This window comes from Varanus komodoensis, unplaced genomic scaffold, assembly GCF_004798865.1.
Source record: "Varanus komodoensis strain SLA01 unplaced genomic scaffold, ASM479886v1 scaffold4, whole genome shotgun sequence".
Taxonomy (NCBI): Eukaryota; Metazoa; Chordata; class Lepidosauria; order Squamata; family Varanidae; genus Varanus; species Varanus komodoensis.
The window spans coordinates 20,578,640-20,650,728 of NW_025335941.1; the positions used below are offsets into that span (position 1 = coordinate 20,578,640).

At 39.5% G+C, this 72,089-nt stretch overlaps 1 long non-coding RNA gene across 1 annotated transcript; it reads right to left on the reverse strand.

Annotated features, from left to right (window-relative positions):
- Positions 1 to 17,294: 17,294 nt before the first annotated feature.
- Positions 17,295 to 29,426, reverse strand: LOC123029528. Its single transcript, XR_006415931.1, has 3 exons — positions 22,934 to 29,426; positions 20,706 to 20,815; positions 17,295 to 18,103 (listed from the first exon to the last, which is right to left on the reverse strand). It is a non-coding gene; the product is annotated as an uncharacterized LOC123029528 (long non-coding RNA).
- Between the last annotated feature and the right edge of the window lie 42,663 nt (positions 29,427 to 72,089).

A 72,089-nucleotide genomic window follows, 5' to 3' on the forward strand; every position in this document is an offset into this window, starting at 1 on the left:
TATGGTGTGAACTGAAATGAACTCAGATTGTCATCAGACTGAGACTTCTCTTAGACTGGGCCAGCTGAAGACGGTTATCCAAAGCTATTACACATCTTAGATAAATGGTCAGGGCCTCATGAATCGTGAAGCACGGTGACTAGTTTTTGCTCTTGTCCTGGTGCATGTGGTGCAGTTGTGATTGGGGCTGAAGAAGGCCATTTGGGTAGATTTGAACTTCCTGAACTTTAGGAAGCCTCAGAAGAATCAGATGGCTGGAGACCCTCACAGCAGCTACGACTACTGCTAGAGTGGGCTAAACCATTTATGACTGTGATACTGCTGCTGCCTACTCATTCACTTCTCACCCTCTTCAGGGAGGAAGTTTTATACAAGGCTGTATATGCTGTGATGCCTTAGTCTCACTGTGAAGTCAGTGACACCCATGGTATGCTAGCAACACCACTAGATTAGGATTTTCTTTAAAAACTCAGAGTGCATATTGTTCATTGTCTTCTGTTTAGAGCTTGACATGTTTAATAGGCATGTCCATCTAAAGTGTATGGTCCCTAATATATTGCAGCAATGCATTTCAAGTTTCCTATCTCTAGAAATAAAAGTTAACCATATCAATGTTTCTTTTGAGGAAGACAAGCACCCTTGGAGGGTCTACATTCTGGAATGTCCACTCTTTTCGTGCCTAACGACTCTGGGGAGGTGTTAGAATGTGAAAGAGGGCCAGAAGCCCCCAGCAAGGATCAGGCTTTAGAGCAGGGAGATTTATACTTGGTGCCCACGGTACAAACAGCCCCCTCGCCACCTGATTCTCAAGTTTTTGAGGGAGTTCCTGGAAATCAGGAAGAGAAGTCAGTTGCCATGGAAAATGCCCAACTGAGGAGGAGACTTCAACGTTTAGACCAATTGCAAGAGAGAAGGAAAGAAAGAAGTTTGTCCAGCCCCTGTAGAGAAGGACGTGTTAGGAGATTAAGGTCCACGTGACGAATCTCAGAGATGTCAGAAAGGAGGGGGCAACTGTGTTGCTTGGAGCTTTCTGCGGTAGCTCCTACATTATCTGTCGTAAACATAAATCTTGTAGTCATTTGGAATAAAGGTCTTTAGTTTTTATTGCCTGAGTCTGTGTGAGTAATTGGGAACGTGAGTTACAACCTCACGACAACTCTCAGCTTTCACAGGCCGTGGACAGAACTGTTTGGACTTGTCAATCCATGCTCATTCTAGAACAGTCTTCTTCAGTCTGGTGCTCTTCCTTGGCTATGCTGCCTGAGAATTATGGAAATTGTAGTTCATTCTCAGGAAGTCACCTGATCAAAGAAGGCCGCTCTAGAATTTGCCTATGCAGTAACTGATTGTCATTTGATCAGTGTGTCTGTTCCTATCAGTCTTCTTATGCTCTTCTGAAGACGAAGAGATTTCCTTATAACACAGTCACTTTGCTATGTGCCAGGAAGAAACAAACCTGTATTCCAGTCTTACATTTTCTGTATTCAAAACTGGAGCAAGTGGTGTCTAATTTTAAAAGACAAAAAAGTCAGGAAATCCAACTATGGATATCTTGCATGTATCTTCATCTGCCTATAGTCTCTGGAGACATTAAGACAATCACACAAGGCCTATTACCATGCAACAGAAGCATGAGCTCACAGTGGCTTCATACAAGTATATTAATCTAATCACATGAGTTGGAACTTTTGAATGACCCCATGGAGCTATGAATCAAAGAACTCTTCTAAGGGATCTTTCCATATACTATGCCAAGTAAACTGATTTCCTATTTCTAAACTCACAGTGTATCTTATGCTTATCTGCAGGCTAAAGGTACAGAGAGGAGCAGGACAGTCAATCCTACTTACTTCCTAAGTCTAGATTGTCCGTAGAGGAAGAAATGCAGCATTTAGGTCCTTGCTGCCATTAATTCCATTTTGAGACAGATTGACAAAACTGACAACATGTTGCCAGTCTTTGAGCCATGTATCTTAGAGAAGAGACCTATTGGCAGAAATCCATTCAGAATTCATCAGCTATAGTGGAGTTCTGGGATGGCTTGTTAACTATAGGAACAAACCACCCTACCTGAGTTTGCACAACACAATAAGCCACAGTAACCACTTATCACTGCTTAAGTATTCACAATGGTAGCCAGTACATGCCACAGCCCACTGTGCCTTATTGAAGCCAGGGAACATGCTTGTGCTGAGCTGGCCCACCTTGTTTCCTGGTTGGCATCTTGTCACATTGAGCCCCACTGCTGCAATGGATCCACACATGTACTTTATGGGGCCAGTTCTCTTCAAAAACAGTCTTTATAATATCTTGGCTACTTTATTAACCCACTCCATTGTAACACACAACTATGCAGCTTGGATTTCTCCTATTTCATTTTATTAAGACATAAACTCGTATTTAAAGCTTTTAAATACCATTTAATAGAATAGAAATAGTATTATTCTATTACTGTCCATTTTATCCCTTTGATACAAAAGGGACACTGATTGAAAAGCACTCCCAAATTTGCTCAGTTTCTTGATGCCTTCCATATCGTAATCCTGACTTAATAAAAGAAGGCAAAAGTGAAGGATAAGCAAGTTTTTCTCCAGACTGGAAGCCCAGAAAGTTCCATGATACTTTCTACATCCAAGCACCGAACAAACCTGTCTATTCAGACCATCCAGCTGCAGAGTAAGTGATATTCATTTCTTGATGGAGAAGTGCCAGGGCAGATGGAGCAAGAAAACATTCTTTTATGTAATACATGTTTGGCAAACAATGCTTTGGAACATGTCAGAGCAATTAGACAGAGAGAAAGTGCAACTGAGAGATGACACCAGTTCACTACCTAACATTGGTAGGTTTTTTGGACTCTACACCCACGATTCAGAATTTGTTATTGGTCCCGTGACCTCCTCCATGGACAAGAGAAGAAAGGCAGAAAGGTGAATAGTGTATGTTTTATCTGCTCAAAAACCCAGGCTAATGTGCTGCATTTTTCTTATCTTTATTTGCAATTACAGCATATCCAATAATATGAAAAAGCCATACAAATTAAGAGCACTGGTTTATGAACTCCTTCTTCTACTCATTTTAAAGGAACATTAATGTAAATTCACCTGGTCATAAAGGAGGACTTAAAAATTAGAGTGACCATTTATGAATCTGAAAAAGAAAAGACCCCCCCCCCCATTTTCACCCTGTGACTCCCTTTTCACTCTGCTCTGCAGATGCTAACTGTTGATGGGCAAAGGAGCTCCATCTTTAAATCAGAATTCGGCAGGATAGTCCTTCAGATAGTGGTCACTCCTCTGGCAGGCCTTTGAATACAAGGAAAAGGTCTCGTGTGGTTTCAGAGGAATTTCACATTGCCAAAGAAGTTTTTCTTTCATTGCTTATAACTTTTCATGGTCATAATAGTTCCTGGACAATTCTTCTTATTGTGTTCTGACCTCCACACCTTGAGCACAGTTCCTTACCTCTTTTCATTTTTTTGCGCATATCTCCCTCTTGCACCTAATGGAAAGTTTTGGGATGCTTTTGTTGTGGAGGGCTACACAACAAAGGCTGATATCTGCCTGTTTGCTAGTAAGATGAATAGGTACTTTGTTCTTATACTGGACCAGGCTTTAAGAAGCCATCTTTTTAGACTTTAAAAGGCTTTAAAAGACTGTCCTGTATCATGCCCATGAATAAGAAGAGGTCATTCAGGACTTGCATATGAAATTTGGCATTCCCAAATTTATAACAGCAGTTGCATATTTTAAGTTGCTTCCTTCTGTTAAATATGTATGCTTCAGTATGTTCAATATGAAGTATCAGATCTTTTTCTTGGGTCAGTTTGTTCTTGGATTTAATTCTTTGGAATTGCAGGATTTTCCTGTGGAATTGCATTTTTAAGTAAAAGAAATAAATTGCTCAAGTCTGATTTGCTCCAAAAGACTCTTTCAAACATATTAGCTGTACAATGCAAAATTATGAAATTATTTTTTTAAAAAGCACTTCAATGAAGTTCCTGACCATTGAGTAAACAACTTTATAATATATAAGCAGAATGTCTCTGATGTGTGATTAGCCAGGGAAAGAGAATTTTTGTTTTAAATGTTATGAAGAACCATGGACAATGTGTGTAGATATTTGTGCACATTCGCAGATTATGAGCTTTGCAACATGGTGCATTTCTTGTATACTCATGATTGTTTATGTTTCCAGTTTCACTCCTTCTGTTCTGAAGAAGAGCACTTTCCCAGGTGTGCATGAGAGAGAGAGAGAGAGAGAGAGAGAGAGAGAGAGAGAGAGAGAGAGAATGGGTTATTATATAAGAAAGAAAGAAAAGCAGAAGAAAAAATATATCTTACTTGTATATTTGCACTATTCTGATTCAGCATAGCTGCACCTAGAGGTTATAATGGAAAAGCAAGAAAGTGAACCAAGATAGAGTATATTAAAATCTTCCCATAGAAGAAAGAGCTGTATCCAATGTGGTCCTTCTACCAGTTGACCACCAGTGGCTCAAATTGCTGCAATTTCTTAGTGTTCACTAAATCATCCATGTAATTCTTTTAATAGTATTTGGCTAGATTCCTCAATGACTTTACCAGCAGCATGCAGTATTTTTCAAGACATGAATTCTGATCTAAGATTTGCTACAACAAATGAGCAATGAAAAAGGAAACTAGTAGTGATTTACTGTATGTTCTCCCATGCCTTCAGGCCTCAGTCATCCGAAACTGTGAGAAGTGGACAGTGAGTAGAATAGACCCAGACCTATGAGACATACCACAGCCAGGAAGACTTTGTTTTTCCTGCAGCGTTCCTCAGGGCTGGCCCACCCATGAAGCGGGGTGAAGCAACTGCATGAAGCTGCCAAGCTGGAGAATGGCAAATTGTTCTGCTCCCCAGCCTGGACAGCTCGCTGCAACCACCGGCGGGTGCTCTTGAGAGTCCAGTTAGCCACTTTCCTAACTGAAGACAGAATTCCATTTGCTACAGATAAAATGCCATTGTTGAGGCTGCTCAGCACAGCCAACAACCCTCTGTCGCTACAGGGCTTCAGAGCTCTCGTGAGATCTTGTTACACGGTTGGCATCTTGCAATAGTGTAACCATGCAATGAGAATTTGTAAGAACCACAAGGAGAGTTGTGAGAGCCACCGCCACTGCACAGCCTTCCTTCCCTGCTGTGCCCGGTCTCATTCTGTGCCTGGCGGTAGGAAAAGCAAAAGCAGAGGGCTTTCTGAGCAGGTGCTGGCAGCGGCAAGGAGAGGGGTTGCAAGGTGGTGGAGAGAGGGAAGGAGAGAGGATTCCGTTGTGGTGGCACCAGCCAAAAAAGGTCCTTTGCTTCAGGAAGCAAGAGAGCTCATGCTGGGACTGAATTCCACCATGAACAAGAGGGTTGAGTAATCTTCTGTCCAGGAATTTAACAGCAATCTTAGCTAGATGGGGCTAGCCTCCAACCTGAGAGTCCCTCAATAGCAAGGACATTTTATTGTTGTAGTTCTGATAGCTCAGCTGCTTACAGAATGAGTGGTCTGTGGTTCTAGCTTCAGCAATACTTCTCCCATGCGGATAACAATCATTTTGTGATACTCTGCCACAATCCAAGTTAAATGGATGCCACACTTAGATTGTTTTCTCACCATTTGCTGGTACATACTGTTCCCCATCCCTGACCAAACCAGGCTGAGATGCACATGACCCGCACATTCACATACAGAATTCTGACTCAGAAGCAGGTCTTGCTGTAATCATTTGGGGAAGTCTCCTGCCATTTATTATTTAAACCTGGAGGAAAGGAACACCCTGCAAGGGAAAAGATATCCAGTCACAGTCTATTGTTCTGAAGAAAGCATCTCCAAAGGTGGTTAGGCTGAAACAAGGCAGGTGTAAAAACAAAATCTGACCTTAGTGACTGCTGGAATGTGAAGCTTTTGTTTTAACATACTTTCCATTCAGCTTTTACGATCAGGATGTGTCCCTCTGAGGTAATATGTCACCACAATTATGTTTAACATAGTTTCCATTCTGCTCTTATGGTCAGGATATGCCCCCTTGAGGTAGTATGTCACCAATTTTATATAATACAATAAATATAATCCTGGCATGTCTGTAACCTGAAAAAAGAACGTGTCTAATTGATATGCTAGTCTGTGCTTTTTAAAAGGGCTAAATATAAAACAGAGGGCAGCCAAGGTCTTATGCCCTGAGTAAAATTAATGGCTGCATTCGAACAAATGCATCAGTTTTAAAATGCAAGGAGACTGCAACTCCACCTAGCATGAGGGCACATCAGAGCATGGAGTTGTGAGGCTTGGTATCTGCTCATTCAGAGCAAATGGAACAGATCGTTCCATAAATTAGAAGCTGTGTCTTTTCATGTTTGCACTTGCAAATGCCAACTGGATAAAGTAAACAGCACCCCTTGCAAATGCACAATTGCAAGTCTTGCTGCTTAATACCCACTCAAGCAATGGAAGTGACTCTGTTTATGTTAGGAGCCAAAAAAAGAAAGGTCTTTATAGTCCATCCACAGCTTTCACTCCTAATAAGTGAGGTGCATTTCTCAGTAACAAGAAGATCAATAGTCTTTTTGGGTTGCCTTGGATTCCAGGCTGAGATGGCTTTTATATGCTGCATGGAGGTGATTTAGAATGATCATGAGAAATTATACAATACTATTTTTACAAAGTTCATATGTTCACTTCAATGGTTTCTAATTGCACTGGGAAGTCTTGTCTTGGTTGGTAGAGAAAAAAAGGTTTCAAAATGTCAGGGAATCTGTAAGCCATTTTACTTTTTCCTTTAGCATGTGTTTTGGGTTCCCACTAAATAAGATACAAGAGGGATGTGTGAGCATTCTTCTCCTTTTTCTACTACCCTTTCTTATTTGCAAAAAATAAAGCCTTAGAGAATGGGAAACTACAAATCTAATGAAATCAGGAGTGGAACAGAGACCATTAACTATTTCCTCTATTCTTTCCCCTCATCAAAATCATTCTGCATCTTTGTTAAATCTTTGTACCTAGAACTGGACACAGTATTCCAGATGAGGTCTGACTAGTGAGTATGGGGAACTACTACTTTTCATGATTTGGAAGTAATACTTCTATTAATGCATCCCAAAATAGCGTTTGCCCCCTTTGCAGCTGCATCACATTGTTGGCTTGTATATATTCTGTTGTTCACAATAACTCCAAGGTCTTTTTTCATGTGGCTATGGTTTTCATGTGGTTTCAGTTTTCAGATATGTTAAGCAACTGCACCTTGTATAATCTGGATCTCAGGTAGACTGTTATGTCTATTCCTAAGTCTGGCTTACCTGTACAATCACACCAGTCATTCTACATGATCAGTGAAGATGTGCAGAACATGTGGTGCATGATCTTGACTTGATTATTGACAGCTTGACAGCTTGACTTGATTATTCTGTGTCCTGCACTCTGGTATCAGTGAGAAAAGATCTTGACCTTCTTCTATCTACCTGCTTTGTTTTGGCTTGTTTTTCTTTCTTTCTTTTTATAATTCCTACCTGCAAAGTGAGGAAGTCCGCTTCTTCCTGTACCACTTCAAAATACTGGTATGTTCTTCTGCCATATACAGAGACCAGGCATGCTGTTGTGTTTAAAAGAATACCTGTATGTGAGTGCAATTACACTGAGATGTAATAGTGCAAATCTATAATCTATCCATCCATCCATCCATCCATCCATCCATTCAGCAGCTTGCATGGAGCTTACAAAACACCAAGACAGACTGTGCAGTTGTGAGGGGAAACTTCCATTCTGAAAAGAAGCCTGAACTCTTATACCTTTCAAAGGATCTGAGCCCTAGAAAAGTTTGGAGAAGGCAAGGAGAGAGAGAGAGATCCCTCAGTTCTCTCTCTCTCTCATCATTGTCAAGCAACAAAACTATACTCTCCCATCTCCATTGTATAGACAAAGGCCTTCAATGAACAGAAATGGTTGTGTATTATTCTAGTGCAAGATCTGTAAAAAGACTATTATTTGGAGCTGCTTAATGTGCTGAGGAAGTTGGGGTAGAGGGACTGAGGGTAACAGAAAGTTTCAGTCCAAGAGCTAGCCAAGAAAAAGAAGCTACGGTGCAAATGAAACAATTGCCCTCTCTCAGGCCTTTTTCAAATTACCCCAAGCTTAGCAAGCAGGGAGAAACTGTACAGGACATAGTAGCGGTGCTTACTTCCACATAAATACATTACTTCTGGCTGTATGGCAAAACTCTTATAGGAAGCATACAAGAATTTTGTGTTCATCCATTTTGGCCCAGAATGAGCTCCATTTGAATGCCTGAATGAAAATGTGCATGCATTTGGATGGAAATACTTGCATATTCATGAACTTGCATTTGGAAAATACATATATTGAAAAATGCACATTTTGGTGATAAGTGGAGGGATGCAGAGGGGATTCATATTTTCACACTTTTATTCAAGTGGAGAAAGTGTGTATTTGGATTTGTACTTACAAAAAAATGTGAACCCTGATGCACACTTTTCCCATTTGAACAACAGCAACAAAAAGCTTACCATGGGTGATGGAAATGAGGTGTGAACTGATCTTTGAAGTGAAAACTGGAGATTGTGTTTCTCTGATTCTTCCATCCATTCAGGTGCTCATTTATGTCATGCTATGTTCGTAATTGTACTTTACTGAAATAACTTTTAAAACTTGAAACACAGTGTAAAATGTCTCTGAGAGTGGGGTGGAGGAGCCGCTACAACAACCATTTCAGAATGTTGGGGGGAGGAGTGGACTGAGGTTACTACCATAGATAGAATCCAAAAGAAGTAACAAACTTTGCCCACATGGTTATTCTGCCTCCATGTGGATCATAGGAAGATGTACACACTTCACAACAAAACAAAAAGAAGCAACATACCACCCAATGTGTTGGAAGTCATTTGGAATTCCACTTGTAGCTTACAGCAGAAGAGCATAATGATTAAGTAGTTCTAGGAGCCATCCATCTGGAAGCATTCCAGGCCTTTGGAACTCTTCAATTAGAGGTTTCCTTTCAAAGATGGAAGAATTAAAAGCCACAAAGATAATTGCTAGTAATGACCAACTCACTTTTGAAGTAGCAGACATATATCTGCCACTTGAACATCAGTATTTGGCATGGTGTGCAGTAAAAGAGAATGCCAGTAAACATGTGGTGAGTACATGTAGGCAACCAAAGGCAGTCTTCCAGCTTAAGTCTGCTATGTGTCTACAGGCCTTGAGAAATAAATGTTGCTTCTTTGAATTTAAAAGTGTTCAGCAGGACATATTGGCATACAGATGGAGGACAAGTCCACTGGGTAATATGGAAACCAACCCCAAGTCATGTACGAATAGTTGATACTTCATGAAGAGTAAACACATGGTGAGCTATATGCAAAATATTGTGATGTAAAATGCTAGCTAGCAAGCCGTGCTTTCCTCATGCTACTCCATTTCATTCCATCTGTTTCCCCTGAGCACCCTCAGTCTTCCATGGAATGCTATCAGGTTCCTTTGCACATGGGGTTGTGCTGTTGCTGCTGTTGTTTTGTTTTTTTCTTCATATATCTGCAAAACTTGGGTTTCTCTGAGTACCCTGATACCTGCTTCATGTGAGTGGATGGTGCTTTTTTGCTATATAACCAAGAATTGTCCTGCATTTGTATCAGAAACACAGGGAATTATTTATAGCATTTCTGCCTTTTAGCTTTTGAGAGATCAAAAGGCACCTTCTGGATTAAGAACACAACCATACAATTAAGATAGTGCACTTGCAATGGATATAGTACCTTATTAAAATAATTAGAACAGTAGCAAAAGATATAGATATACATGCATATTTGTGTGTGTGTTCACACACATGATATGCAGCAGAACACAACTAGAACAGAAGGGTATATAAGTTGAGATAGAGTGAAGGCAATGTTGGCCACAGCTACCATCCAGGATCATGATCAGCTCTAGGAGCACTCTAAAACTGCTAACCTGATCCTTCAAGGGATCAGAATTATACCTCCCAAGGTTCTTTTGCCATATTCTGCTTAACATGAAGGACAGCAAAGAATGGGGATGGGAAAGGTTAAGAGAGAGAGCCAGTTAGACTGTTTGGGCTGGAACCCAGGACAGCCAGGCTGTCATTCCTGTTCAGCCGTGGAAGCTCACTGGGCCAGTCATAGACTCTAAGCCCAGCCTATCTCATACTGTTCTGTGGATAAAATGGAGAGGTGGAGAACCTTATAAGCCACCTTAGGTTATTTGCAAGCAGAAGAAAGGTGGGCTAGTAATGTAATGAAATGCAATAATAAAGTTCTACACATTGTCTTCCCAACCCCTGATACTTCTTTAGATGAGAAGAAAAATGTAAATTAGGCTGTAATCCTGTGCCCTTTTCTCTAGGGGTATATAGACATACATAGAATTACACTGTCAGTATTGTTGCTGAGCTAGCCAAAAAGACCCATGAACATCTGAGTTTCATTTGTTGCACCTATACTGCTGAGTGCAGTTTATGGAAAGATTTGCACACTTAAGTGACATGGATAGAAAATGCCTTATGAAATTGCATGTGATCATCTGATTAAGACTTTCACAAATTACCTAACACCCTTTTTACTTCCATGTTTGTTTTTCAAAATACAACTTTAAGGAGGCCACAGCACAGCAAAAAGAAGCAAAATGCTCTAACCTATGTATACACTGTTATTCCTTGAAGAATGAGTAACACCCTCCCTCATGTTCTTGTATAAATGGGACCTACTCCCAAATACATTGGCACTGAATCACAATCCAAAGTGCATAAAACATTTCCCCCAGTCACAATTTATTTCCATGTAAGAGTTCGGATCAAGTGGAAATTTCTATGGGTTTTGCATTCCCATCATGCCACTTTCAAGTCTGTTCAGTGCCAAAAGCAATATTATTAATGCAACTCAGGAAGAGCTCTGCATAGCCAGAGGACACAATGGACACCTCTAGCAGCTGATGCATATTCTTTTGGGTGGGAGGGAGAGAGGGGGACTGAGAACAAGATGAAAGAACAAAGATATGACTAGTGTAGCAAAATTAATATACTCTTAGATTGTGCACTATATTAGGCTACAGTTATAGTACCTGATACTGTATTTCTGTATGTCATGCATATTTTCATTCTTTTCTCAGCTGCTGAAAATTGTTAATTTCTCACAAAACCATTAATTTTTTAATGGTTAAAACCCCCCACAACCCACTCCCTCCCCCCTTTTTCCTCACACCCTGATTTGATGTTTAGAAAATCCTTGTGGCCCTTGATAAAATATCCTGTAGGGTTAGAAGGTGGCTCTGCCTGTCACTCAGCTGCACTTGCTCCTACCTATCCCTGCAGCGTTTAGAGAGGCAAATCCAAATGATGCTATTTAGAGATATAGAGTCTGCAGGGGTGTATCGATCCAAAACACAAGTCGGCAACAAAGCTTCATTCTGGGGAAGCTTCAGTTCCACCAGCTTCAAGGAGAGTGCACTTCACCTTGGGACTGAAAAAGAACAAGACCAAAGCAGCACCATTCATTTTGAGCTTTGGACTCTGATGCATATCCCTAATTTAGGTCTTTATTTAAGAAATATCTTATCCACTTTTCATTATAAAACAATCCCAAAGCAATAGAAGCAGTAGAACAAAACATTGTAAAATAGGACAGCTTCAGTACTTCAAGTACTGAACAAGGGAGAGCACAAACAGATACCGATTAGTTCACATGATTCCACAAAATTTTACAAGGAGGGAATCTAAGCAAAAGCCTGGGTAAACAAGTAGGGCTTTTGCTGGTGCCCAAAGCTTGCAAGACTTGGTACTGCCAGTATGTGAGAAGGAAGTTCCACATTGCCACAAGTTCCAGGTAATGTGGCACCACCAAGAGGACTTGCTCTTAATATATGGGCAGGTACATAGATGAGAAGGTGCTACACTAGGTTACCAAGCTAGGCCTTCCTTTCATCACATATTCTTGTCTGTATTATATGAAAATCATGTGATGCATTGATCAGGCAAATCCATGTGGTTTGGCCCAAACTGAGATCAGTTTTAAAAGGACTGCTTTGACAAGTTAGCAATAAAAGAACATCTTTAGGGAACCTTGTGGAGCCTTATGGAGACTGAGGTAGATTACATCTTGGCTCATCTTCCAAGGCAGTGCTTCTGTGGATGGATTTTCTATCAGTATAGGGTGTCTGAGGCATCCTGGGTCAAAACCTTGGACTAGCACATAGTGCTGTCAAATTCACTCAGTACTTCCCTCTGTTCTGGAATGATCAGCTGATGGCTTTCAAAACTGCTTTTCAGAAGGGCTAAGGAAAAGGCCAATGAATGTGAGGGAAGAGTCATCCTGGAGAAGAGGTCATGTCTTTCTTCTTCCTCCTTGCTCAAGGAATGTGGGAATTCAAATTGCTGGTGTGAAATAGTCCATTGTTTGCTTGTTTGTTTTGGGAGATGAGCTCAGTCTGAGACAGACTGGGAATGGAGCTGGAGAGACAGAACTGTCTTGTTTGCTGGAGTGTTAAGCTGTGAGCCTCCACCTTTGCTCAGCCTTTACAGTTGTAAATTATCACCACTAATACAAAACGTCATAAGCCTCTTCTGATCTTATTTTAAAGAAAACCAAGCACAAGTAAGTGCTAAATCCTCTCACTGTGCAGAGAATTGGAAAACAGATCACAGTAAGGTAAAGCCTGATCTTTTGTTCACTCAGAGGGTTATCCAGCTGGGTTCAGTGGAGTTTAGTGACCATGCATAGGACTACAGTTTCAGGCATATAACAAGAAATCGAAAATAGCATCTGTACAGTTAACATTGGTGCTAAAAGGTGCAGATCAGGGCACCAATTAATAGTTATGAGGAATCTGTTAAATCCAGAAAATAAAATTGTTTTCTAGTCAGGTTTTTCACAAAGTGAGCTGGTTCACATGACATGCTAGGCTCTGTGGGCTATTTAAGCCATGATGAGCCAGAGAACATTTGGATTCAAGTTGAATATGAAACCTCCTATTGGGAGTTGTTATATCATGCAGCCTGGGCCATGGGGTATTTAACCTGATTTAAGCCACAGCGATCAGGTTTGCTTGGCATGACAGCCCCCATTCAAGGTTGTATATTCAAAATATCAGTTAGCACATGCCTGCTCAGAAGGGGCTAAAAAAGCAAGCCAGGATGCCGTGACATGCAAACTGGTCCCGGGTGTCCTTCTTCTTCTCAGACTTGATAGCAAAGTCTGTTCAGTTCACCTGTTACCATGGCATTTTTCCCCTTCTGAAATAGGCATAGCCAGATTCTCTTAGCCAGATTATCATGTGTAAAAGGTTACTAACATATTAACCCAGTTTGGATACAACACTCTTTATATGAGCAGAGGCTTATTGTTCAGCTTGCTAGAGGGTTCTTAGAGTTGCATTTGCTTGTTAGCTGTATAGCGCCAGTAAAGATATGCATTGTAAAGGACTGTCTGGCATTTTAGACGGGAAGGGAAGGGAAGGGAAGGGAAGGGAAGGGAAGGGAAGGGAAGGGAAGGGAAGGGAAGGGTCTAGCTCACAATAGCTACCTCTTCAAGAACTGAGACTTCTATTTCTCTTTCCACTTACCTTTAACTAGCTTTACCAGCTTTCAGGTAAGAGGCTTCCATATGACTTCGTTTTTTCTCTAAAGCAGATCTGGACCACTTCTGGGGGGTTGGGAACTATCTATATTGCCCCCAAGATCTTTGTGAGCTGCCCCAAGGCTTTGTTGCGATGCGGGAGGCATAGAAATGTTTTAAATAAATAAATAAGATCCCACTGGGGACTCTCTCATTGCCCCTCTATACTATCACATTGCCACTGAAAGCCAGCAGCAAAAAACTGGCAATTCTGCTTGACAGCAAGGTACAGAGGCATCACACAGCTAGTTTTCAAGCACAATCAGTTTTTCTCTTTCTCTCTCTCTCTCATTTTGCCATCACCACAATGGCAAATTCAGCAGTGGCAGGAGGAGCAGTCAAGCCAAAGGCCAGGAGAGATGCACATGGCCACTTGTTGCCCACTCCTGGTATAGTATACATGTAAGGACACTAATATGGACTGGAAACTTATCTTGGAGAATTGAAATCCTTTAACCGTCTCACCATTCAGAGTCCTAATTCATGCAGCAGCCCCTGGGCCTGCCATGTACGGTATATTGTCAAATAGAGATCTATTAAACTAAATGGATCTGTGCTGGCACCATACATTGCAGGGGTGAAATATTAACCTCCACCCAAGCTTAATCATGAGTGCAGTGGGGAGCAGGAGAATTAAAGCACTTGTCCTGACCAAGACAGGTCTGCCTGCACTTAAGAAATGCAGGAATAGGGGAAGAAAGGAATATTGTAGCTGCTATGACATCTTTAAATTCTGCGTTTGCACATAGAATTCCTGTATCATTGCTGTTCTACTATTTTATTAGGAAAAACAAACCAACCAAGTTGCTAAAATGGAAGCAATCCATTCCTCCCTTTATTCTTAAACTTAGTGTTACTGGTATAGTATTATAACACCATAACCCAATTTCATTCCAACACAGTTCTGCTACCATTTCAACGTTTTAAAAAATATAGGTAGAAATTAGTAGGAATTAAATTTAGTTAAAATTAATAGCTTATAAAATGATGCCCACTACAAAGGTTACAGTGAACCAGTGGTAAGATGTGATAAGGTCCAATCTGTCACTGCCTCATAATAAATAAATAGCTAGATGGGTAAATAAATAAATAAATAAATAACCCCACTCCTATATTTTGGCAAGATGTGTGTGCCTTACTAAAATGTGGCCAAACTGACTACAAATATAATACACAATATAAACCCATTTTATTGTTTTCACAAGGTTTTACATGTTTTATGATTGCAGTGATTATGATGTATGACATGCATATTCTTGCAATTTTCACAAGGAGATGGCAAAAAAAGACTTCCTACTGGAGTATAACTTTTAATGTTGAAAATACTTTTACATAAAAAAGCTTTCTAACAATAATTATGCAGTCATGATTGCTTAAAATTACATAAAAGAATCTATTCTTTCTGCCATATGGTTAGCTTCACAAAGGGTTTTTGATGCTTGATGTTAAATAGTATACTTTTTTGTGTATTCATTAACATTTGTCCACAAAACTCATCCGATTGATTAGTTTAACATGCAACATCAATCCCTTATTGTGGCTCAGGAAAAAGACTTGTTGGAAGATTAAAGCCTTTTTTTGTATTCACTTATTTCTTCATCAGGCAACCCCATGCTGCCAGTCAGCTTGTTTTTCTTGCTCTTGAATGAATGAACTAATTTAAGATGTAATTGAACAATCTTTTAGGCTGTATCCCAGGCACCCAATTTTAACACTAGACTGTGTGTTTCATAAACAAAGAAGATCCACAGTTTGCAGTCTGCCTCTGTGGAACGTTTCTGAAACCCCCTTTTTTAAGCCATCAAAACCATCAGTTTGTGCAATTTACACCTTATTGCGATGTTGATGCAGATGCCAAATAATCAGTTCTTTGTTTCTGCGCTCAACAATGCAGAGATTGTTCAGTTCTAAATGTATTATAGCTGGAATGAAGGAACCAACAACTAATACTTCAAGAATTTGAATTAAACAGCACAAATTTACTAAGTGTGTGTGACACTATAGCAGAACAGAGATACACAACAGTTTTGAATTTAAGGGCTGTAGCTGATGCTGCATGAGAGTCTGTGGACAGTACATGTGTGCATGCATCACAGAAGCCCAGCACACACACGCACACGCACACACACAGAGACACTTCTTCCAACCCACTCCCCTTCTCTGCATATACAGAAGCATAGGGAACTGGGTCTTTTCAGCCTGGAGAAGGGGAGATGCAGAGGGGATCTGTTGGCAACATACAGGTATGTGAGGGGGTGTCATACGGAGGTGGGTAGAGACCTGTTCTCCCCTGCAGAGGTCGGCAGGACGTGCTCCAACACAGCCAAGCTCAGGGAACCAAGATTTAGAGTGGATGCCAGGAAGTACTTCCTGACAGTTAGGACCCCGAGGGTATGGAATGGGCTTCCACAGGAGGTGGTTGAGGCCCCATCGGTGAGGATGTTCAAGGATAGGCTAGACATCCACATGGTGGGCATGTTGTGAGTGGAGCCGGCTGGAGCTGGGGGTCAGACTAGATGGCCAGGGAGACCCCTTCTGACTCGCTCTGTTCCTATGTTTCTATAGTTTCACTGTCTCAAAAACACATCCACACAATTTTCTCCCTTATACACATACACCCCCTGCATACACACACACAGAGACACACACACACATCTTTGGATACAAAGACACATACATCCACCCCTGAAACATGGGGTGGGGTCATGGCACATCAAGCCACAAAGATCTCTTGCGCAAGATCATCCATCATGTCATCTGAACCCCATTGTGGTATTTCAGCATGGAACATTCACTTTTGAGAAACCACAAAAGAAAATAATGGTCCATTATATGATTTCTCTGGTAATCAGCTCATGGTTTCCACAGTCCTGGCATGCAGCTACCACTGAGTACCCAAGAAAGAGTGGCAGCTGATGCAGGAGCTGCTCCAGCTATCCAGCATGGGATTGAATTTCAGAACTGCTGGCTGATGGGATACATGCCAACAGTGGGAAGACAGAACAAGCAGAACGGAAACCATGCTAGTGCAGAAACCACTTGGATGTCTGTCAGGCACATCCAGGCTAAAAAATATGCACTGTGGAAACCATGCAGGGTGGCTTGTCATAATGAGTGAATTCAGTCAAAATCTCCCCAATACCACCAACAAGAGTTTCCCTTGCTAGCACCAGCACTTGCATACGTAAGAGAAACCCTTCCCTTATCTCTGATGAGAAATGAACTAGCACTAGCAAGAGAAACTTTGCCTTGGGTCCAATCTGATGAGACAAAGGAAGACTATCCCTTGTTAGTGCAAGACTGGAAGGCAAAGCTCTCTAGCTAGCACTAGCACTAACCAGGGAAAATATGCCATTATCTCAGATACACAGGTGGGGTCCCCTATACTTCTGTTGTCAGTAGGCTGAGTGCTCCTGCTTTACAATGTATAAGATGGTTCCCTGCTTTGAAGATTTAAACTTCCGTATAGGTAATCTTCAGTACAGGTAAACAAAGAGAGGGACCAAAGAAAGTAATAATTAGCGAAATTTTCAGTTACTGCAGTAGCACCCCAGTTATGGAATACCCACCCCAGGGAGATCCATTTGGCAACAATTTTGTTATCTTTTCAGACTTTTAAAAATTATTCTTCCAGACCTTTTAATGCCTGATTTTGTGCATGCCTTGTAATGCTGTCATTTAAGAAACTATTTCTTTATATTTTCTGATATTTTCTTAGCTTCTGCTTCTTTTGATGGATTTATTATCGTTCTGTTTCAGTATATGTATTTTATGTTTGTTTTTACTGTATGTTGCCCTGTGAGCTCTTAGCTATAGAGTGAGTAATAAATGTTGGGAAAAAATAGTAAATCCTTTTGCCAGCAGCACAGAAAAAAAATTCCTCTCCACATGCCTTGAAAACCTGTTCCAAAGATTGGGAGCCCTCCTAGACCAAATTGTTTTTTGAGACACAGAAACCTTCAGGTGGGGAAGAGGATGGCAAAGCCCCATTGTTTGAGCAGAAGTCTGTTCATGTGCTTCTGTTTCTGATTTTTCCCATAGGAGTCAACATTAGAAGTATGTTCCAGCAGTCAATTGCATCACCTAGTTTCAATTCCTCCAATATTCTTGTAGAGCAGGTCAGCCATGGCTTTTTATTCTTCTTTTCATTGATTGATACCTGTTGCTTGTTTGACAGATGGAAAGCCAGTCAGCCAGCACTTCCCAATGCGGCACCCTCTAAATGTGTTGGATTGCAGTTCCCTAGCCAGTTGCAGTCCAATACGTTTTGAGAGGAGAAGGCTGGAAGGAGCAAAGAGGCGCTCCCATTTTCTGGGCTGGAGAAGATGAAGAAGCGGGTTGCAGTGGTCAAGGGGAGGGACAACTCCAGGTGGCTCGCTGCAAGTGCCAAGTGTGACTTCCCTTGATGGTCCTGCCTCACGGAATGATCCCCGTCCATCCATCCGTCCGTCCTTCCTTCCTTCTTATGATTAAAAAACAAAAACAACAAAAGGCATCTCTGGCAGAACTACAATACTGTCCCAGACATTCCTTTTCATTTTCTGAAGTGCATTGCAATTATAACATTAATATGACAAATTAGGGGGAAGCTCTTTAACATCAATGAGCAGAAACTAGACAAAGAAATCTCCACTTCACCCAAATATATTTTGGGAACATGCTAGTCATGAGTGACTAACATGAATTATAATGGCAATTTTAAAGCCGGTTCCTGTTTTTGTACTTGACCTACTTCTTGTATTTCATAAGCTCTGCAAACAGTTTTATTAATGGCTACAAAGTAACACTGAAATATATTTCTATTTTATTTTATGTTCATTTTCCTGTTTTGAAAATGCATGGTAGTATCTCTTTATACTTACAGAGAACTGGCAGAATTTTCTATTTTAAAACTTTTAAAAAAGGCATTAAACAATGTGGTGGACCTTTCAGGCGTGCATCCCCAATATATTGCAGCTAAGGGAGAAAATTGACACTAACAAATGGCTTGTTTGTGGGCTGCATTTTTGCTGCAGTGCCCCGGTCATGAATCTCAGTTAAGCAAATCCATCTCCAAGGACTAATTACAAGTATCTCTTTAGGGGATGAGGGGGAGGAAAAGGAAAAGAAATCATCCCTAAAGCAACTATTGAGAGCAATCTGAACACACATGCATGCTCACTTAGAAAGAGAATTTTCTTGAAATGGTTTAAGGAGAATAAAATGTAATATTTTAAACAGTTAAGGAACAAGAGCAAGAATGATAAAAAAGGTCAGCTTCAGTGATGCTTAAAAGAGAAAAGCATTTCATCAAACTAAAACAAGGAAGTCCACACCCCAGCTATGATGTTGTCCCTACTCTGGCTCTGAGCCATTATGATGATTCTGCTCAGCTAAAGGTAGCCTAAAGGCTAAGACTTCAGCCAAGGTTATTGCCTCCTTCTGCACCTTCTGAGATTAAAAATTCAGTGTCTGTTACTGTTGGATTTCAACTTTCATCAGTCCAAGTCAGGATGGCCAATACTTATGGATGGGAGCTGTAGTCCAACAGCATTTGGAAGGCCATGGTCTATGGTCCAGGGCAGATTCCTCAAGTTCACAAACTCCTTCTTCCCTTGTCGTCTTCTTCATGCATTTTCCTCTCAGGTCTGAATTACTCCCAGAGGTGGCTCAAGACATTGCTTAAGTGAAGGACAATATAGTCCTCCACACACACTTACACATATAAGCCAGCTGGGCTGGCTGGCTTGGGACAGGATAGCATCCTCCATGGCTGCTGAAAGCAGTAGGCTAGTTTCAGGGGTATTGCATAGGGTGTGCAGCACACCCTGCCCCCTTCTATCATCCAGCACATTGCCACTGTCCTGGGTTTCTAATATAGCACTACTGCCATATTCCTTCTTTTGGTGAATGCATTTCTATACTGCCTTTCTGAAGCCATTTATGGAAGTTTATAAAAATGCAGAAAACAATAAAATAAAAGCTGGTAGCACTTAAAAAATGAACCATAGCAAAAGCAAAAAAAGGAGAGAGAAAAGAAAAAAAGCACAAGTGAAAAGCACATGACTTCAACTGCTTCATGATCTTAGCAAGCATGGAGACCAGCTGCAACTCCAAAGGCAGGATGTTCCAAAGTTTCTGAGCATCACAGGAGAAAGCTATTTCCCATGTGCCTAACTGAAGGTGTCCTCAAAAGAGCCCAAAGGATTCACACTGAGTAAGTGGCTGTTCAGATCGCCATGTCCAAACCCGTTTTGAACTTTAAACCCCATGAACTGAGCCTGGAAAACCACTGACGTCCCATACAGATTTTTCAGTACTGGGATGATTTGAGGACAGTACTGTAAGAAGTCCAGCATTTTTCACTAACTGACGTGTCTGGGCACACTTCAAAGGTACATTGCAATATTATAACTATGTTGTAATCAAGGTGTGGACCAGACTGACTCAGTAATGGCCACAGCTGGTATACATTAAGGTGCAATCCTATGTATGGTTAGACAAAAAACTACCACAACTTCCAGCATGTCGCAGCCACTGTGGCTGACCAGATGCTGTAAGCTGTAGGCCTGTTGTTTTGTCTAAACACGCATAAAATTGCACCCTCAATGTATTTGTGCAAGCGCATTCCTCATCCCCACTGCCACCTGGAAGTCGAAGGACAGCATGTCCAAGTGATGAACTTCATATTTCAGGGGAAGCATGACTATATCTGGAAGTGAATGAATTCCAGCTCCCCAGCCAAAGACAGCACCTCCATCTTTTATAGATTTTATCTCAGCATTCACCTGCATCCAGCCCATTTTGAATTTAGGCAATGTTCAAAGGTTTATTTTCTTCAAAGTCTTTAAAATAATGCTATGGATACATGTTAATAATCAGATTTTGAAAAAGGAAATGTGAAGAGGAAAACGTAAAGTATGAAATACCTAGCTCTAGTCTGATTTTTATTTTATCCAACGTTTTTTATTATTTAATTTCTTTATTTTATTAACAGCTGGACTAAAGAACAAACTTTGCTAAATAATTTATCATGGCAGTTCATCAATGTCATTCCTGTTTGAATTTGATGGGAACTTTCTTACCATTTAGCTTGAAATGTGCACAGTTGATGTGGAAACTGAATATTGCTTCACTTGATCTCCCTCTCTGTCTATTGAGTTTTCTTTGGCATGCTTTGAAAAGTAGGAGGGCACTGAAGGGAAAGGAAAAATGGAAAGGAGGGAGTTTTAAAATCCACAAATCATTCTGGATGTATAACATATATTTTATAATTAACAATAAAGAATAATTCTGGAAAATGAAAATATTTTTAATGAGAGAGCTTTAAAAACTCATAAATTTTGATAGAATTTACCACATTTTAGTCCAGTTCACCTTACTACAGCTCAGCTAGACTTTATAAATGAGATGTTTTAAAAAATATAAAATATTTGCATATAGGGACCAGTAGGTGTCTCTAAAACATGCAGATTAGAGTAACTGTCATTCAGACTGTTGGTTTTTTTCTTCTTTTGTTTAAAACTGTCTAAAGGGCTGAGGATGGATACTTTACCATGCTTTTTAATGGTTATTCAATAATTTCATTGTAAAACTATCAATGGTGCTTAGCTATGATGGCTATACACTAACTGCAGTAGCAGAAGCAGTGTGCCAAGTGCTGGGGAACATGGGTTGGAAGTGCTGTTACATTCACATCCTACTCATGGGTTTCACATGGCCAGCAGTTTGGCTGTTGTGTGAATTTAACACATAACTGGACCCTTGGTATGGTTCACAATGGCTGTTATGATGTTCTTAATTAATTGCAACTCACCGGATTACTTAAGGAAAGTTTCCTTAGCTGAGTGGCAGCCCTGTTTAAACCTGAAACAATATCTAACATATGGAATAAGCTCACTTTAAAAAGCTTTAAATTATACTATTGATTTTTAGTACTGAAACAATAAAAATAGCATATAGCATTCATTAAAGGAATGCATTAATCCTTGTTTTACAGAAGGAATTTGGAAGTCATATAAGCTACAAGAACTACTTGTAGCTTAAGTGGATGAACTGGAATGAGTGAGTAGGGTTGTTCCAAGATTTATGCATTCATGGATTAATCTTTGACTAGTTTGTGAATGCTAAAAGGAGTTATCAGTCACATTGTGCTAAGATTAAGTGACTCTTATTAAACCACAAAGTTATATTGCCACTGCTGAAGCTGAGGGAAGGTATGGCTATCGACTTCAAAAATATGAGCCTGCACTTGAAACTAAGTTTTCCTTTTTCCTTCTCTTCTCTTCTCTTCTCTTCTCTTCTCTTCTCTTCTCTTCTCTTCTCTTGAATGATGCTTTTTAATGCTCAAGTAGACCATTGATCTATGAGTACTGTCTACAACAGGGGATCCCCAAACTTTTGGAAGATTTGGAATTTTTATGCAATTTTATCCTAACAAAATGGCTGTCACAGGGCATCTGGCCAATCATACAATGGCTGCCCTGGTGGGCATGCCCAGTCACAGAACATTAATTTCCCAGAAGGTAACTGTTGAAACCAAAACAAAACAAAAGTAGCTTGGAAGAACTCGAGACTGAACAATAAAACACAAACCAACTCTTTGAATCCCAAACACTGAAGGGCAGCACTTTGCAATATGCCTGTCTTCCAGTCTTAAGAAATACAATCTTAAGAAATAAAACAAAAATGGGACAGACAGGGATCCTGGAGGACCCCAAGAAAGAGGCACATTGGAACCCTTGGAGATCACATCGTAGTCCCAAAATCTAGACTGACTAGCAGCAGCTTTCCAGGCATCTTAACCAGCCCTTCCTAGAAATGGCAAGGATTGAATTTGGAACCTTCCACATATTAAGCAGGAGTCATACTGCCAAGTTATGGCATCCTGGGCAGTTTTACATCACTATTCCATTTCACAAAAGTACTTCTTGGTTTATTTTCCAAGAACACATTCCAACCTATTCCCACATGGGCAGGAAAGGAGCCTTCTAGATAGTGTTGATTCTGTGATGCCGGCCAAGATTCCAAACAATGGGATCTAAAATCCTGGATGACATCAACGAATAAACACTATTATAAACATTGCAATGGTGTCAGGCATTTGAAATATGTTCTGGCAATGTAGATTTATTATCAGAGAATCTTATAGTTAGAAAGTGGCATTCATAAGCACAAGGTCAATAGCCATCAAAATCTCTCTCTCTCTCTCTCTCTCTCTCTCTCTCTCTCTCTCTCTCTCTCTCATATGTTTGTGTGTGTCTTTCAATTATTGGAAGGGAGTGTTGTCCTGGTATATATCACTGAGACCTACCTGGATAAGAGTGTAGTGCCTATTTGGCCAAACTGGTTCCAGGTGGGTTCCATGTTTTTTCTTCCTTGGATTACTTCAAAGCATATTCTTCCGATATATGCAAGATTTTATTTTATTTTTTGGTAGGGGAAAAATGGAAGAAAGACTTTAGTTATAAATGCTTATAAATAACACTTTGGGCTTCTGGAAGGAATCTTGGAAGTGAAGAACATTTGGTAAGCTTTGCAACAGAAATAACTATAAATTTAAACGCATACATCTTCCTAATCCAAACAGAAATTCAGAGAAGGCCAAAGTTAGAAATGGGATGATAGTATACTTCCTAATAGGATGACAGTATGATGATAGCATAATTCCTAAATTTTAATGTTAAAGTGAAAAGAAGTGAAAGATATTGAAGCTAGTGGAAACATTCAACAAAATAGTGAACAAAAACTTTCATTCTCTTTTTCAGACATCACTTTGTTATTTATATGTTTATAGCATTCTAATCTCATTTTTGAGCCAAAAATGCTCCTAGAATGGCTTACAATGGTAGAAAATGAGGTAGTCTCTGCCCACAGGACTCCAATCTGACTAACATGACACAAAGGGAAAGGCAATGGGGGTGGGAGCACAAAATCCAGCCACTAGATTCTTGGCAAGAAGAACAAGCAAAGGATGAAATCCACCAAACAATAAAATAAAACAATAAAGTATTGCTTGAATTATTCATAATTTACACTGAACTCAAAACACACACTTCAAAACAGTGGCTCTTTTGCATGTGAGTTAATGTGTGTAATTAGACTGCCTTCTCCTCTTAATTATGAGGCAATGTTTCTCACAGGTTATTTCCTTGCACAAACTGGTTCACACAGAGATACACAGAGCCCACACAGAGCGAACTGGACAGCCTGTGACTTGCACAGAAACCCACTTGGATCTCAGAGCCCCACCAAAATGTGCATGCATATCCTTATGAAATAAATACAATATTGTAATAAAACATTTATCTTTCTCCCTCAAGTTAGGGACAGCTAGACTTTGATTCTTAAGGCTGTTGTGCAGCTCAGAGTCAAACATGCTTTCTTCCAATTTTTAAAAGGATTTATCGAAATGCAAATGTGGACAGGGCTGCTACCTAGAAAAACTCAGTAATATGGAAATAGTAAAGCATCCATAGGTAGCCAAAACAAGAAGTAAAGTATTTGGTAACATTTATCATCTTGTCCCAAACTATCTTTCTGCTGTTTCTGTTTTTTCCAGTTCCAGAAATATTTGACCTCTGTGTAGATTAACAGAGATCAATTTTGCCGACACCCAAAATTATTTTGTTGCCTGGAGTGAAGAACATGTCTGATTGGTTTAATATTCTAGGAAATTAATTGAAATATATAATGCCGCCTCTTCTATTTTCAGTGTAATAACCACTCATATTTAATGTACATCAATTTTTAAATCTCTCCTTTGTGAAAACTTGCAAAACTAGGGATAATGTCAATCATTTGTAATAGCATGGACTTGAATGGGGAAAAGTCACCTTGTCAAACAGTTTTTTTAAAATCACAAGAAGTCAGCCCAAGGCCTCCTTTTTGAATTTCTTTCCAAGGACACATAAAATCTTGCATTTGAAGCAGCTAAGCCTAAGAAAAAATATAACTTTGAATTAAATACAGTGTGTTTAAAGAAAGAGTCTTGGCACAGTTACATAGACCCTACATCTTCTGGAGAGAGCATCAAGACTGCCACTGATATTTCACAACAAATAGCATTTCTCCATAGGAAGACCAGTGTCTAAGCAGGTTCTTAATAAAATGTTTTATTTTTAATGCTCTGTTAATTATTCAAGGAAGAAAAGTCATTCATAGGACACACTGAAAAGATGAAACCACATATAAATCTGCTCCATTTTATATGTGGATGAAACCACATCCTACAATTTCACAAGTGCCAGGAAACCGCCAAATGATTCATGGTCAGGGGAAAAGACCAGAGCCAGAGGAAGAGGGATGGCCATCTCAGGAACCCCAGGATGACTGGATTGGGATGCAAGGATCCAGGCCCTTCCTTAGAGGGAAACACGTAAGCCCTGATGTCTTGAATGAACATGCAGATGGGCTTGGAAACACGTGGAGTAGGTATTTGTCCATTTGATGTTTGTCAGAAAGAGGTCTCTGCATATACGGCTTTACACACAGAGGATTACACACACACACACACACACACACACACCTGCTGACCAAGCAGGAATCTTCTTTGTATGAAGGTGCTTTTCCATTATATATGTGCAGACATTCTTCTTTATGCAGACAAGGATAGCCTGCATAGTTCTGTAAACCCTTGCCTTGTATTTAATGTATTCTGGGAGTGGGAGGGTTCATCTGTATCCTCACAGTGGAATCTAAATATCTAAGTGCTACATTATCAAGAAAAAGTCAACATCTGTAGACTCAGTCAGATTGCTGGTGATAGCTTTAATCTTTCTCTTCTGTGCCATTAGCTCAATAGGTATAACTTTTATAAGCAATTTCATGTTGAAGCATATAACAACAGAACCATTGTTGTTTTTGCTGTTCATCTAAGAACGTAAAAGGGGCACTGGTAAGAAAGGGAAGCTTAAGCAGTTCTCAAGCTGTTAAACAGCTTGACAGAAATATCTGAAAAAGCAGAGAAGGCCACATACATGTCCTTGCAGATTGGCATTTTATGGATTGCTTTTTAACCAGGAAGAAGGAAACACCACAGTCCAATATATGCAGATCACATGATGATGATCACAGACCACATGACTACACGCCCTGAGAAAGTTTAAAGAAAGCCGAGAAGTGCATAAAGACAAGCAAAGTAATTCCTGCAATTGCACTGAATGTGATTGTTTCTTCCAAAAGAGGTGATACAAGGGCTGAGTTCAGTAGTGCTATAACAGAACATTAGTACTATAATCAAAGTAGCCCTTGGATAATATTACCGGTTCTGGTTCAGTTTATTCTCCACTGTAACCCTTTGGTCTTTTTTCCTATCCAATTACTTCCATATGTTGGTTCTTATGTATAACTCCTGTTTATTTGTTTAATTTCATTTGTTCACGTCTGCCAAGAATTCTCTATGTTATTGAGACCATTTTGAACTTTTAGTCTATGCCCTGCAGTGCTTGCAGTGTCTTCGCTTTGCCTCATCTACATTTTGATCATTGCATGATCTATTTTTTAATCCAAATAAAACTATGCTACTGAATAGTTCTGAATGCAACATTGAGCATTCGAAACATAACCAAGATTCTCTTCCAGATGTATACATTTATTCTGGACAAAATCATGGTTCTGGAGATACTGGATTATCTTTCTTGGCCAAACCTAAGGCTTTTTTTCAGTTGTAGCATTTTTGAAAATTCTTCTTTTACAGTAATGTTGACATCATTTTATTCTCCCTTAGTCTTCTTGGTTTTCTCCACTGCAGAGCAATGTCTACCTACAGAGCTTCTCTTGTTGCCCTTTTAGCATAAGTCCAGCCATTGAGAGTTGGACTGAACAACATGAAACTTATGTCTGCTTCAACTATTTAACTGCAAGTTAACAGAACTACCATTCTCCAGTTTTGACTAACAGTTTATCTGTTGCATATTTTCCTGCATAGTAATATCACCCGGATAGCAGAAACGACAGCCAACAAGTAAGGTTTTTGTTTCTACAAAAACAAATATTGTGCGCTCATGTTCATTACCCAAGGTAAATAAATAGTCTGAGAAGGATAGGAACTAAAGACCATAATTTATAATCAACATACTAGGACATTTGACATCCAGGTGTAGTTCATGTATATGGATATTTAAAAAGAAGGACATTGCATATATGTGAAGGATATTCCACTTTATTTTGGTATATGTGCCAGCAAAGGCCATGAATGCATTTAGCCTGAGGAAGAGGAATGAACAGAAGCACTCTGCTGGCTTGGACCGAGGGTCCATAGAATCCAGTGTCCTGTTGACATCATGGTTAGGTAAGTGCTTGTGGGAAACTCACAAATAAGACTAGAGTGCAAAACCCCTTGCATACACATTTTCCTCAGCAAGTGATGCAGCTAGGCATGATGCCTCTCATAATACAGTACATCTAGTCATCTGAACTAGTAGTCAATTACATCCTTGACATCCATGAATTTGTCTAATCCCCTTATAAGCCATCCAAATTGGTGCTCATAATTACATCTTGTGGCAGTACATTCCCATAATTTTAGTATGCACTGTGTGAAGTACTTCTTTGTATCTGTCTTTATCTCTCACCAATCAACTTTATGGGATAACCCCAGTTTCTAGTATTATGAGGGAGGGAGAAAAAAATCCTTCCTGTCTGCTTTCTGCATACCATGCATAATTTTGTACAGTTGTGAAGTCCATGTAATTAATCTGAGTGCTTTAATCTTTATGTTATAAAGCTCAGGAACACTTATGAAATTGGTAAATATTAATACTTGCTATAGGAACTGGACAAAACAAACACTTTTGGTTTGAAGTTCAACAAGTTGTCTTATGCAGAGAGAAAATCAAACCATCCTTTTAGGGAAGAAGGGTTGTGGCCTTTTAAACATCTGATTTAGTAAATATTTTTGTTGCCATGCACTGTTCTTCAGGCAGAGATGCCAACTCATTTTTAACAGAAAGAGGGTTATCTTTAATTTACAGATGTGGAGGTGAACAGTAGAGGAAGGATTCATGCCATGGGGAGATGACAGAAGAGGTCGTTGTTGTGTATTCTAGGTCTACAGGTCTATATATTTACAGGGGAGACTGTATATATGACAGTAACCATGGGCAAAATATCTACTCTGGTGGTGGTCTGAACTTTTTAGGAGCTACCCGCAGTCCCAAATCCTATCCCAAAAATAGTTTAAAATTATGGTTTTCTGATCTCCTATAACCCTAATAGTTACATTTTGGACTGTTCTTTTTTCAGAATATATTTATGCTTTTATTAATAAAAATATGACAACGCTATTAATGGTCATAATATTAGAAATAAGATTTCAATCTTATTGAAATGGAACTGTAATCCATTGCTGTAAGAGAGCATTTCTGGATGTCTCAGAATGTGGAACATTTGTATAGTTGGATAAATCACAATGTGGAATAGTAAGATATCTTTAAGGAAGGAGAAGAAAAGGGAAAGACCTCCTCAAACTTTCTTCTCATTGCTTGATATACAAATTAGATGAAAATGTTAGAGGCCAGTTTCCAAAGATGTAACACAGTTTTAAGGGTGCATTGGAAGTGATTTGTCACAACCAGTGATCTAGCTGGTTGTGACAATTTTGTAGAACAGAGAATGTGGCTATTCTTTGTCTTGGATTACAGACAAAGTGAAATAAAAGCAAGCAGAAATTCATATTTTGTGAACATTTCAAATATCACATAAATTTTAAAGTATATGGAATGCAAGTTTTAAATCAGTCCCAGGTTCAGGTCCTTCTATTTCCAGGTAGGACTGAAAAATACTCCTGACTGAAATCCAGGCGATCAGCTGCCATTCGCTGATGCTGTTGTCATCAACTCTCAAGACAGCTTATCTTCTCCTCTCCACGAAGTTTACACAGTTAAATATATTGATATACCTACTAAAATTGACTTTGTGAAGCACAGTTGTCTTTGTTAGGGCCAGTTGCCTTATATTCCGCATCGTGGAGATGAATTTGCCCAGTTTCCACTCTCTGTTGCAGGTGCCATGAGCAAAATATCAGTGTGCTTAGCAAGTGCCCAAGACTTCCAACTACCCCTTCACTAAATAAATCACTCCAAATACAGGCAAAATCATTTATTGACATCTCCAGACAAAAATGGATTGGCTTACAGCTCTATAATGGATGTAAAAAAACCACCTTTTAATGACATGCCTATCATAATTTCCTCTGCATCTTGAGGCAGTCTTTTCTACATACCTTACATGAAAGGCAGACATTGTTCTCTGACCCTGGATTGAATTGCATTTTATGCCAGTAGCTAGCAATAAAATCATGGGTTATAGGTGAACACTTAACAGTGAGCCTGGACTAGTCATTGGGTGCTGAAACAACTCATAAGATCTCGTTTTGCATATTGTTCTGGGGAAATAACAACACAGTATCACAGTACTTGTTTTGTACACACGTAAGCTTTTCACAAAATTGTCACAGACTGTACAGTATGCACTTCATTGCCATTTCTGCCCGACTAACCAAGTATACATCAGGCAAATGAGGACAGCACATCATACCTTGGATGAAAGGGGCTCTAGTCCATGAATGCTTAGGCCATAATTGTTTTGCTGCAACGGACTGGTACAGTTGTTTGGAAGGGCAGGGCGTATAGGCAATGTGAAAAGGGGCATGCAGCACATGGCCAGAAAGAGGCAAGAGAAGCAGCTGTTCTGCCAAATTCCTCATGTATATTCTAACATATTTATTATTATTATTTATTATTATTATAACATTTCTATGCCGCCCCTTGCCGAAACCTCGGGGCGGCTTACAACATGATAAAATACATTGAAATACAATAGTACATAATAAATTACCATTAAATATAAAAATACAAAAAAATACATTGATTTACAAATACAAAATTAAAATTATCAGTATAAAATAAAAATATAGGAGGAGAAAGAGAAGGAAGAAGAAGTTGCCCAGGCCAGATCATATGTTTTAACAATTTAGAAGGTTAACTGACCCCATCTGGAAGGGTTATGTTAGATTGAACGATATAAACACGTATAAAATATCCAAATAAAACAAGACAAGCTAAAACAGAAAAAACATCCCTCTCCTGATCAAAGGTTGAAAAAGTATCAGAACTTGCATTTGATTGTTCAAGGAAAAGAGGACTCCGTTGGCGCAGCAGGTGCATCAAGAAAGACTATCCATTTGCTGTCGCATGGCAGAACAATCAAGAGAGTTTTCTGGGTATCTAAAATCCTTTTAAAGCCCATATTCAAAACCTGACAGATTCAGTGAATGATTTAGAAGCACCAGATTCTGCTGTTGAAGCTAAGCAAAAGTGAAACCGTTCAGTGCCCAGTGTCAGCACCTCATACCCCAGACAGGTGCCAGGGCTCTCCTAACAGTTTGTGAGCTGCCATTTTCAATTTCCCACAAGAGTTCCAACATAATGTCATTCTGCACCACTGCAGAAAGCTAAATTGGCTGCTTTTGTCACCATGGGCTATTTCATGAAACATAAGACATCAACCAGAATGTGGGTTATTACATTGTAAACCCAGTAACTAGATATTGTACAGGATATTACTCACCCAAACATGTTGATTTTCTGGTTGGTGCCCAGAATGTATAATTTGCTCTAAATTCATGCGAGGACATTGCAATGCTTTAACCAATAAAGCTCTCAGTGGGTTCTTTCCACAATACCTGCTGGAATCCCTCTCCCAGCCACAATATACCCAGATACTATGATCTGGGGCCTGCCTCTGATTCCCACCTCTAAGAGAGGCTTGGCTGGAAGCAACAAGGTGAAAAGCCTTTTCAGTGGTGGTCCTCCCATTATGGGAGAAACCTCCTGCTTGGCCTTTTCTGGAACCAATGTTTGGTGCCTAGTTTAGCCTGTCACCTACCACAGCGTATCTAATTAGTTACTATGAATATATGGATGTATATTGCCAGTTTCCCAGATGTAGATTTTTATGAGCTTGCATTTAAAAAGAAGCAGAAGCAGAAATGGCTGTATCTCTCTCTCCCCTCTTTCTCTCTCTCTTGCATGTTGTAATAATGATTTCATGGTTTATCTTTAATTCTGCTTATAGACTTAGTGGTTTTGCTTCTTCTTCAGAATATAGTTTAACCCCCTCTCCCACAAAAAAAAAAAGAAAAGAAATGTTTGTGAACTGTTAAAAATTGTATATTTTTTAATATTCTTGTTCTGGACATAAGTAGTTAAACATGCCAGAAAAGTACTTCTCTGTGTTCAGGGAATGAATGTTCCTGAAACAAATGACATAGGAATTCAGTTCAAATGTGTGCTGGGTAACCTTTCCCAATATGACTTTGGCTGTCTTCCACTGGAAGACAGGCTCCTACTGGTCTTAACTAGAACCTTTTAAACCAAACCACAGAGAGCCAAGTCTGCATAACTGACATTGTTACATTTGGTAAGCAGAGGGCCCTTGTAATGGATAGCAACAGAGGAGGTGTGCCCATTAAAAAGAAAAAAAGAAAAGAAATCATTTATTTATTTAGAATCATTGTATCCCACCCTTTACAGTGTCTCAGGGCAACAATAACATAAATAAATAAGATGCGGAATTGCAATAATATATAAAATCAGTATTAAGAGCAATACTAACTTTTAAAATGCTGGGAAAATTAAAATTAAAAGGTATCAACAATTAGGTTCCATGGAAGATAGGGAAGAGGAAGAAGTGTCTTAGAGCAATTAACACTGACAAGAGGATGTTAAGAGAAAGAGGATGGAAGTGGAAATTGTTGAAGGATTTACGAGAAAGAAAAGGAAGAGAGTAAGGTTGAAAGAAGAGGAGAATTTATTATCCATTCCATATTGCTCTACCTGGAATTGGAGGAGAAACACCAACTCTGTCTCTTGCACTTGGGAAGATGAAAGGCTATTCAGGGGATATAGCATGATTTCTGGAACCTAAGTAAGGAGAACATAAAATGCAAGGGAAGGAAAAGAGATAATTGGGAGGGGTGGCGGGGGGGAGAACACTGGGACTCTGGGGAAGAGGTCAGGGCCATCTTGATATACCAGGACAGTTATACACTTGGGTGTTGACAACCTTACAAAAGAATGGAGTGATTCTGAAATGGCCGTTTGCTGGCTCACAAAGGGAGGCAATTGTGCTAGACTTGCTTAACAAAGGACCTGGCTGTATACTGGCAACAGGATTTTCATTACATTGCTTCTTCCTTCTCAGAGCTTTCAGGCACCAGTTCAGTATGCAGTACAGTGAGGTGTGAAAGAAACCTTTCCAGAAAGGAAATTGGGCATTTGCAGTCTCAGGAGACTGTGCACTAGATGAATAACCAGTGAGGCCACTCTCTTGTTCACATCAACAGAATCTTCAGTGAGCAACTTTGAAGACATGTTGATTTGCCCTGTGAAATTTTCCCCAAGATATTTCAAAAATATATTGTGTTTGTGCATGTGCACATATGCATGTATATACTACGATGTTCTAAAAACTGAACACATTCTGTATGCAAGGATGGAGACTTCAAGATTCATGCCAACTGGATTCTACCCCATGAAGTTCTGATCAAGTTGGATTCTGTTGAGTCAGTTTAATTACTTTTCAGAACCAACATTTGATTCATATTCAGATTATGCAGATGTCATTGACTGATTAAAACTCACAAGATACATCATCAGAATATTTGGGTATATCTTCAGTTATGAATAAAAGGTTGATTGTACCATAATCAATCAGTGGTAATGAAAGAGAATAATTCCTTCATTTGGATATAAAATTTGTCCACACAAGTTTTAGATTAGATTGTGTATTAAGCATATATGGAAACAAGTGACCTGACCTAAGAAATGTACTACTGTATTTGGATGAATTAATGAAGTGGATAGAGAAGTGAACACAGTGGTACAGTGTGGCCCAGCATGCCCTGGGGTGGCTGTGGAAGACTGGACGTGTGTTTGAAAACCACCACATTGGTGCTCCATAAATTTCATTGACATTGTTGGCACAAAGTATTGGCTAGAGTTGAACATAAATGAATAATTATAGACTGGATTCAGACTTGAACAAGGGATATTCCAATAATGTAACTGAGATTTCCCACTCTTTTTCCACTGCAGTTCCCTGTGTCCAAGCCAGTTCTTTTATTCCCATTGCATTGTAGCCTCCACCACATCCCACACTGTTCTGGAACATCCCCATCACTGGGAGTAGCTTTCCCCCAAGCAAGGCTCTTAGTAAGATCAGGCAACAGTAGATCAGTACTTAATACCCTACTGCAATGGTGGCATTTTACTCAAGCAAACTTGAATCTAAACCTTATTTTAGGTTAAGCTACATGTGCTATCAAGTTAAAGAAGTCATCAGTGCTTTTAGATTATCATGCATGACAGAAAGCTTCATCTAATTTATTTCAGATTTGGATAAAAAAATTGACCTCACACACACATTTGCAGGATTGAACTTGGTTATGAAAAAAGCAACAATGCTTCCCAACTGCTTTTGGATGATACATGTATGAATATCTGGTTTAAATTAGCCTAGTTTGCAAATTTACCTATGGAATGGTCCATGCAACTTCAGTTCCTTTTCCAAGAGCAGTTTTATTTCTTCTAATAAAGAACAGCAGAATACATAAAACACCAGGGAGCTGGCCACAACTAAAACTCATGTAATTCATTGTCAACCTTTGCTGAATTTGCAAGTTGGCAACTGAATTGACAGACTGATGCCAAGTTCTCTGAGCTACTTTTTCCAAATAATATAGAGTTGATGTGCCTTTTGCCTCAATTATTGAGGACACAATGATGTCATAGGTTTATTTCTTTCTGCCTTTCATGTTAATTTCTAACTGTCACTATTAAAAATAACATTTTGTTGAAGAACAAAGAATGTTGAACAGAAAATTGGAAACCCCTGACCAATGACTAATTGCTTTTATGGTTATTATATGTGCTATTTATTGTGATCCTCTTAGAGGACCCTCAGGCCAATTAGCAGAAAATAAGTCTATAAATAAATAAATAAAGTAACAAACTTGCTATTAGCTAATGTTGAATCTCCCATTACTTTTGCAATATTTCATTATTTATTAAAGCATTTACATAAATTTCCCTCCAAGAAGATGTAAAGGCATTTGTAGCACAAAAAATGCTATATATAAACAAAGCACTAACATAATAGCAATACAACATGATCAATCTTAACAGCCAAAGGAGCCATCTTCAGAGTTAAATCCCTGATGAAATAGGTGTGTCATGCACCCCTCTAAAGGGAACAAACAATCAAACAAGTCTTCTAGCATATTTGTTGTTGTTGTTAGTTGCGAAGTCATGTCCGACCCATTGCGACCCCATGGACAACACTCCTCCAGGCCTTCCTGTCCTCCACCATCTCCCGGAGTCCACCTAAGCTCACACCAACTGCTTCAGTGATTCCATCTAGCCACCTCATCCTCTGCCGTCCCCTTCTTCTTCTGCCATCTATTGTTCCCAGCATTAGACTCTTCTCCAGGGAGTCCTTCCTTCTCATTAGGTGGCCAAAGTACTTGAGTTTCATCTTCAGTATCTGGCCTTCTAAAGAGCAGTCAGGGTTGATCTCCTCTAGGACTGATTGGTTTGATCGCCTTACAGTCCAAGGGACTCGCAGGAGTCTCCTCCAGCACCACAATTCAAAGGCCTCAATCCTTTTGCCCTCAGCCTTCCTTATGGTCCAGCTTTCACAGCCATACATTGCAACTGGGAAAACCATAGACTTGACTATATGCACTTTTGTTGGCAGGGTGATGTTTCTGCTTTTTAGTATGCTGTCTAGATTTGCCATAGCTTTCCTGCCCAGGAGCAAACGTCTTTTAATTTCTTGGCTGCAGTCCCCATCTGCGATGATCTTGGAGCCCAGGAAAATAAAATCTGTCACTACCTCTATTTCTTCCCCATCTATTTGCCAGGAAGTGAGAGGACCAGATACCATGATCTTAGTTTTCTTAATGTTGAGTTTCAAGCCAACTTTTGCGCTCTCCTCCTTCACCTGCATCAAGAGGCTCTTTAGATCCTCTTCACTTTCTGCCATGAGAGTGGTACCATCTGCATATCTGAGGTTGTTGATATTTCTTGCCCCCTTCTTAATTCCAACTGGTGATTCATCTAGCTCCACCTTTCTCATGATGTGCTCTGCATATAAGTTAAATAGACAGGGCGACAGTATACAGCCTTGCCGAACTCCTTTCTCAATTTTGAACCAATCAGTGGTTCCGTGTCCAGTTCTCACTGTTGCTTCTTGACCCGCATATAGGTTTCTCAAGAGACAAATAAGATGTTCTGGTACTGCCGTCTCTTGTGAACCACACAATCAAAGGCTTTAGCATAGTCAATGAAGCAGAAGTAGATGTTTTTCTGGAACTCCCTAGCTTTCTCCATGATCCAGCGTATATTGGCAATTTGATCTCTAGTTCCTCTCCCTCTTTGAAATCCTGCCTGTACTTCTGGTAGTTCTTGGTCCACATACTGCTGGAGCCTAGCTTGTAGGATTTTGAGCATAACTTTGCTAGCATGTGAAATGAGTGCAATGATGCGGTAGTTTGAACATTCTTTGGCATTGCCCTTCTTTGAGATCAGAATGTAAACTGACCTTTTCCAATCCTGTGGCTACTGTTGAGTTTTCCAAATTAGCTGGCATATTGAGTGTAGCACTTTTACTGCATCGTCTTTTAGGATTTTGAATAGCTCAGCTGGAATGCTGTTGCCTCCACTAGCTTTGTTGTTGCTCAGACTTCCTAAGGCCCATTTGACTTCACATTCCAGGATGTCTGGCTTGAGGTCAGTGACCACCCCATCGTGGTTATCAGGAACGTTAAGCTTTTTTTTTGTATAGTTCTTCTGTGTAATCTTGTCACCTCTTCTTAATCTCTTCTGTCTCTGTTAGGTCCCTGCCATTTTGGTTCTTTATCATGCCCATCTTTGCATGTTCCCTTCATATCTCCAATTTTCTTGAAGAGTTCTCTGGTCCTCCTTATTCTATTGTTTTCTTTTATTTCTTTGCACTGTTCATTTAAGAAGGCATTCTTATCTCTTCTAGATGTTTTCTGGAATTCTGCATTCAATTGGGTGTATTTTTCTCTTTCTCCCTTCTTTCTTCAGCTATTGGTAAAGCTTCTTCAGACAGCCATTTTGCTTTCTTGCATTTCTTTTTCTTTGGGATGATTTTAGTTGCTGCCTCTTGTACAATGTTGTGAACTTCCGTCCATAGTTCTCCAGGCACTCTGTCTATCAGATCTAGTTCCTTAAATCTATTTGTCACCTCTACTGTATATTCATCAGGGATATGATTTAGGTCATACCTGAGTGGCCTACTGCTTTTCCCTACTTTCTTCAATTTAAGCCTAAATTTTGCAACCAGAAGCTCATGATCTGAGCCACAGTCAGCTCCTGGTCTAGTTTTTACTGACTATATAGAGCTTCTCCATCTTTGGCTGCAGAGCACATAGTCAATCTGATTTCTATGTTGACCATCTGGTGATGTCCATGTGTAGAGTCATCTCTTGGGTTGTTGGAGAAGAGTATTCTCTCTTTACGAATACCATCGTATTCTCTTGACAAAATTCTACCAGCCTGTGCCCTGCTTCATTTTGTACTCCAAGGCCAAACTTGCCTGTTATTCCAGTTATCTTTTGGCTTCCTACTTTAGCATTCCAATCCCCCATGACGATGACATCATTTTTTGGAGTTAATTCGAGAAGTGTTGTAGGCCTTCACAGAACTGGCCAACCTCAGCCTCTTCAGCACCAGTGATTGGGGCATAGACTTGGACTACTGTGATGTTGAATGGTTTGCCTTGATTCGAACTGAGATCATTCTGTCATTCTGGAGATTGTATCCCAGTTCTGCTTTTCCTACTCTTTTATTGACTATGAAGGCTACTCCATTTCTTCTGAGGGATTCTTGCCCGCAGTAGTATACCCTGATGGTCATCTGAATTAAATTGATCCATTCCTGTCCATTTTAATTCACTGATTCCTAAGATGTCGATGTTCAGTCTTGTCATCTCTTGTTTGACCGTATCCAGCTTGCCTTGATTCATGGATCTTACATTCCAGGTTCCTATGGAGTATAGATCTTTGCAGCATTGGACTCTCCTTTCACCACCAGATACATCAGCAACTGAGTGTCCTTCCAGCTTTGACCCAGTTGCTTCATTCTTTCTGGCGCTACTAGCACTAGCCTTCTGCTCTTCCCCAGTAGCATATTGGACACCTTCCGACCTGAGGGGCTCATCTTCCGGAGTCATATCTTTTTGCCTTTTGGTACTGTCCATGGGGTTTTCATGGCAAAGATACTGGAGTGGGTTGCCATTTCCTTCTCCAGTGGGTCACGTTTTGTCAGAGCTCTCTGCTATGACCTGTCCGTCTTGGGTGACCCAGCACAGCATAGCTCATAGCTTCACTGAGCTACGCAAAGGAAGGCAATTATGGACAAGTACTAACATAGCCACGCTTTCCATGAAGCAGAATGATGCAGCCATTCACTGAGTGAATGCTGGCAGGTAGAAAGAAAGGGGCACTCCTCACTTTTCCATGCTCCTTGAAGCTTTTGGTCAGTCCCATTTTCTTGGTTGCTTGTTTATTGGTGGGTTTTGGTGACTTACCTAGTCCCTCATCTGAAACAGCATCAGTAAGAAAGAACCCCAGAAGAGCTTGTGGACAAAGAGAGGGCCAAATGAATTGCAGTGTGGCACACAAATGTTGCATTATGCTTGCATGGACATGCACAGCTTTTTGCTTAGAGTCACATTCCATAATATATAGAATCCCACATAGAGGGGTGGAAAATCCTTGGAGCAAAGAAATTGACAGCAGTAATGAAGAAAATATTTTGTTCAAATTTTGCACAACAGGTGTCATGAACTCCCAACAAAACTTTATTTGGAGTGAGGATAGTCACTACATTTCCCTTGTTACCCAATAGCTAGATAAGGCTTTTAGTAAAGACAGAACTGAGTAAAACTGATCCCAATTTATTTTACTTGTGATGAACTCCTGGATAACACTTTCATTTAGTCCACACTGGTATGGCGCAATTCCCAACACACTCTCCTTGTTGTGCAGTACCAGACTTCTTCTCCTATGTTCTTCCAATGTAAACATTGCTATACTGTGCATTTTGAAAGAGCAATGCCTAGAAAATCCTTCACAATCTTCTAGTTATTAAAACCAGTGGGAAGACAAAGGTAGTTTCTGGAGTGCATTCCTTGTATATCTACTGCAGGACTAACAGAAAATCTGGGCCACCCAAGGTTAACGCATCAGCCTTGGATTTAGCTAGCTGAGGACACTGATAGTGCAGACTCTGTACTACTGAGTTCATCTGACTTCTAGAATAGTTCTCTTAGAAACTTACTCTCTGCAATGACTATATGCTAGCCCTAAAGCTACTGGTCTTGGACTGTGTGGACTGTGCAGGACAGTCCTGCTGAGAACAAGCCAGACAGGGAAAGAGAAGATGTACAGTACTGTTCTGAGCCAAAGCTTCCCAGCACAGGATGTCCAAAGGATGTCTGTGTCTCTCCACAGATGCTTTAAGAGAAACCTTTACCCAGCCATACATCAAATTAACAAATCTTGAACAGAAAAATAAAGCATTTTATAAGAGAGTAAGAGTTGTAGTGGCACTAAGTTACTCCTGCAACTCCCTGCCCTGTCCTGCAAGTATCTTTCAGAGACGAAATTATATTATCAGCTTTTCAGCTCCTACTCTTCCATGCCCAGAAGTCTTATGGCTATTGAATCTGCCTTTTATGGTAACAGTTCACTATTACTTATAGTAACATTTATGTCTCTGATTATCCCAGAAAGAGGAGAATTCACCTTTCCCATCATGTACTGAGTACTGACAGACACTGTTCAGGAAGTATGGCCAACTGTCATGTGTTACATTTGGGGATGGCAGTGTCTGGGCTGGAGCATGCAACAGAGCACTTAGAGGGAAGTACAGTCATTCATTTTGCACGGGAAGATAGAAACTGGTCCAGCAACAGTGCTCACCTCACACATAGGCAAAGGAATGACTAATGGGACTGGGAACATGTGAGCTGGAGAAAGAAACTATCTGGCCACAGGCTACCTAGGACCCTGCTGGCTGGCAAACAGGAACCACATGTTCCTGTTGGGGCAGTGACCAAGCAATGGTGAAATGATAGAGGACTGAACTCAGTGTGCCTTGTAGCTTAGAAATGCCTGCATGATGATCTCGGTAAAGGCAGATCAGGTTATTTATTCATGTGTTTTGTAGAGAGTGTAAAGTAACATCTTTTTTGTATTTCCAAAAACAGAGCTTATTAGGCTGGCTTCAGCTACAGTGTCACAATCAGGGATATGTGCTAACACTTAATCCTATAGCTGACAAGCAGCTCACTGGCAATGATGACCCATTTACCAGGAATCCCTTGGCAGAAAACATTTTCAGAAACACAAAGGCTGGAGCTCTACAGGATGGCTAGATGTGCAAATCAACAATTCTCCACAGCTGTTGCACTTTTGGGGTACCCTGGGATAAGTTACTATTTGTTAAGTGAAAATAAATATTAGACAGTTACTGCAGTCTTATCTTCATCTGTGAAGTTCCCGGAATCCATATGACAAATATGCATTAACAAACTGAATATATTTGAGAAGATCACCTCTTTAAAACAGGACTCAGAGGCCTAACATTTCTATAGCTACACTTGAGATTGGAATCAGCTCATAATGGTGAGAACACCATTTTTCAACTGACTGATGCTCTTACTGAGGCTGGTCTTTTTTTACAGGTTAAACTCATTCATGATTATACACAGCAGGTGAAAAATAAGTGCTCTTGCAAAGCAGCATGAAACAGTATCTTAACAGCTCAAGTCTTTTCTATTACTTGTTGATAAATCCCCCCCTTGAAAAATAACAACATGCTTAAGAAAGTTTGATGTGAAACTAATTCCTCGATCCACCCACCGAAAACCATCTCCCATACCTTGGCCCATAGAGCAACTTTTTACATTTCATCACTGATCAAAGCGAATTTCATACTGTTTTAGAAAGCAACTTATATGGTGTGATCATTTTGGCATTGAAACTTACTAATTAATGAGGCTTAATTGTACTTGCAGTTTGACTGTAATCATATCTGTTCAGAACAAAGGACCACTGAGTTCAAAGCAACCATTAAGTTGTTGTATACACCCAACACAGAGGTAGGGAACATTTTGCCAGCGACTACCAAAGGTGGGTCATAGTTTCCTCTCTCTCCTTCCATCCAATCTGCTGTCTGAGGGCGCTGCCTCACTCTGCCTAATGGTAGAATCAACTTTGTCATTAGGTGTACTGGGAAACTAAAGGGACAAGGGTAGAAGATGTTGGGAACTGCTCCAGCTGGACTCCCTCTACTCTTGTCTATATACACTCAACTGTCCTATATGGAAATCTGAATGAGGTTAGCTTATTTTGTTTATTGTGATTTTATCATTTTTATATTTTATGGAAATAAAACTGCCAAGATCATACTCCCCTTAAACAAATCTTGCTGCAACCATCCTGGAAAAGGACTTTAGAAAAAGTGAGTTAGAGTATAGGTGAGGACATTCAACCTTTGGAGAATGTGGAATAGTGTGAAAATACTGTGAAAATCATGAAACAGAGGAAACTACTGAATAATTGGTGGTAGGGTTAGGGTTAGGAAGGCATGACCATCAGAAGAACTCCAGATGGCTAGATTGGAAGTGCAGGATAACCAAATTTGAGATTCCCTCAAATCCCTAGGGCATCAATAGACCCTTCAGCACAGGTAACTTTTGCATACTTTTGTTTCTATTTTTTTTTCACTGGGATCCAAAGAGCTACTTTAGACATACCTGAGCATCATCATCAGGAGCTCTGATGATTCTTTGATTTAAACATGAAATCCTCATACAATAACACCAGCTACAACTTTGCAGCACAAAATTCTCTTGGGCATGTCAAACTAGTTTTTTGTATATATAATACTGTGTATGCACATATATGTATTTATTCTTCTTTGTGGCTCTGTTTTATTTGTTCACCCCTCTCATGCCTGTATTGTCACATAAAGCATTGAGCTCTAAAGACATACTTAGGGCAACATGTTTTGGTCCATGCATTGCTACCATCACAGCCATTGCAATTTCATTACAATGAATTCAGAATTACAAGTCCTAGGACTTTGTATTGGAATCCTGGGGTTTAAAACAGCTGTGCTTTTGTTCTCTATTTCAGAAGCGACAAACAAACAAAAAGATAATGAGCCACGATAGCCATGTTTGTGCAAGGATATGAGTCGACCTCATTATAGCTTCTTGTGATTTTTTATTGAATAGAACCAAAAGTTAGATTTTAATTTCAGTAGCTGGTATTTCATATTTACAAAATAAACTATATTCACTGTATATTCTCATTGGCTTCAATTACAAAACTGCAACAGAAAAATGGACTATAACTGGTCACTAAGCCTACAAATGCTTTTAATATAATGTAGGGTCTTTTTCAGCTGTCCTGGGCTGTAATCCTTGCACATTTACTAGAGAATAAATTGGATTTGACAGTAGCACTTTTTTCCTGAAGACACACAGGTACAGTGCACATAACTAAATGGTGGTAAATAAAACACAGTGGCTTGTTAACCACTGTGAACATGCTGGCCAGATTTACATAATTACTGACATGGGTTGCTATACTGTCTGAACTTGGTGAAGATAAGTGGTTGTGGGGGGGGGAGGCGTTAATAAACCACCTAGAATCCATGGCCTGCTTTAGGGTTTTTCCAACCAAATCCTGGCTGAGTTTAGATATTGCAACAAGCTGATAATCCATCTGGCATGCAACCAGATGTGAGAACCCTGTGGTTGTGAGAACCATCCTGATGGAGCTACACTTCTGCTAGATGCCAACCACCCTCTTGTTCTATTACCAATTCCTATGTGGCTAATGTGCAATACAACTGTATGCCCAGTGCATTAGCTCTGCATCTATTGATTCTGATGGGTCCCAATAGTTTGTAAGATGGCATCAAAGGTGCTGACAGAGGGCTTGTTCTATTACTTAGATATCAGAGTACTGCTGTTTGATCAGAACAGCAATGCATTTAGGAAAACCCTGGTATGATATCCCAGAGCTAATGGAAGAATACCCAGCATACTGATATCTCAGGACATGGAATAGTCAGCTACCTCAGCCCATACAGTGATACTTTTTTTGATCCTAAGATTTTTTCATATATATCTGCCCAAGGAATTGTCTCAGCCATACACTGCATATTGCAATTCCTGTGGACTTACAGTCCTTTCTGATTTCTCTTCCATCTCCCAGGGGCTCAGGGCTTTTCTATGCAAGGTATTTATTTGGCTCCCATGATTTCTGATCCACAGGACTTTGCTGATGCTTCACACATTGTTGTCATCCTCTTCCAAGTTTATGAGAATTTTTATGGGTGTTTTTGCTTGCTTGCTTGTTTAAGAATAAGAATAATGTGCTATTGAAAGGATTAGTGTGCTGTAAAATGCAATAGAATAGTTATATTTTTGCAATTCCACTGAACCACAGGGCCACCTTGTGGTTGTCTAATGGAGCATATAAGATGGCAGAAAAAGAGAAAACTGGTTGGTGGTGGTGGGGATCGTATGTGAAGGAGATGATCATAATCCTGCAAATGATGCAGAAGCAGAAGTCTTGGCAGAGTTGAAAGAGTTCAATAGCCTAATGCAGAGAAGTCCTTGTGTACCGTTTGGCTAAGCCTGAACTTCACATGGGAGCTGGCATTCAGCCCTGTGGAGGTTTATGGTAGGAGTGGGACAAGCAGGCATACTCTCCTTCCTTGTGAGTTTTGCAATATAATCCAGTGTATAGATATTGAAAATAACCCCCTTTTAAATTCAATGGGACTTACTACAGAGTAAGTATGTATAGGATTACAGTTTTAACTGCATGAGTGAATGCTGAATAAAGTTGATAACTGAGACTAATGCAGAACCTGAGCATAAAGGGAAGCAGGTTGGGATCCACTAGGAGTCTTATGTCACTAGTTGCACACAACTAAAACTGGATTTGGGCCATCATATATAGCCCCAATCAGTGGTAGCATGAGGTGTGTATATGCGTGTGTGTGTGTACACAGAAACACTAAGAAACTTGCATTTATATTAACACAGGACCAGTTACACTGTTAGGAATCACCACTTCTGTACAATTTCAGTGCTGCACTAAAGTAAATCAATTTGATGCCAAGAAAATACGAACCCTAGAGTCTGAAATAAAGTTGAGCCCCAGATCTAGGGTACAAAATGCTTTAGGAAGAAGTGTGGAAATGGAAAGAGGGAGGCTCTGTAATAGAAGCTGGCAGTAGGAGGCTCAAGAGAGGAAAAGGAGATGTACATAATGCATGGCAGTCTTTGGGTTGCAAGAAACACATGGCTTGTGCTGTAATCAGTCTAGCATGGTGTGGAGACAAGCTGTTTGTGCCTAGCAGTTGAAGTGCAGGTTTACCACATGTATTGCAAAACTGACATTCCATGTAATAAAGATTTATTTACTGGTATTTAATTCATAAGGAAAATTAATGGCATTCACCAGAGTACTAATAGTTTTAATATGCAGCTTTAGTACAGTTAGCTTTGGTTATTATTCTTCCTCCTAAAAGGAAAAAAAAGGCCCAGAGGAAAAGAGAGTTAAGACCTGGGGCAATGGCAGGATTTATCTTCCTTTATCAACATTTCAACCCAGGAAGTGTCACCAGCAAAAGGATTAATATTTACTTTCCCTGACAGTTAAAAGGTGGGGGCTGGGGAGGAAAAGAGAGATCTCGATACATTGTAAAGCTGACATCAGAGTAGAACATTTGCTCTTTATTCAAGATGGAAAATTCTGTAGACAGATTATTTATTACTGTTGTTATTATTTGCCAAGCTTCAACCCTCAAAGCTTTCACTAGTCAAACAACCCCTGAGGGTTAATCACTGGTAGACGTTCTCAGGCAAAAGTAAGAAAAATGAGTTCATCAGGGAACTGTATCATGCTTCCAAAATGTGGCAGAGTAAGTGCCTCTTCCCCATCTGTTACTTCATGACTATTTTATTATGTAAATGTTCATATGCATTGCCATCTAAACAAAGAGCTGTTGCTTCTCCAACAGCATGCTGGGGCTGCCAGGCTTCTTTGTGTGCCACGAACTCTGTCCGCTCCCTGCCACCCCAAAGTGGCAGACAGAAAACCTTGGCTCCAGTTCATCCAGCAACTTCACACTTGCTAGCGAAAAAGAAACAGAACAAATGCTGCAAATTAGGACATATCTGTTTCTCATTAATATTGCTCATGAAACTTGAGAATGAAAAAGAAATGCTGTGTGGTTGGAAAAGGACATCACTGTGCACAAATAGAGTACAGCCTTGATAGCTACACAGCTATCAAGAATATGATGCTGATGATGTTGATGATACCTAGCCTTAGCCTGCTAAAGTACATTTTTTATTATTAAATAGATGCCATGGATGGGGTGTTTACATAATTCTTTGGTAAAATAGGATCTATAGCAGCCTTCCCTGGTGCCCTCCAGGTATTTGAAGCTTCAATTCCTGTCATCCATGACCAAGGCTGTTCATTGCTTTTTTCAGTTTTGCCATATGATTGTTCTCAGTTCTATACTAATAGCTTTTCCTTTCTTATTTTTCCACTCCATAACCTCTAGTTGTTGCTGTGCTATAGTTGGATATTGCAATTACTGAAATAGAAAATGCTTTTTGCATTGCTTTCATAAATGATACCCTACTTATTCCATCCTAACCTCCTCTCCCCCCAGAAAGGACTCTTTAAAAAGAGAAGTGAAATGAGAGGATCATGATATCACCAAAAATTTGCAGAAAACCATAAGAAAGGAATCATGAACACACAATAAAGGTCTTCTATAGAAAAGTTCATACTGGGAAATTTAAACTATAGAAATATATATTACTAGGTGTCTGATCAAATATGTAGGTTGTATGCTAAACTGTCTGCCTGGTGTGGAAGTTCTGGATATCAAGTGTAGTCCAATTCGCTTAGTAAATGGTACTGGGGTGGGGTCAATCGCCATGGTAAAAGATAGCCAGTAGGTCCTGGAAGCCAAATTAAGTTTGCTATGTAGGAGACTGGAAGCCAGGACCACCAGGGTAGCTTCCCCTGATATGCTGCCTGATCAATGTGCAGTGCCAACTAGACAGTTGATCCTGAGAAGCCTCGGTGCATGGATATGACGATGGTTTAGGAAAGTGGGTTTTAGTTTTATTTGGATCTGTTCCTTCCAGAATCCTATGCAGTGTTTCAGGATGTCTTGGCAAGAGGAAGGCTAAAGTTTCTTGCCCCAGTGACGCTTTCCTGTTGCTCTTAGTGGCAGGGAAGCAGCAATCAGATCAGTAGCAGGGGAGCAAATCTGGCAGCAGCAGCAAAGGGTCATAAGAAAACCCTGGAACCTCCATGGGGCTTGTAGGCACAGGTAGTTCAGCCCTATTTTAGCCCCGTTTAACCATCTTTTCCCAGTTGGAAGTGGGAAATGCCAGCAGACAAGTTTGGAGAAATCCAGGATTTTAGTGCAACTGTGATAAGGCAGCCATGTCTTTTCTTCCACTGCACCAGCTCCTCCCTCAAAGAGAACATCAAACACAGAACGTTTTGTCTTAGGTATTCAATATGAATCTGAAAGTTCTATTTGCAGGTAAGGGAATAATTTACTCTAGAATCTATTATTTATATCAGTTCAACAGCTATCAGCCTTTCATAGGTCCTTGAAGCTCACAGATCCTTGTTCAGTCCATTTATGTTTTAATGAATATGTAAACATCAAAATTCTGTTTGCAAATTCTGCATACCTAGTAAATTCCCTGACTAATCACTAATTCCTCTCTTGTTTGGTCCGTATAGGCACTGGACCACCCAAATTTGCTATTAAAGGGGATGATGATTACTGTTATCTTTGGTAACAGGTAATCTTATGCTAGCTTTAGCTGATAGTTTAAAAATCTGTGACACCTTACAACAATAGATTTTATTGATCTTAGACACACATTCTATGAAGAGTTGAAATAATGAAAGGTAATAAATCTAAGCAAGTAGACTCTTTTTCTGCTTTTGCCTTATGACAAAAGCTACTTTTGTTTCAGGAGGGGAGAAGAAGGGACAATGGTCTATTTAACAATCATTTACATGTGGTGCTTTCACTTTGAAAATGAAAAGGGAATAACTCCAAGTTTTGTTGAGAGTTTTGTATCTCATACTGGAGAATATACTGCATGCTGCAATATTGAAATTTATACTAGAGTTCAAGGATCACTATTTGGGGAATGGAAATCTGAGCTATTTTGCAGCCTACCATCCTGATTGTGTATTAGCATAAAATCACCAATTTAAATTAAAATGTAATTATCCTGACTGCCAGTAGCGATTAAAATAAATATGAGCTACACTGTACTCTGTGAAAGCCCACTGGACTTACAGCATCAGCCCTTAACAAAAACTTGCCAAGTACACAAAAGCTTACACTAATCTATGCCGAGCTATCTTGGATAGTGCAGTTTTGCCTGGAGCACCCTTCTGGTGGCATTTAAAACACCTGGTGCCCTAAGGGGAGGGAGAGAGAAATCCATTTTAGACTATAATTTTTTTTCTTGTTCTCTTTCTAGCCATCTATGTACGGAGACTGGCATCTGCATTGCTGATGGCAAAATAATATGATTTTATGCAAAAAGCAACTCGAAAAGGAAATTAGTAGTTCTAGCAATTTGTTCCGTCCCTGGCACCCAAGTGGTTATCTGCAGGAACAGACTTCCTCATTGTGTGTTTTATGTAGCTTAATATAATTAAACTATCATTGCATGCATTGATTTAGCTTAAATCTTAATTTGATAAGTGGGGAATGTGTACATTCTAAGTGTGGCAGATTAATTGATACTTCAAGTGCTCTTGGATAGAAGTAATTGAAGTCAATTCCAGACTCAGCCAATTTGCTGATTTAAAGGTGGTGACTGGTCTCATTCTGTTTCTTATACTTGGCATTATCTGTTTTCCCTGACCTAATCATAGCAAAGCACTGAACTTTTCAGATAACCACCTACTGCTGCATGTGCATTAACTAGCTCTTATATTAGTTACATTTTTGTTGTTATAGTTAGGGCTTTAAAACCTTGACCATAAAAAGTTTTAAGAACTACTCTTCTATAAGTTCTTTTTTAATGACTTCATAAATTACCCTCATATTAAACATCTGTCTGTAAAATGCATGTGAACATAACTGTCATAGACAGGACATTTCTTCACAATATTTAAACATGTACTAAGCTAGATTACTATCAGGAGATCCATGATCAGATCTCCTGTATTAAGTTAAATGGAGCTGTTGGGGAACAGAAAATTCTTCCACATAAAACCCACGCCAAGCAGTTACTTGCCACATAGAAAAGACAGATGTAGAAACAGAAACAGAGTGAGTCAGAAGGGGCCTCCCAGGCCATCTTGTCTGACCCCCGGCTCCAGCTGGCTCCACTCAGGACATGCTTATCATGTGCATGTCTAGCCTATCAAACACCCTCACACTGGGGCTTCAACCACCTCCTGTGGAAGCCCATACCCTAGGAGTCCTAACTATCAGGGAGTACTTCCTGACATCCAAATTGAATCTTGGGCCTGGGTCAACTGCTCGGAAGGCAACAGCACTCATCACTATGTACCATAATAATATTATGAGACCTTGTATATGTGTGAATTTTCTGAGGATTTTACTGTATAGGAAACCGTTTAGGATCCAAACAACCAATAGAACATAATGTACTTGTTTTATTACAACATGTAGCTTGATTCCTGTAAATGCAGAATGAGAATGCATTTTGGAAAGCCATTATCAATGACTGACTCAGATGTTTTCTGAAATCATTATGCAGGAAGCCAAGGATGTCTGGTCAGCGCAATAACAACTATATATTTATTATATTTATATTCTACCTTTTCTCCAATGAACTTAAGACAGCATAGTTTCAATCTCCTATGGAAACTTTATGGATTGATATTGGATTGATAGATTACAACTGACTTAAGGCTACCTAGATAGCTTCATGGCACAGCAGGGACCCATGGCACCTGGGTCTTCCCACTCCTAGGTCAGCATCCCAATCAATGCAGCACATGAGTAGATACATTTAGTGATGAATATGTTTAAGATAATTCACAGACAAGAAATATTTCATCAGCCAGTACTAATTTCTGGATTAAACAAATTTAAAGGATTACTGGGATTGTTTTTTAGAACGGTTTAATATACATTTAGGTGTGACTTGGTGATAGAACAGTTTCTTACTGCAAAGCATTACAGCAGATATACTGTCCTACATTTTCTAATTTCTCTTTCTTATTAGCATAACTAGCAATCTAGTGAATACTCCTGAGCTGATTTACAAGTACGAACAAGTTTACAGTCTGATTCATTTTTCATAGGTCCTACAGACTGAGGAAAAGATGTCATTTGGCAATGTAGGCTGATTTCACATTGTAGACCAATTTGCTTCACACCAAATACTTGATGGATGCTTTGATAGGTTTCACTCTGAAGTAGAATCCCCATACTGAAATCGGAGACACTAAGGGAAAACTTCTAGAATGCGTAATTTTTGTGCGTGGCTTTTATGCCACCCTGTAATAACATTTGCCTCAATCATACTATGACTAAGTTCTAATGGAGATTACTATGATTGAACTTATCTCTCCCTTCCTGCCCTCATGTGACTGAAAGACTTAGGACAAATGCTTTATTTCTGATCACACTGGAATGGAAAATGTAAGCTTCCTTCCCTGCAGGGTGTATTCCCAGTAAGGACCACACCCTCCACACATACACACAGCCCTATAATTATAGGTTAAAAAGTTGGTGCAGGGGATGGAGGTAACTACTGTGGATAAAGTACTTTCGTTCTCAGCCAGGAGAAGATGGGAGAGAGAAGAAAGATGCCATATTTCTCTGACATTTTCCAATCTCCCTTCCATTTTTTAGTGAAGGAACATTTCAGGGATAAAGAGAAGACAGCAGGAAGGCTGACATACATGTTAAAAAGAGTCGAGTTCCTATCCCTTCCCTCTGCATCCTCAGGGGATCTGGGAGGTATGAAGTACCAATGCTTCTTTCATTTGACATATTCTTGGTTTTCTGTTGCTGTCGCTGAGATCCATTCCTACTTTACAGTGACCAGCACCTCTTCCCTTACCACAAGCAAATTTTAAACTTATTTTATACATATGCTAGAATGCATCAGGTTTTACAAGAATGTACAAGAATCTTGACGGCAAAAGGAGAAGGGGATGGCAGAGTTTGAAGTGGCTAGATGGAGTCACTGGGGCAGTGGGTGTGGGCTTGGTGGACTCCAAGGGATGGTGGAGGACAGGAAAGCCTGGAGGAATGTTGTCCATGGGATCGCGAGTGCAACTTTGTGATTAAACAAGAAGAAGAAGATTCTTGAAGGGCTCTGTAGGACTAAGGAAACTTTTGTATATGAATATTCAAGAATTTAAGCTTGCTCTGCAAAGCACTGATGTCATGGCAAGTGTTTTGGACAGTAATTTCTAGAGTGGCCCATGTTTCTCAAGCATCTATATGAACACGCTGGATGGCTGATGAAGGCACAGGTATTTTTCTCTTGGAGTAATTACCTCATCTAGGCAAGGTGAGTTACTCTGTGTCTGTTCCTGGCTCCTGTTTCCATGGCTGCAGCACCTTTAATGATAGCAGTGTAGTATGGGGAAGATACTGTCCTTCACTTCCAGTGTGTCTTGCTGATCATGGGCTGGGTCACACACAGCACCTCTTGGGAGTAGGGAAAACCCTTCAATACAGAGCAAGAGGAGGAAGCCTGCACTCTTCCATGCTTTGCAGGAGTGCCAGTATGCCTGAGCTCACGGGAAGTAAGGCAGCCATGCTCTTCCAAGGGACTTTGCATCTGGTTTTGGTTTATGATGCTGCTGCTGAGAGAAAAAGAAGAGGAGGTCAGGAGCAAGCCTTGGTATTACACTTATTCTATTTTTCCCAATCACTGCATGAGTTCTGTTCAAGAACCAATGGTTTGGAGATTCTGATAAAAGGAATGTCAAACTGTTTACCTGGCACACTGCTCTCCTTTTCTCTCCTTTTCTTCCAAGGGAAATCTTGCTACATACCTTCAGTTCTCATGACCTTGAGTAGCTTAACACTGGGCACTCCTGATGAGACTTCGTGATTGCTCCTGGAGCATCCTTTTCCTATTTTTCTCAGTTTCCTTTTTGGTAATAATATAAATGTTTGTTCTGCTGAAAATCTAGCCTTACTTTTTACATGTGGCCCATAATAACCTCCACAGATGTGAAGCCAGTAGGAATATTTCTGAAGAAATGTAATCACAAGCAATAAGGGAGCCTGACAGACAAGAAGCTCAGTATTTTTGACATCTTTCCAAGGTCTTGATGCTTAGTCTAACTTATTTGGTTGGACAATCAGGCAGAAAACTTTTAGAATTAATGGTCTTGTAAAATTTCCAGGACTTCTGAGTTTATGTGCCCCAAACACTGCAAATGCAGTACTTTCTTTCTCACTGAACTGTTGAGGTATCTACTTCTGGCTGTAAGCCTTACCTCAGCCATGAAGCAAATATGCAAGGCTGAATATTTGTTTTAAATGAGGTCCTAACACTAAAATTCAGAGCAAAATTAGAAAATTATTCTCAGACCTTATCATCTGCAAAGATCACTTGTATTTCATAGGGATGGATAACCTGTGGTCCACCAGATGGTTTTACCTACATCTTCCATCATCCCGAGCCAACATATAGGTTGAAACATCTGGAGGGCTGCATTTTTTTAAATAATGTGCTAAATGCATATACATATATCATCCTTAAGTGGTTCACATAAGAACATTAACAAGCATGTTGCAATATTAAATATGAGATATTATATTAAAACAATTTCAATTAGAGCACAGAATATGTCTTTCTTTATACTATTTTCATACTATTAAATATTAAGAACCATCTCTAAGCATGTTTCATACAAATATTAAAATCACAATTAAGAAAACAATGCAGAACCATTTTACAATTCTAAAAACAATGCATTGAAAAAAAGCAACAGAAACATCACAGAGCAGTGCAAGTACTGTGGAATGGAGCAGCCTGGTTCATTACTTACAGACCAAAGTCATAGGGTTCTCCAGTGCTGCATCTGAGACTGTGTGCGAGCTAACCTGGGCAGGCAGTCCACTGGGTAACACAAGGGCAGTACATCCTCACTCTGTCTCTTTGGCCCAACACAGAGTGCAAACCCTCATGGTCCGCCACAGGGTTCATGATTTCCTGGTGAGCAAGATAATGCTTTTATGGATCACAGCACCCTCTCCCACCCTCCACCCTTCCAGTCTGGAATGGTGCTGAATTGAGTGATCAGGTGGATGAAGCTGGGACTTGACTGTAGCATTTATATCCATGATTATAAATGAGGCCTTGTTATAGACCAACCTGGCATTCACCAGCACCACAGTCAAGACTAAAAATGCAGCAGCTGTTCCAACATGAACCTACAGGATGAGGAAAAAAGGAAAGGAAATGGCTTGTAGCCATTTGGATACCCCACTATTCCAGTGACATTTCATCCCCATCAAACCATACAATCCTTTACCCATTTCAACTGTTACAGCGGCACCCTCTGTCTTCATGTCACCCTCCCCGTCCCCACCTGACACATCCTGGCTTTTAATTATTCTCTCCCCTAGGAAATAGCACAAAAAGAAAAAGGAGAAATGAAAGAAGAGGAAGAAAATTAAGGAATGAAGGGGAAAGGAAAAGAACATGTTTAAATGCCACAGAGCATGCAGTAATAATTCTGCAGGTCAATAGATGCTCACCAACTGGCCACTGAAGGCAATTAGGGGAGGAAAATATGGGAATATAGATTAACATCTTCCATCGGACTCGGGGTAGGAAGTAATCACCCATGTTGGTCTTACCTATTTAATTGTCCTAACCTGAGCCCAACTTGTTTTATTTCCTTCTAGTTAGTCTCTTTTTAAATTTGATTAATTAATTTAATTTCTATACAATTCAATAGCCAAAGCTTTCTGGGCAGTTTTCTTTTAAAATCTGACTTATATAATGAAAAAGGAACACGTCTAAAATGTGTGCAAAACTTTTTTTTTTCTTAGAATCACAACTTTTTTTTACGTCTAAATGAGAATTATTCTTATACAGACAAATCCATTAACTCAGCACATAAACTTAAGAAGAGTACCCTGGAACTTTGATTATTTCACTTGCATGTGCCCAGAGATCTATCAAAGCATATACCTTTTAAAGTTACAAATCAAATTAAAATGTTTTTAAAATTCTACATTTTCAGCTTGTTACATAGCTCCGACTTTTTTAATGTCCTCCCACCCTTCTGTCTTCCAACATTTAGAAAGTTATTTTTAGTTCTATTGGTTAAGCCACAAAATTTTCCTTTTATTATTTTTTCCTTCCAAATTTCTCCCATATGTTCTATTTAACCAAAGATTGATTGTATCACAAAGATACAATTTTTTTCCTAAATAAAAAACTATATGACAAACATTCTAAGACTGATACAACACTGGGAAATTTGGAATTGATTCAAAAGTCTTCATTATACAACCAGAGATAAATAATTTACTCATAAAATAAATAGATTCTGTTGCAGTTACTGAGTGAATCCCAAGTGTATTTGTTATTTCTACAGGCTTATTGAGTCATATTGTCAGTAATAACTTAAAACAAATGTTCTGTTAAATGGGATGATTTTTATCATTAATCCATTTCAGATCCATTTTGAGACAACTCTATCATGACTAGAAATAGGAATCACAGAAATATAATACTTCAGCGAAACTTTTAATCAGCTGCTATATATGTTGTTGTCTAGCTAGATTAGTAATATATAAACTGATGGAACTTCATATAGCCAGAGTCAAGAACTTTTAAGTAGTACTGATTTAACTGAGTAAGAGTTAAACAAATGCTTTCAGAGAATTTAATGGGACCTTAAAGCACTTTACTCTGGTTGAATAATCCTTAAAATATTTAAAAGACACCACATAACACATAAACGGCAGTGCTGTCAACTGATTCAATATTTTCATTGAGTAATCAGCAACAATTTAACTGATTGGTTAATTTATTAAAGTCAGATGATATTGACTATTATTTTCAATAGAAAACATTATCTTTCAAATTTAAAATCTCATTGTGTAATAAACTAAATTAATATTATTGCTAACAGAAAAACAGTTTCTCTTTCATTAGTTTAGGTATTTAGAATATTTAATATTCTATTTTTGATTGATAGGTAGATCCTTTACTACATAACACGTTGGAGCCAAAGTGCTTTATAAATGAACAAGTTCAAACTGAATTAGTGTTTTGTAAAGATGTGATATGTTACAGATTTCAGCTTCAGTTGTTTATGATTTTTATTGCAAGAAAAAACATAGTGGGTTTACTTAAAATGCAAAACATTTTCTGGTTTAGGAAATAAATTAAAAGTTAAACCTAAAGTCATTATTCATTGATTTTGCATGGAAGAGCAGAGATGGTGATTCTGTACAGCATTCATGTACAACAATGTTCCCATCAATCTCAGCTCTGCTAGTTAATTGGATGAGACACATTTTATTTTTTAAGTCTTAGTTGATTAATCTACCAAATAAATCAATCAACTCCTGCAATCCTGCATAACATGTATTTTGAAAGCACATTACCTAATGAATAACTCACTTCATGGTATGCCAGTAAATACCTGTCCACTTAAACATACCAGTTCCAGATGATTTACATGAATTGAAGTGGAAAGCTAGTTCTCAACCTTAGCTTATATGGAGAGTGAAATTAGTACAGATATAGTCCAAAGAAATATAATGCCATGTTTAACACTACATCAATAGGAATAATGACTGCAGCAGGGTCAAATATACTTCAAGGGCATTAGAAAAGCCATACTGTATCAGACCAAAGACCTGTTCAGCCAAACATTCTGTTTCCATCATAGGCCGCCAGATGATTATCTCCACCTGTTGATAGGCGTATTCAATAATACAAATTAACTAATGTACACTGTGTTTAAAGGCATATAAACACCAGCAGACTGGGGGGACACCATTAGAAATCTACTAAATATCATACTTGAGGGATAACAGTAGGGAGTAGGTGTGCACAGAAACTCCTTCCCAATCCTTCCCTCTGCTCTCTCCATAAACTTCACATAAACTTCTGCCTTTTCGGACTGCTGGTTTCCTTCAAAAATTTAGTGTATAGTTTATCAGCCAGACATGGGGACCTGCAATCTTGAAGCAATTACATCACTTGGTTGTTATCAAAAGTGTTTGGAACAGGAATTAAAAGACCCATAGCTTTTATATTTGTTAAGGAATATATTCAAGAAGTTCAAACAGTATATGAAGAGTAGAAAGGTGATTTATCTTTGATATTATGATTTGTTTTTAAAGGGTGCATAGAATCTTTTTTCACAGGGCAAATAAAATTTCTATCATTTACAAAGATCCTTGAGTGGTTTTAAAATGAAGCAAGAACTGGAAATTCAAGCTAAACAGTTACAAAATCAGCAAATTCCCAAGGAATTCCTTAAACCATAATACACTCCAAATGTATTACAATTTTGAAATACAATATACCATATAGTCAATTTTCCTATGGAAAATTAGGCTTGTCTGTGTTAAAGGCTTTAAGCCTGAGATATAAGTATATGACTCTCAAATAACAGTGTTTGGTACCAGTTTTTTATATTGGTTTAGACCTACATATCAGTTAAGGAATTTCTGGCACATTGCCAAAACCAATATATTCGCGCGCGCGCGCGCGTGTGTGTGTGTCTATGCATGGTCTAATCAAAACTGAGTACAACTGAGTCTAGCTGGGTTATTCACAAGCATATTGTGTAAATAGGATTGCAACTGAGGGTTAGAAGAACAGGGGCACACATATTTTTTGTAAGTGACCTCCAAAAATCAGGATCTGGAATTAATTATGTTCATTTGTTTTAAGTGTTTTTATCATTCTCATTAGCCAAAAGGCTCTCAAAGTCTTACATATTGTCAGTAAAACTAGACAGTCCCTCCCTGCAAGCACCTTAATAATGCAATGTGCAATGTGTCATTACAGTCTAAAAGGATGTGATATTCAAAGAAAAAGAAAAGAGGAGAGGGTGGAGAAAAGTTCAGCTGTTCAGAAGGGCTGGTGGAAGGGTCCTGCTTCTGCCCTCCATTTCAGCCTACTGGTCTGAGTGCAGTCGACTGGAATAGTTGGTCATGGTAACAGCTGAGGAAGAAATTGTCTTCACTAGGTGTAATTACTTTCACTGGCTAGTATTGAAGACCATCCTCCTAGGCTGATCAGACATATTTAGGCTGCATTTACATGTTGTAGATCAATGCTTACTTGTGGTGGACTACCTTTCAATGAGGGCCCATTTTCTATTTGCGGGAAGTAGGAATCCCCACAAAAATTACTCTTAGCAGATGATTGTACCTGTCAGTGGCTGTTGTTTCACTGACCTTTCCTGCTTTGAGAAGGTGAGTGGCAGAGACATCTCATGATTACTGTGACGGCAACAAGACTCTTCCTTACATTGGCAAGAGGCAGTAGCCAATTGCAAATGTGAATGAAAGTAATGCCTGCATGTCATGCATCCAAATAGAGGAGATTGTGCCTTGGCATGGGTGAAACATTCCCTCTGCCTGCTAGTACCAGACCTCTGGGGAAAAGGTTTGCATCATTTCACCAGAAATGATAACAGAAAGTTTGTACTTCTTGCCCCATTCAGCTTAGCACCAGTCCTTAAGTTAGAAAAGTGGCATGGCTACTTCTGGAGTGGCTTCTGATCAAGCCATTATTGCTTCCAGGAATGGTACTTTGATATTGATATGCAATATCAATATAGTTATATTACCAGAGATCCAGGGGATGTAGCCATGGTTGGATGATCTTGATTGGTTGGACCACTGGGCTGAAAAATAACAAAATGGAATTCAATAGGGATAAATGCCAAGTTCTGCACCTAGGAAAAGAAAGCAAATGCATCATTATAAGATGGGGAATGCCTGGCTGAACATACCGCAAGTGAGAAGGATCTCAGGATTGTTGTAGATCACAAGCTGCATATACGTCAACAGTGTGATGTGGCTGGAAAAGAGCTATTTTAGGCTGCATAAATAGAAGTTTTGCATCCATATCCCATGAAGTACTAGTTCCCCTCTACTCGGCATTGGTTAGGCCTCATCTTGAGTACTGTGTCCAGTTCTGAGCACCACAGTTTAAGAAAGATGCAGATAAGCTGGAAGGAGTTCAGAGGAGGGCAATTAGGATGATCCAGGGGACTGGAAACAAACCCCTATGTGGAGTGATTCCAAAATTAGCCTCAAGAAGAGAAGACTGAGGGGGGCTATGGTAGTGTTCTGCAAGTACTTGAAAGCATGTCACAAAGAGGAAGGGCAAGATCTCTTCTTGATCATCCCAGAGTTCAGGAAAAGGAATAATGAGCTCAAATTGAAAGCCCAATTCCAGCTAGGTACCAGGAAAAATACCCTGACTGTTAGAGCAGTACAACAATGGAACCACCGTTCTACAGTGGTTGTGAGTTCTCCCACACTAGAGGCATTCAAGATACAACTGGACAGCCATCTGACAGGGATGGTTTATTTTGGAGTCCTGCACTGGGCAGGGGGTTGGACCTGATGGCCTTCTGGTCCCTTCCAACTCTACTATTCTATGTTTCTATGATTATATTAAGAAACAAGCCTCACCAACAATGGTGGTTAGCTCCCAAATAATAATGGTGTAAAAACCTTTCCCAAGCAACTTTGTAGTTAAGACATTGAGGGGATATAGAAGGAGAAGGAATAAGGGGCAGGACTGAATATCTTTTTGATGTGTAGGACACTACAGTTTTTTCAGAGTACCACTTTATCAGAGTAGCAATTCAAGGAGAAAGTTGGGCCAAGGAGCCAATCATTATTACCCCTCAAATTAGCCTTCTCTTTCTTTTGGAACCAATATGAAATGTATACCCTAAACAAGTTTATGTACAAAACATTTTGTGTACTATGGATATGCAGCTATAAAGAAATGTCAGTAGTATTGAAAAAATACAGCACATTAAAATTAGTGTACTTTTAAAACTACTTCAATAAGAATTATATTAGTATGATGCTGTGTTTAATATTCATTCCAGTAAATAATCTGGAGAACTCCCCTTTTGTATGATATGATCCTATAATCAAATGCCTTATGGAAGCTGTGTATAAGTGAAAGGAATGGCAGACATGTCTGTCATTCAGAGAGAGTGCAATAGTAATTACTAAATACTGCTATAATATTTTATGACAACAGTACTAAATAATATATTATACACTCACATTACCAAAGTGCTTCAAAATTTGCTAAGATGGATTGAAGATAATATTGGCAGCAAAATAAGGTGTTCCAAACTCATCTTTTTATCTGTCACATTTATCTTCCATTAGTTTTCTGTGCCAGTTTCAACAAGTCACTATCAATCATTTTTTTTGTTGAATGTTTTAGAAAGCTCAGAGAACAATATAAACTGTATGGCTTTTAGACCTCTCATGTTCAAGGTTAATGGAAGTTCTTTGCAGGGTCTGAGAAGAGCATATCCTAAAGCTTAAAGATTTCAAAGAGTTATTAATTCTCCCTTAGGATGTCATTCTATGGTCTCCTGACACCATCTGGGAGCCTATAGGATTTTTTCAGAGTCTGAGGTTGCCACAGCCTCCTGCCCCCACTGCATGGTACTAAATCTCGAAGGTCCAAAACAGCCATCTAGACTGCAACCTCTGCAATGCAGCCTTGCATTGGATGTTTGCAAATCTCTGAGTTTGGAGGCTGATGAGCATCTGCTATGGCAGCAATAGGATTTTGCCTTTACATTACTAAATTTCACACATGCATTTTCAATATCTGAACAAAATGAAAACTAAAACCAACCTATTTGTAGGGGGATGGTTTAAGTCACATGGTGATTTTTGTAAAGTCAGGCTAATCTGGGGACTGGTAATTTGAACTCTTATCTCAGTATTTGGTTTAATTAGTTGGAAAAGAAGTAGTATTTAGATATAATTGCTGTAACTGTACAATAAGCCCTAAGCCATTTGCATTGCTGTACTTGAATCTAGGTTTGCATTATTCCACTGCAGGCAAATAACCTGATGCCAGCTCTCTTTTTATTGCATGTAGTTCCATACCCAGCTGCCTTACACTGAATCAGACCCTAAGGCGATCTAGCTCAACATTTCCTACATTAACTGGCAATGGACTCTCCATGGTGTAAAGGAAGAGCCTTTCCCAGGCTTATCTGGAAATGTCCAGGACTGAACTTGGGATCCTTTGCATGTAAAACCTGTACTGTACTACTGAGCTATGACCCTAAAAGGTCAAAGTCCTGTTGGACTTTTCTCTTCATTACCAAACAGGTTCAGCTTATGTCTGTTGGCTTTTCTTGTTGGTTTTGCAGTCTATAGCATCATTCTCGTGCACATTTGCATGGTATCATCTCCACAGTGTTGCTTTTGTATCATTCTAGTGAAATAAACATAATTTATAATACAAACCCATGAGTTATGATCTGTCCAGCTCCTTAAGAATGCAAGAGTAGCAACAATTTCAAAGATATGCATAGCCTCACACCTCACCACTGGACTCTTCTGTTAAGAATGCCTCCTTCCTCTGTAGGTGTTTATGATGTGCTTGTTATTCCCTATAGATTCTTTAGATGGTGTCATGATCCTCCAGTTTTGCTTCTATGCCTAACCAACACTTTTAGTAAGTTTTCTTTTTAAAATAGGCAAAATGTAGCATTTAATTGTGAAAGTGAAAGAATGCATTATTTCCTTTAGGTATTTATGCTATTCTATTACACCTCAATGCCACCTAGTGGTTTATTTATTTATTTTATTATATTTGGGGTATTTTTAGGCTGTCCAATCAAACTGAGTTTCTGGATAGTTCACATAAATACAGCAATAACAGTATAAATACAAATAAATACCATCATCTTATTATAAATAGCCCAACAATAATAAAACTAAATAACCCACAACTGGAAGAAAATTAATAATTAAAATTTGTTACACATTAAAATATTGGGAAAATAAAAAGGTCTTGGCCTGGCACCGAAAAGTATATAATGATGGCACCAGGTGGACCTCTCTAGGGAGCACATTCCATAGCCAGGATGCCACCGCAGAGAAAGCCCTCTTCCGGGTATTCTGTCTAATCTCCTTCAAAGAGATCAAATAACAAAATGACAAAATAACAAAATGGTTATTCTGGGTAAAAGCAGGAAATGACACACTTCTCATTTAGCATGTGGATCCCAATTCTGGACCAAACCTGAGGTAGTTGCAAGTGGATTAGTAGCATCAAATAGAAAATCTCATTGTCTCTTGAAAACAGCATAATGCAGCAATGAGTTGCTGAGGTAGTTCATAGGGAAAAAAGGACTGAACAATGTTTCTTGCTGCAAACAGCTGAAAGGCAACATTTAGGAAAACAGCTTTATATGGCATTAGACTGTTGGCCTCTCTAGCGAAATATTCTTGACACCAACTGGCAATGACCCTCCAAGGTTTCAAGAAATAAATATGCTAGGAATTCAACCTAAGACTTATACATGCAAAGCAGATGCTCTGCCACTGTATTACAGTCACTCTCACAAGTTTATGTTGCCAACTCTTGAAAAAATAAAATGCTCATATAGGTACACAGTGCTAAAGTCCAGGGAGGAACTTAGCAGCAAAGGGCATATCCAGGGACAGAGAGAAAGGCCATGGAAAATTCATGTAAAGTGTATAGTTCTTTTCATGTGCTTACACAAGGCTTCTACATGTATTACACAAGCATACATTCATGACACCAGATGAATCTAACACATTACTCTCATCAGACATTTTGCAACAAACCCAAGGACTAAGATATTTCCCCCATCAACAAGTCTACCAATTCTAACCTCTTTGTGTTGAAATGGAAGGACTGATTGGAGGCTGTAATGGCATTTGAAGGTTATTGTAAAATGGTAACAACACTATTAGCATCTCTTTCTTGGATGCACACCTTAACATAGCTTGAAAGTATCAGAGAAGCTTAGAGCAATACGAACAGGACACGAAGCTGAGACACCAGACTGAGACTGGTCTGAACAAGTCTGGCCATCAGTCTGAAGGGGAAATCGTCACATCAGCAGAAGAGAATAGATATTTCTAAGGAAAAGAAACTCCCATGGGGCAGCTACAGGGTGGCAGCAGTAGCTGAAGGCAACACTGGCAGAAACTAACTCTGGTTAGTATGGTACAGAAGAAGGAAATGGTAGACCACTTCTGTATATTCTTGACTTGAAAACCCTATAATGAAACAAACCAAAATCACTGGCCTCCATCTGCTCCAGACCTGGCCTAGAGTTGCTAAATGTCCCCTCCATGTTGCAGCAGTAAATCTGGGTTGAGTCATCAAGATTAATGAAACTGCACAAGCACTCAGCCCTGCTCCTGCAACTCTGTTTCACAAGAGGCATTGTGAACAACTGCACACACCAAAATCAGATTGGCCTCATTCACTGCTCATTATTATTGGCTCAATTCTGCTTTCAGTGAAGGGGTAGATGGCTGGCTGAAAGTGTAAGCACATCACTAGTTCTACAGTAAGGCATGGTTTGTATTTAGAAAGTGGATGAAAAGCTCTATCCAGTTTAGAGTTTCACATGTACACACTGAGAATCAATGTGGCATGGTTGTAGGAGTGCCAGCCTGGGGCTAAGCTTCCTTGGCCATGAAGTTCAGCGGATGACTTTGGGCCAGTCACCCCCTCTCAGTCGAACCCACCTCATAGGATTATTTTGTGGATAAAATAGAGACAGGAGGCCATGAAAGCTGCCTTTGTCTCCTGCAATGAGATTTGTAAATAAAAATAAATCAACAAAATTTATACTCCTTTTTGCTCCTAATTCTTGTTTGCATTCTAGCATCCCTTTGCATTTCAACAGTGGGCCATTCAGGGAAGAAGAGACAAATTGATCATGAAGCCAAGTGGCACCTGCTTGGCTCCAGTTTGGAAGCACTATGTGTATGATGGTCCTACTTTTGCTATGCACTGGGGAATATTTTAGCCTGAAAGGCAAAGTATAAAGTTAGGCAATTATTAATAGCAATCATTTATCTTGACAGTGCCATAGATCTTTGCCTTCTGCTGGAGACAGAACTCTGACACTGTAGCAGCTGATGATCTTATTGCAGAGTCATAACCACAGGCATTATTGATCAAGCACTAACCTCAGTAAGAGAAGGCTTGTGCACACATAGTGAGGAGGGAGAACAATAGCAGCATTCAGTACTTTGCATTCACCAGCGAGTGACACCCCCACCCTCCATTTTTCTTATTTGTGAATCCTCTTGAAGGATGCCAAGGGATTCTTCTTCACCCACCTGGGTCTAATTTTGATAGGCATTTTTGATGGCTAATCAGAATGAGCATATAAGGGATCTCTGCTAGGGACTTGAACTCTCGACCCCAAGGCTATTGTCCTAAATATTGTTGATTCATATTGCACCAGCAGCACACACAGCACTTCATAGGTTTCTGTTGGACAAGTCCCCGTTCCAATGAGCTTAGAGTTGCAGATTTGTCATAACGCAAACCATTGATTTGATTACCCTTTCAAATAAACTCAGGTGGCCTGAAACTGCTGGTATGTACATAATCACTTCTGTTCTTCTTGTTCCATGCTAGCAGCTGTGCTGGGGCACTCATGCTGTTTTGGTTTCCCTTTTCCTCTCTCTAATATCTTTCGTTAGATGGCTGCAGATAAATGTGATGATGAACAAGACTGCATCTCTGCCTATTTTGGTATTCTGTGACATTCTCATTTCAGCAGCCCTGCGACTGGCTGTCTCACAGTAAGGCGTTGGATGTGTCAGGGAGATGGATGATATCTGCAGTGTCTGAATTTCCACTCGACATGCTTTTGCTTACCTCAGACTGCTGGATTGTTTTGTCATCAAACTAGATGAACAACGTACAAAATCACAATTTTATAAGGCCCATTTTCTAATGTATAATAATATATAATAACATTCCAGAAGAAAATGTGCAAATATGTCTGGCATACAGCCCCCAAATAGGTTTATCACTGACGTTTTAACCCAAAGCTTTGAAAATCTGATTAGAAATTATGCTGCATTTCTTTTTTCTTCCTTTCTTTCATATTAATTCAGATTCCACACTCACAAACAGGTCAAATACAAATGAGAGCAAAATAGGGATCAGTGCAGCACTTTGGCTAACACTGGAAAGATTATTTCAAAGATCTTTAACTAAACAGCTTGCATAAAATTTTGAAGCGGTTACTAAAGTACTGAATCCAGCATCATTCTTACCTCCAGCCCCTGAGAAGTCCCATGACTTTCTATGGTTCGTGTATTGGTTCCAGTGATATTTTCTGAGGTTTAAGTATAACTCTGGAAAGGATTTCATCCTGAGTAACAGCCTTTCCTAACTGGGCAGCCTCCAGCCATGTTGAACTACAGCGCCTATTATTCCCAGCCAGCAAAACTGTCTGTAGGTGATAGGACCTGTGGTCTGGGTGTGATTGGCTGGGGGAAGACATCTGCATAGGTTCAGGCTACCTGGCTGACTGCATATATATAAATCAAGAATACCTTTTGAAGGATCCAGATGGGTTCACATAAAGCCCTGCCCTATTTCAGGTACATAGGAAAGGATATTGAGCGAGCCAGAAGGCCCTAAATGAAGGAAGAGCAGCTGTCTCCTCGATGTCATAACCAACACTGAACCATAATGTTTAAATTAGAATCTAGGCAAGGAATGTGTGAGAAACTGTTTTGTGCAGATCTATTCAATCCCCCAGTTTCAGCTTTTCAGACTCCGTTCTGCTTTGCAACAGCCCAGCACTTTTGGGTTGCTTACTAGGAATTGTACCACTCACAGCTACTTGAAACCAACAGCTCTGCTGTTCCTGTGATGTATGAATTGGGTTCTAGCACTGTTGCGGCGATTGCAATTCTTCCAACCCAGAGTCAGAAATAGCTCTCTATACCCAATACCTCAAATAGTGCCGGCAATTAGGAAGTTCTAGTACTATGTTTTGTCTTTTTTTCTTTCCTTTTCTTTTTTAAAAAAGAGGTAGATGTGATGTATTTTAAAGTTTTTACATCTACAGTTCTCTCTTTCTCTCATAATATGTGCAACAAATTTATGGGCAATTGGAAACAAACTGATCATAAAATGCATAGAGAACAACACATGATTCATGCCCACATCCACCCAACAATATTAAGCTTTCTTTATCCCCTGAAGCTCTATGAAAAGATTTCTCTGTGAGCTGCTGTGAGCAGCCTTGCACTGTGCACTCTCTCTGTCCAGCCAATTTGACCAAACCAAGTGGGGGGTGTTATGTATCAACTCATACATATCGTAAGATACTACTTTTAAAAGTAGAAAGAAAAGGCATGATTTTTATGATGAGGATATGCATGGGTGAAAATCAGTGCTTTGCCAGTCCAAGCAATGACAATGCTCCACATTTCTGTGAAGCAAGTTACTTTAGTTATTGGCTGCGCTCAGACAACATGAAAACATGATGCTTTCGTAGCATTGTTGATTTGTTGTGTTGTTCAAACCCAACTTACTCACCATGGTAAGTCTGGTCTTTAGAACAATAGTAAGAAACAAAGGTTTGTTCTCTGGCTTGCCATGTTGTCTGAACCAGGGTCATGGTTTCCATACACCTGGTGTGCAACTACCACAGAGTTTTCTGGAAGCAGTAGCAACTGCAACTGCTGCTCCAGCCATCTAGCCTCTTTGAGTACCAGTGAGGAAGAGACAAATGACTTTGGGATTGGACTTCAGGCATAGAGCTGATGGGCTATGTACTGACAATGGAAGGATGGAGTGAGGAGCATAGAAACCACGGTAACTCATCTGTCACTTGATCATCTTTCACTTACAACATGGTAAAAAACCTCAAACCAAGGTAAACCACACAGTGTTATTATGCTATTTGAATGCAGCCATTATCTAAGCAAGGCACAGAGTACATTTTCAAGCTATAATTTCACCTATAGCTTTCAGATGCCATAGCTTTTAAGAGCTGACCTTCTTATACCATCATCTATGGAGGCTGATTGCCAGCTCTATCCAGAAGATGCCTTAAATGTAAGTATAAGACAGGGCTATCTGAGATTCAGGAAAATGACAAACTTCTTTCTTAAAAGGAAGGAAGCACCATTAATAATCCAACCCGTTCCTTCTTCATCATTTCTGCCTTCTGACTAGGGATGGGCAAATCAAGGCATGTTTCACTTCATCCTGCATTCATTATTTAAAAAAACCTCTCAAGTTCTTTCTCTCCCAAATATGTGAAACTGTACACATTTGGATACATCCTTATCAGAAACCAACTGAAATGCAATTCTCATCCATCTGCACTGGCTAAATTCAATAGATGCACCTATTCCCAGTATGGAAAGGAATATAGTTTTTAAATATGAGATGCTGTCAGGAGAGCAGAGTGGCAAACAAAATTCAAGACAAGAATGGTTGAATACACAGGTATTCACATCCAGATTTTGAAGAATCCTAGGCCTCAGTGGACAGATCTGTCCATTTTGGTTTCTTCTGTATTTGAGCTTTTCAACATGTCATGTTTGTTGTGAATATGGAAAGCTTCGTAAATCTTGGTGCATTTTGATTTTAAAAAATCCCTGAAATAAAATGTCTCACCCATCCCTATTCTTACTTGGACCGAGTTGCAGTCTTTATAATGTAATCTATTCAACAACAGCCTCTAGGTATAAGATTGGAACGCAGAATGCCATTTGTAGATTGGCTCCACTTTATTACCATGTCCTTCCTAAAGTCTTCTTTGAGATATCAAGGGACTAAGAGTTTGGTTTGGAAAGCTTACCTCCATGTTAGTCAGTTTCATATGTTCATGCATAGTTACGATCTTATCTGTGTCTGAATTTCTAACAGTTAAGGAGGTGGTGGGGGACGGGAAGCCTCTTAGGCTCTTCATTCTCAGAATGATGATTATAGATATTTCTTCCTGAACATATTCAGAATGCACTAACAAAATGCATATTGAGTTTGCATTTCAGAAAACATCAAAATGTATTGATCTTTGAGGTAAATATTAATCTCTGCTTTGGCACAAATCAATATTCACCTCTTGGGTCAATACATCTGGATGCTCTGCTCAACAGAATTCAATATCTGCTTAATTTGCAACAAAGTTAATTATGCTGCTACAAGGTTTTACATGCTGCTGATAGCTGAAACAGATTTTGAATTTTTATTTCAAAATATGCTTAGATGGGGAAAAAATCTTTTCCAAGGCCACAAACGCCAGGACAACAGAACGGGCTTTCTGTTGCTTTCATTTCATTAATAGCTCATCTTGACAATCTGAAATTTCTATTATTGTTATATATTGAATTCATATCAAAAATTCCTCTTCCATAGAATCCAAGGAAGCTTAAATAGTAATCCACCATATGTTATCATCACAAAAACAACCCTGTGACCTAGGTTAGGCTGAGAGTAAGTGACTGACCCAAAGATAGTGAACTTTGCGGCTTAATGGGGACTACAACTACAGCTCTCTCCCTCTGTTCTTCTGTTCAACAGTGTCTCCTCTTGAACCAGAGGTGGTCTGCTTCTGAAAACCCACAACTACCAGGTTTGGATAACATGGCAATCTATGAGATGCAGCTAGGTGCCTTTGGGTACCTGGGAAATGCCGGAAACCATTGTAGCTTAAACCACCAAGGGTGAAGACAATAATCTAATAAATAACAGTTTATTCTTTTGATAGCCAGTGTGGTGTAGTGGTTAACAGTATGGACTGGGACTTAGATATGGGCCCTAGTCCCTGCTCAGCTATGGAGGTAACCACATGACTTTGGAGCAGTTACAGACTCTTAGCCCAACCTATCTGGTAGGGCTCTTGTTGTGAGGATAAGATTGACAGGAGGAAGAAAATTATGTAAGCTGCTTTGAATTCCTTGGAAGAAAAAAAAGGCAAAATAGAAATATAATAAATACATAAACCAACCTGCCTCATATCATAAACCGAATGCTGCTTTTAGGCAAACATTGTAAAAAAAACCCCATGAGTCAGATACCTCATAGGCAAAATATGGGGCTGCTAAGGGTTGGAAATACTTCAGACTTTGGCCTGCTTTTTCTCTAGCAGCAGCACCACATAACACCTAATCTTATGGGAAAATGGAGCAGAGGAATGCAACAGCGGTTTTCCTCCATAGTTTTCTCTTTCTGCAACCATGCAATCACTCATACCTAACCTGATTTCATGTCCAAAACAGATGAAGTCCTAGTTTGCCTATACTCAGCACTAGACAGAGCTTATGTAGAGTACTGGGCACCTACGTTTTTAAAAGACGCAAAAACGCTAGAAAGGGTACAGAGGAGGGCAACAAAGATGATCCAGGGACTGGAAAAAAGGCCCTGTGAGGAAAGATTAAGAAAACCAGGTATGCACCAGGCAGCCTCAAGAAGAGAATACTGAGGGGTGATAGGATAGTGCTCTACAAGGCTATCACAAAGAGGAAGGATAAGATCTCTTTTCATCTTTCCAGAGTGCAGTATATGGAGTAACAGAGTTAACTGTTTTCCTCACTCTTTTCCTCACTCTCTTCTGTGGCTCCTACTGGTGCAAAAAATGCTACTGTTGGAGGATAGGGCACAGTGGGAGGGGTTGTAGTTTCTGTAAGAGCACCTGTTTTGCATGCAGACATTCCCAGATTCAGTCCCTGGTATATCCAAACCCGGATGTGTTGCCTGAAAACCTGGATAGCTGCTGCCAGTCAGTGTTGACAATATGGGGCTAGATGGACCAATCACATAATTAAGTACAAGGCAGCCTCCTATGTTGCAATACCACAACCACTGCCTTCCCAGTTAAGGCAACAATTGTTCTAGAAAGGGGTAGTCAACACAGCTCTGTGGGCTGTGAGACACTCTATTTTTTGACATCCAATGATGTCCTTCCACATAAAACACACACACTCTTTCTTATTGGCTGAGATTACACCGAAATAGGTTTCTACTGGTGCTGAAAACCATGGGTCCAAGGGAATTGTTTCATCTGCTGGGGATCACCCCACACCTTTGTATTGTACTTAGTCTTTTCAGCAAGTTATGTCCTTTGCCACAACTCCTGCTGAAACCATTTTTATGACAGTACTCAGGGATTGTTTCACAAATTGACAAATGTGCCCATAATTCCAAAAGCTTGCTTACTCCCACACTAAGGGTACACAAACAGAATACAAGGGTGAACATCTTTTATGACTATATCTGGACTTCTCTGGAGAACATACAGCACTGCCACCAGCAATTGTAGCAGTGCATGAATCCCAGCAATTCTGCTGGGGTTAATCCCTCCCTCCCTCCCTCCCTCCCTCTCTCTCTCTCTCTCTCTCTCTCTCTCTCTCTCTCACACACACACACACACACACACACACACACACACACGCGGAGGTTGGTTAACTGGAGAATTATTGGAGCTGTATTCCATAGAGGAATGGTGATTCTTCAAAAAACAACAACAAGGTATACTGAATGCTTTATTTCCCAGCAGAATCATGCACCTGTTGGCCCACCAAACAGGTGTTACATAAATCACATAAGGAGATCATGAAAATTTCCCTTGGATGTACATTTGGAATGGACACATAACCATATATAAAATAGTATCTATACTGACATTTCCAAACTGCCAACTTGATTCAACTGCAGCATGTTGTCACTTTCCCACTCCATGTTCCAGATATTTTTTCTTATTAGTACACAAAATTAATAATGAAATTAATTGTGAAATTATGAAACATGAAATAAACTTGCATATCCATTTATTTAAAAGAATCAGATGCTATCATAGCAATAAAGTGTAGAGTTTTTAAAAAACCTTAAAATTTATAAACTGGCATGCATCTGTTTTTCAATGTTTTAACTATATTGTTGAAACTTCAACCTTGATTCACCTTTCCATTGTGCATAGTTGCAAGTGATAAGACCTCTAACCGTATTCTATGAAATTTAAAATACATTGCCGATTCCCAGTGGAAGTTCTTTTGCTATGAAAAAGCCAGATAGATCACTGGGGATATTAATGGTTGAAAGCTGACTTCCCATCTGGTCAGAATGAACAGTTTAGTAGAAATACTTGTTTGTAAAAGAGCCTTGCAAAAGTTGCACCTTCATCATTAGTCATAGAAATCTGTACTAATCTGAAGCTGAGCGTGAGGATCTTCCAAGTAGTCAGATTTAGTATTTTGTGTAAATACATAAGCCAAGGACAAGGATGTCATAAGTTATGATATATGTCTGTGTGTACACATACACACACACTCCAAGAAAGTCCTTTTAAAGTAGGCTTCAGCAATTTGGTGATTAAGATAAGCCTTAGAGGATTTTTGATTATTACTAATACGATAAAGTATGAAAGAAGTCACTGGAAAAAGCAGTAGGAAAGGAAGTGTCAGCTTCACTTTTGTACATCATAGAGCAACCCCCACACACAAACTCGCTCACACAAATATTTAACCTAAAGAAAAAAACCTCTTAAATGTTTATCTAGGTAGCTTTTCTGTATAGAATCATGAAAATTAATGTAAACTGTCACTACTTTGAAAGATGTTTGCTGAACAGATTATCTGTATGCCAAAACAGTTTAACCAGGATGTGTGAACTTCAGGTTATGTGAAGCTTTTCTTAAATTATACCTTACATATTGAATAGAAGTTAAATTTTCCATCATCTCCTCTCAGGGACTCTATGTGTGCCAGTCCAATACATATGCACTACAATGGTCTTATTTCAAGAGTATTAACTTTGGGGATAACGATAGTGATAAACAATTGATTACCCAGCATTAATATTCAATGGTTATTCCTAATTTGAAAAAAAATATGTCTAAAAGGCCAGTGAATTTGAAGCATTCATTTGTTTTGTTATTGTTAAATATGTCTGAATCTCAGCTCACTGGAGATTGCTTTGGTTATTTTAAGTGGAAACTTTCATAATTGTGTGTTTAGCCCTGGGTCCAGTTCCGACATAAGATATAAGTAGATTTCAAGTGCCAGATTTGGTTCTAAAAAGTTTGAAAGAACTAGTGTATTTGAGGGTCCTATAAGATCTATTTTAGGTAAATTGATTGGGACTTCTTCTCACATAAACAGAAATTTTGGGAGCAGCATCATTTTTAATCACTGCTATCCTGCCAAACGAACATAGGCTCAGGTTATACCATCTCAGGCTACTGCCTTATGGACCTTGGGAGAATGTTCCAGTGGTCCTCAGGTCAGCAGGACTGAGATTCTGAAGAGGAATGGGATTTTGAGACAGAGGAGAAAGGAGTTTTGGGAGACCAGCCAGAAGCTCAGGCCTTTGAAGTGCCCTCAAGGTCACTGTCCACAGGTTTCCAGGCTGACCAGGAGAGTAGGAATGTTTTGGAAAGAACAGAAAGGGTTGAAGGAGAGGGAAAGAGCTGACTCCTTGCCTCGTTCCTTAAACATGATGAGACATCAGGACAGATGAGTTGCCCAGTTAGAGGGCTTGTGTCATTCTTGCTGGCTGGCCTTCGAACAGCAGGGGACACCCTGACAGTGGAGTTTCGGAATTACTGAAAGGAAAAGATTCCGGGGAGAAGTCCCTTGGTTGGGTTCAACTATCATTCTTGACATGTGTAGAGATGTAGCTTCCAGGTGATGAGATGGCTTTTAGAATTACTTTGTCTTGTAGCTGCACAGTACCAATAAAGATCTGTTGCAAAGAGACTGTCTGGTGTTTCGGAGCCTAAGGGCAATAAGGAAAGAGCCAGACTCATAACACATAATTCTCATTCTAGACCTGCAGAAATCTTCACACCTGATGTTCGACTGACATTGGAGTTCTCTTTTGAAAGGGAACAAGGAAGCATTGACTGGACAATATGATAACACACACTCAAGGATTGAATGTGAGTTGTTGTTGAAACATGGGTTATCACGTCTGAGATAAGCTGAGATAACAAACCATGGTAAGCAACCCATATTTTGTAACCCAACAACAAACCATGGGCTTTCTGTATGGGATGTTTGTGGTTTATAAGCCAAGTTAGTGCAGCTGGGTTCAGGCAACAGGATAGCCCACATTTCAACAACAGCCCATGATTCAGTGACAACCTATATTCAGCATATTCAACTATTTGTGGTTCAGTATGGGTTATTGTGTTCTCTGAACATGATGAGTGTATGCTGAAAGAGGCTGTGCATATGCCACTGTACCTGCATTCATACCACACTGCCTGGTATTTGGCTTAACCATAAATAAAGCTTCAGGGATTAAGAAGCTTTTTGGTGGATGCATGCATAGATTAAGGCTATCCTCTTGATGGCAGCAGTGAAGACTGAAGGAAGAGATACAGGGTTAATCTTCCTCACGGGTGATGGTGCAAACTACAGCACTCGCTTTCACAGTTACATTCTAATTACCCACTAAGTTCAAAGAAAGCTAGTTTATTTTGGAAAAAGCAAGTAGCAACCATAAGGAAATTTCCCTAAGCCATCTTGCTGTTATACATGAAGTAAGCCAACACATCACTAAAGGATCTCTCTCACACATACTTGAATGCCCCAGATCTCTTCCTCAAGCAAACTGTTATAAATGGCAGATGGTGGTGAAGAAATGGGAAGAGGAAAATGTGACTTGATGGTAAAATCACATTGTCAGCAAGTTCAGACTAGTTCCAAGGTGACATGTGGGAGGAGTCTTTAGGTTGGCAGGGCATGTGGCAGTTACAGGAGACTCCTGGAAAGCATGGAAAATGAGGTGGGTGGTAGAGAGATTCTGGTTTCTCATTTTAGGGAATATAAGGTCCAGCTATTATCAGAAGTATTTTCCATTTTGAAAAATAAGCTCTTCAATCACATTTTTCTTCCCTATATTTTTTAATAATTGCAGAGTAATATTGGAACAAGATGGAGCAGAATTATGAGTAACACACGAGAACCTCTCATGGACCAGAGTTAAACTGATCCATCCATCCCCAGACAGAAACTGTTAAGAGTTAGGGTAAGGGATGTCAAAGCAGATTGCAACAGGAGAGGGAGCTCTCACTGCACCTGACAATAAAAAGTATAGGAAACCCATAGGCACTTAGGCAAAAGAGAGGTTTTTTGTCAAAAGACAGGGGGCATCTTTCCTCATGTATGTTAAAGTAAGAATAGGAGAAAATCTGCTCAGGTTATCTTGCATGCATTTTCATGCTTATTGAGAGACTAGTTTCATTTTTAGCAGTTTAATTTTATGATTCTGGACACATTTGTGTTATTTCAGTGCTACTTGGTGCCATTTTTTGCTTTTGGCAGCTTCCGCTATTGCCCACCAGTCTTCTTCAGTATCCTTAACCTCATTTGTCCTCACTCCCACTTAATTTGTTTGATTGCTGGTAGAATCAGGGACATAGTAAACGTAAACAAATCAATATGGAGCACCATTGGTATAATTTAGAAGTTTAGTAGGATGAAGGTTTATTTTATTTAGTTAGTTAGCTCTTTTTTAAAAAACAAAAATAAATTTAAGTGAGCTGCGTTGAACTTCTTAACTTCAAAATGAATATTAGGACCAGTGAATATGTTTTACAATCCAAATGAAAAGATAAAATTCAGAAGCAGGAGATCGAAGACTTTGTTCCGACTCTTGCTATCAACTTCTCTTCAGTTTTGCTCTCTTCAGTTATATCTAAAATGATTACAACCATCTTAGGGTCAATACACTTGTTCCATGAATCGTGCCGCATTTAATCAAGAATAACATTTTTAAACTTTCAAGTAAATATTGTGGATGCAATTCAGAATGGGGAAACTGTGCATCTGGAGCAGAAGACTGTTTAACCCCCCACCCCCATTTTTCACTGAATCCCCCTGGGGGGCAGGATAAAAAAAAAGAAAAATTGTCCAAATGATGGCAATGGAGATTCCCTCCACTCTTTTTTTAACATACTGCATGGAATTTTTTTTTTTTTTTTTTTTTTGGGAGGTGGCTTAATTCCCTCCTGCATGATGGTTCCAATCCAAATTGGTATTGCACTTTAGAATAAAATTAAAATATGATTGCCCAGTTAATTACATGAACTGTGATTGTCCAGTTAGCTGAATAACTCTGACCAATCCCGATATAGGGCTACCCACACAGATCTAGAAATGTGTATGTTAAATTAAACAATATGCTATTTAATCTTGCCTCACCTTTTGTCATGAACTTAATAACCAATATCCTGATATATATGCATTGCTTTAAAGCAAACTTGTCTTTGGGAGATCGTATAGAAAAGCATATTGCTGTGCATGTGTGGTGTTTTTAATGCAGAG